The 72,089-nt window shown below is 37.9% G+C and overlaps 1 non-coding gene across 1 annotated transcript; it reads right to left on the bottom strand.

Annotated features, from left to right (window-relative positions):
• Window positions 1-38,145: 38,145 nt before the first annotated feature.
• Window positions 38,146-38,217, bottom strand: TRNAF-GAA (transfer RNA phenylalanine (anticodon GAA)). Its single transcript has one exon. It is a non-coding gene; the product is annotated as a tRNA-Phe (tRNA).
• Between the last annotated feature and the right edge of the window lie 33,872 nt (window positions 38,218-72,089).

Below are 72,089 nucleotides of genomic sequence, written 5' to 3'. Positions count from 1 at the left end.
CAAATTCACATCCATCGAGTCAGGGAAATCATCCAGCCATGTCATTCTCTGTCATCCCCTTCTCCCCCTGCCTCCAGTCACTCCTAGCATCAGAGGCTTTTCCAATGAGTCAACACTTCTAATGATGTAGCCGAAGTACTGGAGTGTCAGCTTTAGCATCATTTCTTCCAAAGAACACACAGGACTGATCTCCTTTAGAATGGACTGGTTGGATCTCCTTGCAGTCTAAGGGAATCTCAAGAGTCTTCTCCAACACCACAGTTCAAAAGCATCAATTCTTCAGCACTCAGCTTTCCTGATAGTCCAACTCTCACATCCATACATGACTGCTGGAAAAACCATAGGCTTGACTAGACAGACCTTTGTTGGTAAAGTAATTTCTCTGCTTTTGAATATGCTATCTAGGTTGGTCATAACTTTCCTTCCAAGGAGTAAGTGTCTTTTAATTTCATGGCTACAGTCACCATCTGCAGTGATTTTGGAGCCCACAAATATAAAGTCTGGCACTGTTTTTACTATTTCCCCATCTATTTCCCATGAAGTGATGGGACCAGATGCCATGATCTTCATTTTCTGAATGTTGAGCTTTAAGCCAACTTTTTCACTCTCTTCTTTCACTTTCATCAAGAGGCTTTCTAGTTCCTCTTCACTTTCTGCCATAAAGGTGCTGTCATCTGCATATCTGAGGTTATTGATATTTCTCCCAGGAATCTTGATTCCAGCTTGTGCTTCTTCCAGCCCAGGGATTCTCATGATGTACTCTGCATAGAAGTTAAATAAGCAGGGTGACAATATACAGCCTTGACGTACTCCTTTTCCTATTTGGAACCAGTCTGTTGTTCCATGTCCAGTTCTAACTCTTGGTTCCTGACCTGCATATAGGTTTCTCAAAAGGCAGGTCAGGTGGTCTGGTATTCCCATCTCTTTCAGAATTTTCCACAGTTTATTGTGATCCACACAATCAAAGGCTTTGACATAGTCAGTAATGCAGATCTAGATGTTTTCCTGGAACTCTCTTGCTTTTTTGATGATCCAGCGGATGTTGGCAATTTGACTCTGGCTCCTCTGCCTTTTATAAAACCAGCTTGAACATCTGGAAGTTCATGGCTAACGTATTGCTGAAGCCTGGCTTGGAGAATTTTGAGCATTACTTCACTAGCATGAAAGATGAGTGCAATTGTGAGGTAGTTTGAACATTCTTTGGCATTGCCTTTCTTTGGGATTGGAATGAAATTGACATTTTCCAGTCCTGTGGCCACTGCTGACGTTTCCAAATATGCTGGCATGTGGAGTGCAGCCCTTTCACATCATCATTTTCAGGATTTGAAATAGATCAACTGGAATTTCATCACTTCCACTAGCTTTGTTCATAGTGATGCTTTTAAGGCCCACTTGACTTCACATTCCAGGATGTCTGGCTCCAGGTGAGTGATCACACCATCGCCATTATCTTGGTCGTGAAGATCTTTTTTGTACAGTTTTTCTGTGTATTCTTGCCACCTCTTCTTAATATCTTCTCCATCTGTTAGGTCCATAAGATTTCAGTCCTTTATCGAGCCAATCTTTGCATTAAATATTCCCTTGGTATCTCTAATTTTCTTCAAGAGATCCCTAGTCTTTCCCAATCTGTTTTTTTTCCCTCTATTCCTTTGCATAGATTGCTGAGGAAGGCTTTAGCTCTTCTTGCTCTTCTTTGGAACTCTGCATTCAGATGCTTATATCTTTCATTTCTCCTTTGCTTTTTGCTTCTCTTCTTTTCATGGCTATTTGTAAGACCTCTCCAGACAGCCATTTTGCTTTTTTGCATTACTTTTTTATGGGAATGGTCACGAGACTTCGTCCCTAGTTCATCAGGCACTCTATCTATCACATCTAGTCCCTTAAAACTATTTCTCACTTCCATTGTATATTCATAAGGGATTTCTTTTAGGTCATACCGGAATGGTCTAGTGGTTCCCCACTTTCTTCAATTTCAGTCTGAATTTGGTAATAAGAAGTTCATGATCTGAGCCACAGTCAGCTCCCAGTCTTGTTTTTAGTGACTGTATAGAGCTTCTCCATCTTTGGCTGCAAAGAATATAATCAATCTGATTTTGGTGTTGACCATCTGGTGATGTCCATGTGTAGAGTCTTCTCTTGTGTTGTTGCAAAAGGGTGTTTGCTATGACCAGTGCATTTTCTTGGCAAAACTCTATTAGCCTTTGCCTTGCTTCAATCTGTATTCCAAGGCCAAATTTGCCTGTTACTCTAAGTGTTTCTTGACTTCCTACTTTTGCATTCCAGTCCTCTATAATGAAAAGCACATCATTTGTGGGTGTTAGTTCTCAAAGTTCTTGTAGGTCTTCATAGAACCGTTCAACTTAAGCTTTTTCAGCGTTACTGGTTGGGGCATAAACTTGGATTACCATGATATTGAATGGTTTGCCTTGGAAACGAACAGAGATCATTCTGTTGTTTTTGAGATTGCATCCAAGTACTGCATTTCGGACTCTTTTGTTGACCATGATGACTACTTTATTTCTTCTGAGGGATTCCTGCCTGCAGTAGTAGATATAATGGCCATCTTAGTTAAATTCACCCATTCCAGTCTATTTTAGTTCACTGATTCCTAGAATGTTGACGTTCACTCTTGCCATCTCTTGTTTGACCACTTCCAATTTGCCTTGATTCATGGACCTGACATTCCAGGTTCCTATGCAATATTGCTCTTTACAGCATTGGACCTTGTTTCTGTCACCTGTCACATTCACAACTGGGTAGTGTTTTTGCTTTGGCTCCATCTCTTCATTCTTTCTGGATATAAGTAAATTTTGAGAGTTTATACACACGAATAAATGTGACTCTGAGTAGGTAGACAATTTTTTGGGGTTTTATAGATATTCTTATTTTATAAACTGTAAAAAGAAAGTAGAAGTGAAGCCGCTCAGTCGTGTCCAACTCTTTGTGACCCCATGGACTGTAGCCTACCAGGCGCCTCCATCCATGGGATTTTCCAGGCAAGAATACTGGAGTGGGTTGCCATTTCCTTTTCCAGGGCATCTTCCCACCCAGGGACTGAAACTGGGTCTCCCGCATTGTAGGCAGATGCTTTACTGTCTGAGCCACCATCTAAATTATTGTGCCAGAGACCCATAAACATATGTTGTTTATTGAATATTTTGTTCAGTCTAAATGTGTGTGTGCGTTTACATGTGTGCGCTATGTCATCAAAAATGGAATTTTATAGAGTTGGTAAACTCAATAAAGAACTTACCTATCATTCTTAGGAATGACAAACACAAAACATTTATTAGTGAATTCTTTTGCTATTTCAAAGTGTATTTTTGAGGACAATTAATTTTTAAAATTAATCATCATCATGACTTTGAGAAAAGATTTTGCTGTTTAGTCTAACTAAATAAATCATACTAAAAACTACCTATACAAATTTTATGCTATTGCCATCTTCTCCTTAATTGAACAATAGCTTTTAATTTTAATTTATTTAGGTCTATATCTTTTTAAAATATAATCATATGACAAAATGAATACATATGTGTGTGTATATATATATATGAATATACATATATATATTCAGTTTTTAAATGTCATTGCAAGGTTTTTTAAAATATTCCTTCAGTTCAGTTCAGTCACTCAGTCGTGTCTGACTCTTTGTGACCCCATGAACTGCAGGACACCAGGCCTCCCTGTATATCACCAACTCCTGGAGTCCACCAAAACCCATGTCCATTGAGTTGGTGATGCCATCCAACCATCTCATCCTCTGTTGTCCCCTTCTCCTCCTGCCCTCAATCTTTACCAGCATCAGAGTCTTTTCATATGAGTTAGATGACCAAAGTATTGGAATTTCAGCTGCAGCATCAGTCCTTCCAATGAACACCCATCCTTTAGGATGGATTGGTTGGATCTCCTTGCAGTCCTCTCAAGGAGGACTCTCAAGAGTCTCTCAAGAATCTTCTCCAACACCACACTGCAAAAGCATCAATTCTTCAGTGCTCAGCTTTCTTTAAAGTCCAACTCTCACATCCATACATGACCACTGGAAAAACCATAGCTTTAACTAAGAGAACCTTTGTTAACAAAGTAATGTCTCTGCTTTTTAATATATGTCTAGGTTGGTCATAACTTTCCTTCCAAGGAGTAAGCGCCTTTTAATTTCATGGCTACAATCACCAACTTCAGTGGTTTTAGAGTCCCCACCACCTCCGCAGGAAAAAAAAAAAGAAAAGTCAGCCAAGGTTTCCACTCTTTCCCCATATATTTGCCAGGAAGTGACGGGACCAGATGCCATGATCTTAGTTTTGTAAATGTTGAGTTTAAGCCAAATTTTTCACTCTCCTTTTTCACTTTCATCAAGAGGCTTTTTAGTTCCTCTTCACTTTCTGCCATAAGGGTGGTGTCATCTGCATATCTGAGGTTATTGATGATTCCAGCTTGTGCTTCTTCCAGCCCAGCGTTTCTTATGATGTACCCTGCATGTAAGTTAAACAAGCAGGGTGACAATATACAGCATTGACGAACTCCTTTTCCTATTTGGAACGAGTCTTTTGCTCCATGTCCAGTTCTAACTGTTGCTTCATGACCTGCGTTCAGGTTACTGAAGAGGCAGTTCAGGTAGTCTGCTATTCCCATCTCTTTCAGAATTTTCAACAGTTTATTGTGATCCACAGTCAAAAATTTTGGCATAGTTAACAAAACAGAAATAGATGTTTTTCTGGAACTCCTTTGCTTTTTTGATGATCCAGCGGATGTTGGCAATTTGATCTATGGTCCCTCTCCCTTTTCTAAAATCAAATTGAACATCTGGAAGTTCACGGTTCATGTATTGCTGGAATCTGGCTTGGAGAATTTTGACATTGCCTTTCTTTGGGATTGGAATGAAAACTGACATTTTCCAGTCCAATGGCCACTGCTGAGTTTTCCAAATTTGCTGGCATATTGCGTGCAGCACTTTCACAGCATCATCTTTTAGGATTTGAAATAGTTCAACTGGAATTCTATCACCTCCCCCTAGCTTTGTTCATAATGATGCTTCCTAAGGTCCACTTGGCTTCATATTCCAGGATGTCTGGCTCTAGCTGAGTGAACACACCATCATGATTATCTGGGTCAAGAAGATCTCTTTTGGACAGTTCTTCTGGTTATTCTAGCCACCTCGTAATATCTTCTGCTTCTGTTAGGTCCCTACCATTTCTGTCCTTTATTGAGCCAGCCTTTGCATGAAATGTTCCCATGGCATCACTCATTTTCTTGAATAAATCTCTAGTATTTCCCATTCTATTGTTTTGCTCTATTTCCTTGCATGGATTGCTGAGGAAGGCTTTTTTATCTGTCCTTGCTGTTCTTTGGAACTCTGCATTCAAATGGCTATATCTTCCTTTTCTCCTTTGCTTTTCACCTCTTTTTTTTTTTTTTCAAAGCTATTTGTATGGCCTTCTCAGACAGCCATTTTGCTTTTTTGCATTTCTTTTCCATGGGGATGGTCTTGATCACTGTCTCCTGTACAGTGTTACAAACTTCCATCCATAGTTCATTAGGCACTCTATCAGATCTAGTCCCTTAAATCTATTTCTCACTTCCACTGTATAATCATAAGAGATTTGATTTAGGTCATACCTGAATGGTCTCGTGGTTTCCCCCACTTTCTTCAATTTAAGTCTGAATTTGGCAATTAGGAGTTCATGATCTGAGCCTCAGTCAGCTCCCAGTCTTGTTTTTGCTGACTGTATAGAGCTGTGCCATCTTTGGCTGCAAAGAATATAATCAATCTGATTTTGGTGTTGACAGCTTGTGATATCCATGTGCAGAGTTTTGGAAGAGGTGTTTGCTATGACCAGTGTGTTCTCTTGGCAAAACTCTATTAGCCTTTGCCCTACTTCATTCTCTACTCCAAAGACAAATTTGTCTGTTACTCCAGGTGTTTCTTGAATTCCTACTTTTGCATTCCAGTCCCCTATAATGAAAAGGACATCTTTTCTGGGTATTAGTTCTAAGAGGTCTTGTAGACTTGGATTATCGGATATAGTCTTGGAATATTCCTTAGGAGGCATTGATCTAAAATTTATTTTACTGTAACTAGTACGTGTACTAATATTAAAAAAATGATAATATGTTTAGCAACCAAAACCTAAATAATATATTGTAAATCAATGTATGCATTTTAAAAGTTCAACAAAATACTGATAAAACATTAAAAAAATTCAAAAAGTTAATTATACTAGCTTGGTACATTTGTAAATATTCATTTTATCTTTATTTAGTTAATAAATGTAGCCCACATGTGACATATTTCTGACATTGAAATGAAATTCAGATAAAACACTTTTCTGATTTTTTAAATCAATGAGAAGTTAGTGTTTATTTTATGTCTTGTGTTTGTGTGTTAGTTGCTTAGCCTTGTCTGACTTTTTGCTACCCCATAGACTGTAGCCGACCAGGCCCCTCCGTCCATGGGATTCTCTAGGCAAGAACACTCTAGTGGGCTGCCATTTCGTTTTCCAAAAGGAACTATAGAAAGAAAGAAAGTGAAGGCGCTCAGTCATGTCCAACTCTTTGTGACCCCATGGACTGTGGCCTACCAGGTTTCTCCATCCATGGAGTTTTGCTGGCAAGAGTACTGGAGTGGGTTGCTATTTCCTTCTCCATTTATTTTATTTTTTTATTTTATTTTTTTTTCGGAAAAAGTATCCATTTTTATTCTTTTCAAACACAAGAACTGATATGTAAAACCATAGGATGAATATAAGTATTTCAATTTCTTTCATCAAGACTGGTGATGAGTAAAGTACTTGGAGATCTCAGAGTGAACACCTTGATGAGGTTAGAATCCAGAATTCTGTATCCTTGTTCTGTCCCCAAACCCATTATCATCTACAGCAACTTTACACAATGAAGAGGGGCCTGCAAAATTCATCTGTGACCTTTTGGTTTGAAGCCAACCTCCTTCCTAGTTTATAAATAACTCATACTAAATTTTGTTATAATATACTTGGGTTTTCTCACATTTTTCCCAGATATCACATTTTTCCTTTAAAGAAAATGACTAACAGCATTAATAAAGAGAATACACTTAAATATTATTAGCATGGTGAATTTATATAGATAAGCTTATGTGACCTGGCAACCCTTTTGTAGTTAATGCTACATAATAAAGAAAATATACAAAATATCTTAGAATAAAAAAGTTTTAATAGTTACCAAAAAATGAGCAATATAAACAAGATCTTAGCATGTGCAACACATTTAAAGGAAGATCAGTAAGTTTAATGTAAATTTATAGGATATTATACATTCGTCTTTATATCATTTATAATATACTTTAAATTGACATATGTTTTAGTTAATATAAAATGCCACATTAAATTGTGAAACAACATACCTAATATATACACAAAATAAAAGTTAAACAGGTTTTAGATTGCAGAAGTTAAAATTGATTCTCCTGCCCAGTTTGCCCACAACTTGACGAATTTACATCTTGAGAAAAATATTCAGCATATTAATTTGTTCTCATTTCCTTTTGTTAATGAGGCAGTTTCCAGATATAAAATGAATCTCTGGAACTGATTAAAGTACTGATTAAATAAGGACATGGTTCAGTTTTGTTTTGTTGTAGATTTCAAATGGAGAGCAATGAACAAAATGATGAAATCAAGTAATCTCTTAATTTATTTTAGTATTTAACTGGAACAAAATAAAACGCTGTCTACTTTTAGTCATTACATTGATTTGACCATGTTTAATTTCACTTACAAGAACAATAATTAAACGCATTGATAGAAACTTTGAAATTACAATTTAAACATCAGTGAATATAAAAGAGAATAAACTGTTTTTAAAGATACTAGTAATGAAAATAAATCTCATAGCATATTTGATATATTAATTTTAATACTTGAAATTCAAATTATCTTTTATATCTGAACTTATGAATTATTCATGGAGCACATTAGCATATGCAATCATATATTCTACACAACATAATACACGTATTTGAGGAAAAAAAATTCCTATTCAAAACAAAATATTCCTAGACTCTTTATTTTAGTATTGTAAATTTCTTTAGATTGGAATTTTGCAGCGAGTGTGGGCTATTCTTCACTAGATGCCTGGGTTTCTCATTGAGGGTGCTTCTCTTATCATTGAGTAGTTGTAGTGCATGGGCTTAGCTGCCTTGAGGCACATGAAATCTTCTTGGAGCAGGGTTCAAACACATGTTCCCTGCGCTGGCAGGTGTATTCTTAACCACAGTAACACCAGGAAAGTCCTGAAAGTACTTTTAAGATGATCACTATTTTATTTAACATATTCACAAGTTTTCCTGACTTCCCTTTATTGTCTTGGAAAAAGACATCTCAATCACTTTTTAACTTTTTTCTGACCATGTGTCACCCTTGTAAATGGATTTCCTTAATGTATGTAAACAGAAGCTGGTGAAGGAGTGTACATTACTCTTAGACATACAAGTATCAGATCCTCTGCATTTTTAGTCTATTCCTTTGTGTCCTGTTTATCCAGAATGTCATTTCTAAACAGAAGACACTGGAGCAGAGACCTCCAGGAACAGATGAAATAAACCATCTGAAATCACATAGAAAACTGGTTTTAGAAGGACAGTGAATCAGAGGTAGATTGAACAGTAGAGAGAATGGTAACAGAGAAGGTCAGAGTAACAGCCAAAACCAAGATAATTCAGACATGTGTGAGCTATTGGAAGAACTTTTTCTCCTGAGTCAAATGGGGTGAAATTGGAAAATTTTGAAAAGTCTGTTTTACAAAGAAAATTTTGACTCTTGCACAGAATGGAAATTAGTTATTAAGTGGGGAAATAGAAGTGAAGTGAAAGTCGCTCAGTCGTGTCTGACTCTTTGCAATCCCTTGGTCTATACAGTCCATGGAATTCTCTAGGCCAGAATACTGGAGTAGGTAGCCTTTCCCTCTTCCAGGGGATCTTCCCAACCCAGGGATCAAACCCAGGTCTTTTGAACTGCAGGCAGATTCCTTACCTGCTGAACCACAAGGGAAGCCCAAGTGGGGAAATTGGGGAAGCCCATTTGGGAGCTATGCTAAGAGTCAAAGAGAGAGCTTACAATAGGATGGTAGTTGTGAGTTAATGAGTCTTCCTTGATGGCTCAGAAGGTAAAGCATCTGCCTGCAATGCAGGTTACATGGGTTCAGTTCCGGGGTGGGGAAGATTCCCTGGAGGAAGGAATGGCTACCCACTCCAGTATTTTTACCTGGAGAATTCCATGGACAGAAGAGCCTGGAGGGCTACAGTCCATGGACTGCAGATGTAACTTTCACTTTCACTTTTTTTGAGTGAGTTAATGACAGGTAGTTGACTACAAAATATAACTCGAAAATAGAGCCAATAGGATTCTCTGATGAGTTGGATTATGGGTATGAAAATGAGAGCATAAAAATGACTTCACAGATTTTTAAAAATTTCATGTATGATTTTATATTATTTTTCTTGATATAATGCTTCTGCTTATTTCATACTTGCTTTTTTTTGTTACATCTATTGATTTAAACTTTCATCTATTGATTTAATTAACTTTTACCTTAATAAGCTACTGTTACCTGATTATCTCATTTTTGTCTCTTTTTTCCATTTACTATTTTTAAAATATTAATTTGGTCTTAAATATTAATATATCCTTGGTCTTAGTTGTGGCATATGGAATCTTTGTTGCAGCATGTGGGATTTGGTCCTCTGACAAAGAGTCGATCCCTGGCTCCCGGCATTGGGAGGGTGGAGACTTAGCCACTAGACCAGCAGAGAAGTCACCTCAGGATACTGTTTTGATTCTGATATTTTGTTGTTCTTTTCCAAATTTCCAGATATTTTAAACTAAATATCTTTATTTGTTTCAATTCGCTATATGTCAAAACATTATTAATGAGAATATCTTAGCTTGAATGTAGCATCATTGAGAATAGTCTGTGATCAAAAACGTTTATAGTCTAGATTCACCATTTCAAATAGAAAGTAATTCTGACTATTACCCAAGTGTCATCACAACTCTCTATAAATGGATGGACTCCTCAAACTGGAAGCCAGGCCAGAAATGTTGGACTGTTAGAGATGAATTGGTTTTCAGTTCCTTGATTTACTCTATTTGAGACTAAGTAAATCCCAATGTAAACCAGTCTCCCCATGATGATATTGCCAAGCATGTCAGTACACACATTTCTGCTCTTTCTGGAGAAACTGTCCTTTACCTGTAGTGCCCCCCCCCACACAAACATTCCTAGAACGTAGATATGATGGGTTTTGGCAATATGTGCTGAAAATTAACTATAATTCTAGTTCTGACTCAGAATATATATCATGTAGCAAAGTCATGAGAAAGATAATATGGAAAACTTGAACCAAAACACATTAAATGTGGTCATAAAAAGAGATAGTCAATTATGGCTTTGCAAAAGCCATTGTAAAGTGGAAAAGATTGTTGGTATAAAAAGGTAATCTGTTCTTATTACTGACTAAGGTGTATGATAATTATATTTATGTTATCAAGGGTGAGCAGGCAATAGATATAAAAGAGATAGGAACAGATGAACCAATCTCAATGTTATCTAATATATATCTGCCTTCCACAGAAAGGCATTAAGAGAAAAAGCAATGTTGTTATTCTACTGTGAAGAGAAATTATGAAATTTTAAGGTTGTGCCAATAGAAGCAAGAAAAGTGGAGAGATGGGTGAAATTGATCACTCTAAGCAGCTGGTTCCAGTAATTCAGTCTGTTCAAAATAAATGTTTATGATAGAAAATCATTAGTACATGCAAGGTGCTAATTTATGAATGTGGGAATGAATTCCTTCAAAATTCTTTTTCAGGATTTTTTTTGAATGGATATACTACGGAAGAAATGCCTTCAGTTTCTAGATGAATGATTATTAATGACAGGTTAGATGTACTTAATTCATTTTTCCTAACATCGGTATTCTCATTAGGCTTATGTAAGCATAAAATATGGAATAATGTAGTTAGTATAAAACCATGCATTATGGGAAAACCTAATTAGAGAACAATAAATAATTTAATTTCCATATTAAAAATGGAAAGCTAATCTGTTACATTTTGCATTTACATTTCTAAAAGGTTTAAGACAAAGATGTGTGTTTTGATAAACACTTCATTTTTTAGATGGTTATGTAAAACAAAATTTGAATTCCCATTTTCTCTACTGAACAAAGAATCATGGCTTACTATAGCTATCAAAATGATGGATAAAGCAATACCCATTACAATTAATGTGAAGAAAATGGAGTTTTATATTTTAAAATTGTACATTTACTATTCAAAGTTTTCTAAAATAGTAATAGCATCATGTGCTATAAAAATGCAGTATCATAATATGCTAGAATCTGGGACAATGACAGAAAGCTTCTGAACCATTTCTTTAAGGCTTTAATTAACATAATGTATTATTGAAATTCAGTTCTAGAAGTTCACTGTCCAATATGATAACCAGCATTAGTTGTAGTATTAGTGTAATACAGCATACTATATTAAAGAACATAGATGTTTAACATTTTTATCATCGCTAAAGTTCTAAAGGACAGTGGTATTCTACAAAATTTTAAATATATAGAAACAACTTCATGGCTTATTCATTTTATTTTATTCTGTTTGTTCTTTAATAAACATCTAAGCTAAATAGAAATTTAAAATTAGCTCATAATTTGCTGTTAAAATATAAAATCCATAGCTATATTGAATGCAAAGTCTCACAGCAATGACATATTTTCCTTTAGCTGTTTTTCTAAGTCAATTCAGAAAAAAAAAAGGTAAAATTAAATCACTATTGACTAAACATCTCCTAGCAATAAGACTCTCATTTCACCTTGTCTATCAACTACATTAAAACTCAGGCCAGCTAATCTTTGTTCAGCGACAAAGAGAATATAATATAAAGCCAAGAAAGAAGAGGACTTGAACACCTCTGGGTGTAATTTTTATTCATTTTTATAGGAAAATATATCTTTGTTCAACTTTAGAAGACTATGAAATGATTATATATGGCAAGGTTTTCTGAAATGAAGGTTTCCTAGACTTTTATGAATATGTATATAGATTTAATTTTAAATCTACTATTTCTAATATAAAAATGATTTCAATTATACAGTAGCAGCCATTGCTATATGATTTGATTTTTAATAATTTTATGCTATTTCTTAAATTATGTAAGGTCAGTACCTGAGTTCATACAGCTTTCTCTGACCCAGTGTGGTAACTACTGTTTAAAACATAATGGCAAAACATCTGGTCAATATGCCAATATACCTTGTGTTCCAAAATAAGTGATTAGGAGGTTAGCATTTGCTCTGGGCTTCCCTTGTAGCTCAGCTGGTAAAGAATCTGCTTGCAATGCGGGAGACCTGGATTTGATCCCTGGGTTGGGAAGATTCCCTGCAGAAAGGAAACGCTACCCACTCCAGTATTCTGGCCTGGAGAATGCCATGGACTATATAGTCCATGGGACCACAAAGAGTCAGACATGACTGAGACTTCACTTTCATTAAGACTATTTCATAACTCAAAATATTCAGGGTATTTTAAAAATGTCTTGGGAATAGATGGCATTAGACTTTCTTCAGGGACGATATTTTATCCTTCTTGAAGTTAGGTTTGTTGTTTGATCGCTTAACAACTATATTATATTTACCTTGCAGGACACTGGTACACACAGTAGGTATGCAATAAGTATCTGTTCAACTAAATTAATAAATAACCTTCTATATTTGTCAAGGCCTGGTTTCTGATAGTTGGTCAGTAAATATTTGTTGAATGAACTAAAATATCTCTCTAGAGCCTATAAGAAGGATGGCATACTCACAAATGGTCACTCCAACATAAAGAGTAATTTTCTCAATTGAATGCATTTATGCTAATCAAAATAATAAAATTCCCCAAAATTCTGTTTTGTTTTGTTTATTTACTACAGCTATGTTGTTGGTGTTGTCCAGTCACCAAGTCATGTCTGACTCTTCGCGATCACACGGACTGCAACACACCAGGCTTCCCTATCCCCCACCACCTCCCAGACTGTATTCAAGTTCATGTCCACTGAATCCGTGGTGCTATCCAATCATCTCATCCTCTGTCACTTCCTTCTCCTTCTGCCTTCAGTATTTCTTATCATCAGGGTCTTTTCCAATGAGTAAACTGTTCTCATCATGTGGCCAAAGTATTGGAGCTTCAGTTTCAACATCAGTCCTTCCAAATATTCACGGCTATTGACTGATTTGATCACCTTACTTTCCAAGGGACTCAGAAGAGCCTTCCCCAGCACCAGAGTTCAAAGGCATGAATTCTTTAGTGCTCTGCCTTTTTCATTGTCCAGCTCTCACACTGTACACAACTACTAGAAAGACCATAGCCTTGATTATATGGACTTTTGTTGACAAAGTAAGTGATGTTTTTGTTTTTCAACATGTTGTTTAGGTTTGTCATAGCTTTCCTGCCCAGAAGCAATTATCTTCTAATTTCATGTCTGCAGTCACCATTTGCAGTGATTTTACAGCCCAAGAAGAAGAAATCTGTCACCGCTTCCACCTTTTCCCCTTCTATGAAGACATAAAAAAATATCGAGTTGACAAATACAAATATTTGTGTTCTTTTCATTTCTTTCTTCATTAATGCACAAAATGATAGCCTCAGAGACAGAAATTGTCTGTTTGGACATCAATTGTTTTATTGAAAAAAACAATTGGATACATTTCCTTAAACTTATGCTTTCCCTATATATTAAACCTCAAAAAGTGGAGCAAAAAAACAAGTTTGTTTTATGACTTTAAAGGAAAATTTGAACTGTCCAGACATCAGTTTCAGTTCAGTTCAGTCACTCAGTCGTGTCTGGCTCTTTGCGACCCCATAAATCGCAGCACGCCAGGCTTCCCTGTCCATCACCAACTCCCGGAGTTCACTCAGACTCATGGCCATCGAGTCAGTGATGCCATCCAGTCATCTCATCCTCGGTCGTCCTCTTCTCCTCCTGCCCCCAATCCCTCCCAGCATCAGAGTCTTTTCCAAGGAGTCAACTCTTTGCATGAGGTGGCAAAAGAACTGGAGTTTAGGCTTTAGCATCAGTCCTTCCAAAGAAATCCCAGGGCTGATCTCCTTCAGAATGGACTGGTTGGATCTCCTTGCAGTCCAAGGGACTCTCAAGAGTCTTCTCCAACACCACAGTTCAAAAGCATCAATTCTTTGGCGCTCAGCCTTCTTCACAGTCCAACTCTTCACATCCATACAGGACTACTAGAAAAACCATAGCCTTGACTAGACGGACCTTAGTTGGCTTAATTAGCTGAAAATAATCAATATTTGATCAGCTGGAAATAAAATCTGTCTTTTGACCCCCTGCACTGATTTTGCCCACCCTCCCCCCCCACCAATCTGTTATTTTATCTATGATTTTGTTTTTGTTTTCAGGTCACAAACAAATGAGATTATTAGGTGATTGGGTAATTGTCTTTGTTTGATATTTCATTTAGTATAATGCCCTTGATGTCTGTTAATGTTGTCTCAAATGGAAATATATTATTCTTTTATTATGACTAAATAATATACTATTGTGTGTGTGTGTGTGTAGATCACAATTTTAATCCATCTATTCATTGGTGAACACTCAAGTTATATCTTAGCTGAAAGAAAGTGAAAGTTGCTCAGTCTTGTCTGACTCCTTGAGACCCCATGGACTATACAGGTCCATGGAACTCTTCAGGCTGGAATACTAGATATGAGAAGCTTTTCCCTTCTCCAGGGGACCTTCCAAACCCAGGGATCAAATCCAGGTCTTCTGCATTGCAGGCAGATTCTCTGCCAACTGAGCTATAAGGGAAACCCTATATCTTAGATAATCATAAATAATGCTACAGTGAACATAATGGTGCATATATCTTTTCAAGTTAGTGTTTTCATTTTCTTCAGATAAATACCCAGAAGTGGAATTGCTCGATTATATGGTGAGTCTACTTTTTATTTTTTGAGAAACTTCCATATTGTTTTTCACTGTGGCTAGATCAACTACATTTCCAACAGTGTACAAGAATTCCCTTTTCTCCATATCCTTGGCAATTGTTTTCATTTCTTATGTTTTTAATAATACATAGGTTTTTATTGATTTATTTATTGAAGAATTATTCAATAAGTATAAGAAATTAGAAATTTGATTCTAAAATAATTAGTATGTTATTAGATGCAAACATCTAAGGCATATAGAATTGACCCTTGAACAACATAAGGGTTAGAGGGCCAACCTACACACAGTCAAAATGTCATTTATATCTTTAACTACCCAAAACTTAATAACAAATAGCCTACTTTTGACCACAAGCATTATCAATAATATAAATGGTCTGTTAACAGTATTTTTATCTTATATGTCTTATATACTGTATTCCTATATTAAAGTAAGCTGTAGAAAAGAAAATATTACTAAGAAAATCATAAGGAAGAGAAAATGAATTTACAATACTGTACTGTATTTATCATTGCCATAAGTTCACATATGTTTTCAAGATGTACCATATGTCCATAACTACATCTATATCGCTTTATGTATAATACAAAACACTACAGATATTATACATATTTCTAACACTAGACTTCAAAAGTGAAAAGATGCTGTGCCATATTTATTTATAAGTGTAAAGATTCATGCATTGATAATGAAGAAGAATATGGTTGATTAATGGTAACCTAGCCTGCATGCTACAGAGAAGGCAATGGCACCCCACTCCAGTACTCTTGCCTGGCGAATCCCGTGGATGGAGGAGCCTGGTAGGCTGCAGCCCATGGGGTCACTAGGAGTCGGACATGACTGAGCGACTTCACTTTCATGCATGGGAGAAGGAAATGGTAACCCACTCCAGTGTTCTTGCCTGGAGAATCCCAGGGACAGGGGATCCTGGTGGGCTGCCATCTATGAGGTCGCACAAAGTTGGACACGACTGAAGCGACTTAGCAGAAGCAGCAGCAGACCTTATATCTAAGAACAGAACACTATCTACATGTTTTATGCCTTAATGATATATCTTTTTAATTAAAATTTTCAATATTTCTAGGCTATAAGCTTCACCTGCAAGTTTTTCCAAATAGTCATAAATCTCTAAAAACTTTTCTGCATATTTATTAAAAGAAACCTGAATATTAGTCGATCTGCACAGTTTGAACCTGTGTTGTTCAAGGGTCAGCTATTACTTTTCTGCTGATAATGATTTCATAATTGAAGTGGAAGTTTTATTTATTTATTTATTTTTATCATCTTAATCATTTATTTTTTATTTATAAATGAAGTGTAGTTGATTTACAATGTTGTGTTTGTTTCAGTTTACAGCAAATTGATTCAGTTATACATATCTAAATCTATGTCTGTATATATTCTTTTTCTGATTCGTTTCCATATTCTTTTCCACCATAGGTTATTACAAGATGTTGGATATAGTTCCCTGTCCTATTGTTTACATAGTAGTGTGTATCTGCTAATCCCAAACTCCTAATTTATTCCTCTCCCATATTATAGCTTTTTAAAGTACTAATTATTCTTCACTAGTCCTAATAGTTGGGCTTCACCTGTGGCTCAGTGGATAAAGCATATGCCAGCAATGCAGGAGACACAGGAGGGGTTGATTGGATAACTGGATCAGAAAGATATCCTGGAGAGGGAAATGGCAACCCACTCCAGTATCCTTGTCTGGAAAATCCCATGGACAGGGGAGCCTGGAGGGCTACAGCCCAAGGGTTGCAAAGAGTCGGACACAACTGAACGACTAAACACAGTCTCAATAAACTGCACAGTAAAAACGTCCAAGCAGTTCTTGAATTGATGTAGTTCAAACAAGTTATCAAGTTTGACTCAGGATCAGGCCATCGTTTTCACTGGTTGTATGTATAATAACAGAAGTTTCAGTGTATCTCATATTTGTAAGTGCTGTGTTGCAGGAAATTTGATTATTTTTCCTGCATTGCTCTTATAAACAGGAGCCACATTTTTAAATCCATTGTTCTAATCATATTCAACCACTAGAGAGGTGTTTTGTCAGTTTTCCTCTAGGACACAGATTGATGCTTTTATTCTCCATGAAAGCCAGCATGATCACTCAGCAAGGATTATACCTTATTTTGTATAAATAGAGTATGATATTAATATCAGAGCTCCTGGAAATTATTTAAAACTTGTCATGTTCTCTGCCTTCATTTAGTGATGATTGATGAGGCAATATTTGCAGTGTGTAATAAGTTACATGAGTGAAAGCTGTTAAATAAGTAATAGAGTGCAAGCTCTTCTTATTAAATAATAATTAATTTGAGATTTTCCCACTTTCTCTTCTTCCTAAGAAACTCAGAAAACCAAGTAATGAATTATTTGACATTTAAGAAACCAAATTAAGCATATTTCTTTGTTTCATCATAAAACACTTGATAGCTTTTGGTTTCTGGGTTGGGATATTCCTCTCCAGGCAAGTATCTTAATTTCAAAACAATATCAAAAGCAGGAGCAGCAAGTAACAACAGGAAAAACAAAAGCAATATTATTTACATGGGAAAAGTAGTTTCCCTGCTCTTTTTACTATAACTTCCTTAAAAAATAGTAACTGTTGATTATGTTACTGCCTCATAGAATCTTACCAAGTAATTTCTGTTTTCTGTTGTTCTATGCAATCTCTTTTCACATGGAATCCACAGAATGAAAAAGTAATCTCTACTTAATATTAACTATATTTTGCTTATATTTAGTGTATTAATTTTGGCTTCCCTAAAGGTTCAGTGGTAAAGAATCGGCCTGCAATGCAAAAGACACAGGAGACAAGGGTTTGATCCCTGGGTCTGGAAGACTCCCTGGAGGAGGGCATGGCACCCCACTCTAGTATATTTGCTGGAAAAATACTGTGGACAGGGGAGACTGGAGGACCCTATGGAGTCCATAGGGTAGCAGTGACTTGGACATGACTGAGTCAACTGAGCAGCAGCAGCAGTATAATAATTAAATAAGGCCAGATTGAATGAGTTCAACTAAACCAAGCATTGTACAAATAAAGTGTGCTTATTGTTTTTAAAGATAAATGCTGAAATTTTCAGTGAGATCATCAAACCACATTTAATCATTCAGAAAACTTTAGAGAGGATTTCAAAAATTAATTATAATTATCAGGCAAGTATCAGTTAAAATACTACACAATAGTATGAAGCACTAATTTACATTTACTTATTTTTATAACGAATATCAGCATATCTGCTGATGCTATCATTATTACCATATTCATTATAAAATGAACTATCTTTTCAATGAAAACTATTAGTTATTTTGACCATCTTTTAAAAAAATCATTGTATACTAAATAACTATCAGTATATTTACTTATTAAACATATTTTGTTCAATGCATGTGACTCTCCAATTTAATTAGTGAATAAAAGTTTCATATTAAAACATTATTTTATAATAATTACTTCATAATTAATAATTCAAACTATTTCAAAATAATTTGGATAATTCCCATGTATATTAAACATATGATCAACTTAAAAAATTAAGAGTGCAATTATTTGCCTATTTTCCACATCCGTGGCCAGGAGGAGCTACCCCACATCCGAGGTCACGGGGGATGGCCGACAGGAGCCATTTCACATCCGAGGCTGCGGAGTAAGGCTGAGAGGAGCCACCTTGCTTCCAAGGCCTGGGGTGGCGGCCAGGAGGAGCCACATCACATCCAAGGAGCGGTGGCTGCACGGGCGCAGGAGGGCCTAGAGGAGCTCTCCCATGTTGAAGGTCAGGAAGGGTGGCGGTGAGGAGATACCCCTCATCCAAGGTAAGGAGCAGTGGCTGTGCTTTGCTGGAGCAGCCGTGAAGAGATACCCCATGCCCAAGGTAAGAGAAACCCAAGCAAAATGCTAGGTGTTGCAAGAGGTCATCGAGGGCAGACACACTGAAACCATACCCACAGGAAACTAGTCAATCTAATCACACTAGGACCACAGCCTTGTCTAACTCAATGAAGCCAAGCCATGCCCGCGGGGCAACCCAAGACAGGCAGGTCATGGTGGAGAGGTCTGATAGAATGTGACCCAATAGAGAAGGGAATGGTAAAACACTTCAATATTCTTGCCTTGAGAACCCCATGAACAGTATGAAAAGGCAAAATGATAGGATACTGAAAAAGGAACTCCCCAGGTCAGTAGGTGCCCAATATGCTACTGGAGGTCAGTGGAGAAATAACTCCAGGAAGAATGAAGGGATGGAGCCAAAGCAAAAACAATATTCAGCTGTGGATGTGCCTGGTGATAGAAGCAAGGTCTGATGCTGTAAAGAGCAATATTGCATAGGAACCTGGAATGTCAGGTCCATAAATCAAGGTAAATTGGAAGTGGTCAAACAAGAAACGGCAAGAGTGAACATCGACATTCTAGAAATCAGTGAACTAAAATGGACTGGAATGGGTGAATTTAACTCAGATGACCATTATATCTACCACTGCGGGGAGGAATCCCTCAGAAGAAATGGAGGAGCCATCATGGTCAAAAAAAGAGTCCGAAATGCAGTACTTGGATGCAATCTCAAAAATAACAGAACGATCTCTGTTCATTTCCAAGGCAAAAAATTCAATATCATGGTAATCCAAGTCTATGCCCCAGCCAGGAACGCTGAAGAAGCTGAAGTTGAATGATTCTATGAAGACCTATAAGACCTTCTAGAACTAACACCCAAAAAAAGATGTCCTTTTCATTACAGGGGACTGCAATGCAAAAGTAGGAAGCCAAGAAACACCTGGAGTAACAGGCAAATTTGGCCTTGGAATGCAGAATGAAGCAGGGCAAAGACTAATAGAGTTTTGCCAAGAAAATGCACTGGTCATAGCAAACACCCTCTTGCAACAACACAAGAGAAGACTCTACACATGGACATCACCAGACGGTCAACACTGAAATCAGATTGACTATATTCTTTGCAGCCAAAGATGGAGAAGCTCTATACAGTCAACAAGACCAGGAGTTGACTGTGGCTCAGATCATGAACTCCTTATTACCAAATTCAGATTCAAATTGAAGAAAGTAGGGAAAACCAATAGACCATTCAGGTATGACCTAAATCAAATCCCTTATGATTATACAGTGGAAGTGAGTAATAGATTTAAGGGCCTAGATCTGATAGATAGAGTTCCTGATGAACTATGGAATGAGGTTCATGGTATTGTATAGGAGACAGGGATCAAGAACTTCCCCATGGAAAAGAAATGAAAAAAAGCAAAATGGCTGTCTGGGAGGCCTTACAAATAGCTGTGAAAAGAAGAGAAGCAAAAAGCAAAGGAGAAAAGGAAAGATAAAAGCATCTGAATGCAGAGTTCCAAAGAACAGCAAGAAGAGATAAGAAAGACTTCCTCAGCGATCAATGCAAAGAAATAGAGGAAAACAACAGAATGTGAAAGACTAGAGATCTCTTCAAGAAAGAGATCTTGAATGGAATGAATCTTTCCATTTCATGCAAAGGTGGGCTCGATAAAGGACAGAAATGGTCTGGACCTAACAGAAGCAGAAGATATTAAGAAGAGGTGGCAAGAATACACAGGAGAACTGTACAAAAAAGATCTTCATGCCATGGATAATCATGATGGTGTGATCACTCATCTAGAGCCAGACATCCTGGAATGTGAAGTCAAGTGGGCCTTAGAAAGCATCACTATGAACAAAGCTGGTTGAGGTGATGGAATTCCAGTTGAGCTATTTCAAATCCTGAAAGATGATGCTGTGAAAGTGCTGCATTCAATATGCCAGCAAATTTGGAAAACTCAGCAGTGGCCACAGGACAGGAAAAGGTCAGTTTTCATTCCAATCCCAAAGAAAGGCAATGCCAAAGAGTGCTCAAACTACTGCACAGTTGCACTCATCTCACATGCTAGTAAAATAATGCTCAAAATTCTCCAAGCCAGGCTTCAACAATATGTGAACCACGAACTTCCTGATGTTCAAGCTGGATTTAGAAAAAGTGGAGGAACCAGAGATCAAATTGCCAACATCTGTTGGATCATGGGAAAAGCAAGAGAGTTCCCGAGAAACATCTATTTCTCCTTTATTGACTATGCCAAAGCCTTGACTGTGTGGATCACAATAAACTGTGGAAAATTCTGAGAGAGATGGGAATACAGACCACTTGACCTGCCTCTTGAGAAATCTGTATGCAGGTCAGGAGGCAACAGTTAGAACTGGACATGGAACAATAGACTGGTTACAAATAGGAAAAGGAGTATGTCAAAGCTGTATATTGTCTCCCTGCTTATTTAACTTATATGCAGAGTACATCATGAGAAATGCTGGACTGGAAGAAACACAAGCTGGAATCAAGATTGCTGGGAGAAAAATCAATAACCTCAGATATGCAGATGACACCACCCTTATGGCAGAAAGTGAAGAGGAACTAAGCTTCTTGATGAAATTGGAAGAGGAGAGTGAAAAAGTTGGCCTAAAGCTCAATATTCAGAAAAAGAAGATCATGGCATCTAGTCCCATCACTTCATGGGAAATAGATGGGGAAACAGTGGAAACAGTGGCTGACTTTTTATTTTGGGCTCCAAAATCACTGCAGATGGTAACTGCATCCATGAAATTAAAAGATGTTTACTTCTTGGAAGAAAAGTTATGACCAACCTAGATAGCATATTGAAAAGCAGAGATACTACTTTGCCAACAAAGGTCTGTCTAGTCAAGGCTATGGTTTTTCCAGTGGTCACGTATGGATGTGAGAGTTCGACTGTGAAGAAAGCTGAGCACAGAAGAATTGATGCTTTTGAACTGTGGTGTTGAAGAAGACTCTTGAGAGTTCCTTGGACTGCAAGGAGATCCAACCAGTCCATTCTGAAGGAGATCAGCCCTGGGTGTTCATTGGAAGGACTGATGCTAAAGCCTAAACTCCAGTTCTTTGGCCATCTCATGAGAAGAGTTGACTCATTGGAAAAGACTCTGATGCTGGGAGGGATGGAGGGCAGGAGGAGAAGGGGACGACAGAGGATGAGATGGCTGCATGACATCACTGGCTTGATGGACGTGAGTCTGAGTGAACTTTGGGAGTTGGTAATGGACAGGGAGGCCTGGCTTGCTGTGATTCATGGGGTCGCAAAGAGTCGGACACGACTGAGCGACTGAACTGAACTGAACAAGAATGAAGTATTTTTATTTTTAAACAAGTTTTAAATGTTTTTTTTTTAAATCAAAAATTCATATAGTTATGTAATTTCCCCCGAGAGAACTTGTTGTAGTCTAGAGATAGATAAATTGGAAACCTGCCAATCAGATTCCAAATTTAGAAGTAAAATAGAACTTTTCCTAGCTTAGAATATGTGGCAAATATCATAACACTGTTAATTTTAAATTATTGCTCAAAGTGTCAATCCTGAGATCACTGATTAAAATGCTAAATAATTTTCATATGATAAATGGTAATAATAGATAAAAATATTTACAATGTTTTTATTCCTTATGAAATATTTCAAAAGAATTGTTAAGGCCACATGGTAGTATTTTTTTTTCTCCCCAACTAAGCTTCTTTCACAGAATGCATTCTCTTGACATCACTGGAATAGAGTGATGTTCACTAATATCCAGTGTTGGTGGTGGTGGTGTGTGCTGTGCTTAGTCACTTCAGTTGTGTTTGACTCTTTGAGACCCCACAAGCTGTAGCCTGCCAACCTGCTCATTCCATGGTGATTCTTCAGGCAAGAATACTGGAGTGGGTTGCCATGCCCTCTGCCAGGGATCTTCTCAGCCCAGTTATTGAACCCATTTTTCCCACATCGCAGGATGAAACTTTACTGTGTGAGCCACTGGTGTGGGGTATATTTAGAACTGACTCATTAAAAAAAAAAAAAGTCACTTATGAGATTGCCATTTTACTCTCTGAAGTCTTTATTTGAGAGTTATTGTCTTGCCTTGTGTGCCTGTGTACATGCTAAGTCGCTTCAGTCATGTGTGATTCTGTGCAACCCCATAGACTCTAACCTGCAAGGTTCCTCTGTCCATTGGATTCTCCAGGCATGAATACTGTAATGAGTTATCATGCCCTCCTCCAAGGGCTCTTCCTGACCCAGGGAGGAAATCCATGTCCCCTGCATCTCCTGCATTAACAGGCTGATTCTTTAAAACCAGGACACCTGGACTTCCTCTGGATATATATATATATATATATATATATATATATATATATATATGGCATTCTTAAAGAGATGAGAATACCAGACCACTTTATCTACATCTTGAGAAACCTGTATACAGGTCAGGAAGCAATAGTTAGAATCAGACATGAAACAATGGACTGGTTCACAATTGGGAAAGGAGTACATCAAGACTGTATATTGTCACGCTGCTTATTTAACTTCTATACAGAGTACATCATACAAAAGGCTGGACTGATGACACACAAGCTGGAAAAAAGATTGGCAGCAGAAATATCAATAACTTCAGCTATGCATATGACACCACTCTGATGGCAGAAAGCCTCTTGATGAGAGTGAAAAGGCTGTCTTAAAACTCAACATTCAAAAGATGAAGATCTCAGCATCTGGCCCTATCACTTCATGACAAAAAGATGGGGAAACAATGAAAACAGTGACAGACTTTATTTTATTGGACTCCCAAATCATTGTTGATAGTGACTGCAGCCATGAAATTAAAAGACTCTTGCTCCTTGAAAGAAAAGCTATGACCAATCTAGCCAGCATATTAAAAAGCAGATATATTACTCTGCCGACAAATGTTCATCTAGCCAAAGCTGTGTTTTTTCCAGTGGTCATATATAGATGTGAGAGTTGGACCATAAAGAATACTGAGTGCCAAAGAATGCATGCTTTTAAACTGTGGTGTTTGAGAAGACTTTTGAGAGTCCCTTGGACTGCAAGGAGATTAAAACAGTCAATTCTACAGGAAGTCAGTCCTGAATATTCATTGAAAGGACTGGTGCTGAAGCTGAAGCTCCAATACTTTGGCCACCTGATGCAAAGAGCCAACTCATTAGAAATGACCCTGATGCTGTGAAAGATTGAAGGCAGAAGGAGAAAGGGATGACAGAAGATGAGATGGTTGGATGGTATTACCAACTCAATGGCCTTGAATTTGAGCAAACTGTAGGAAATGGTGAGGGACAGCGAACCCAGGTGTGCTGCAGTCCATGGGGTTGCAAAGAGGTGGACATAGCTGAGAGACTGAACAACAAATATATCTATGTGTGTGCTAACACACTTCAGTCATTTCCAACTCTTTGCAACCTATGGATTCTAGCCTGCCAGGCTCCTCTGTCCATGGGGTTCTCCACATAAGAATCCTGGAGTGGGTTTCCATGCCCTCCTCTATGGGATCTTCCTGGCCTAGGGATTGAATCCTTGTCTCTTACATCTCCTACAATGACAGGTGGGTTCTTTACCATTAGCACCACCTTGGAAGCCCTTTTCCTTATGTAAAAATTTTAAACAAAAACTAACCTATACAAATAGGGTGTATCCTTTCTCCAGTCCCTAATAAAATTGTGAGTGTGTAATCTCTTGAGAGAATGAAGAGAAGTATTTTCAATTATAGAAACAGCTTTCACCTAAGGATAAGAGTACTCCACAAAAAACAGTCATCTTGAATAAACATCTAGCCCCTTCTACTGCACTGACTCTCACATATATAGTACCCAGGCAGGGCTTAGCAATATTCCACTCTGGGGAATATGACCTATTATAGAAAAGGAAGTAAAGACAAGATTGGGTCTATGATATGGCTTATATGTGGAATCTTTTTAAAAAATGGGTACAAATGAACTTATCTATAAAACAGAAATAAACTCATAGATATAGAAAATAAATTTATGGTTACAAGGGCGTCAAATGAGTAGTGATAAGTTGGGAGACTGAAATTGATGTATACACACTATGATACTTAATATAGGTCAGAAAGATTCCCTGGAAAAGAAGATGGCAGCCCACCTCAGTATTCTTGCCTGGAGAATCCCATGGACAGAGGAGCCTTGCAGGTTACAGTCCATGGGATCACAAGAGCTGGACATGATTTAGAGACTAAAACACCACCAACTAATAAGGACCTACTGTATAGCACAGGGAATCTTATTCAGTACTCTCTAATGACCTATGCTGCTGCTGCTACTAAGTCGCTTCAGTCGTGTCCGACTCTCTGTGACCCCGGGGATGGCAGCCCACCAGGCTTCCCAGTCCCTGGGATTTTCCAGGCAAGAACATTGAAGTGAGTTGCCATTTCCTTCTCTAATGCGTGAAAGTGAAAAGTGAAAGTGAAGTCGCTCAGTCGTTTCCAACTCTCCGTGACCCCATGGACTGTAGCATACCAGGGTCCTCCTCCATCCATGGGATTTTCCAGGCAAGAATACTGGAGTGGATTGCCATTGCCTTCTCCACTAATGACCTATATGGAAAAGAATTTAGAAAAGAGTGAATATATATCTATGTATAAAAGATTCACTTTGGTGTACACCTGAAACTAACACAACATTTTAAATCAACTATGCCCCAATAAAAGTTTTTTTTTTTAAAAATGAGTTGAGAAGAAAGAAAAAGAAATAGAAAGATAATGGCTGTGGCCTATTTTGCTTTTATTTCTCTTAATTTAAGCAATCTCAGGGATTCTTTTTTAGTCCTCTATCTACTTTCCACTTCTACTTCTGCTGGAAGTGACTTAACTACAGCTATAAACCTCCCATGTCTTTCAGAGTTCTGAAACTGATTTTTCTAATCAGCCCTGGTTTTCTTCCAGATTTGGAATATGGATGGAAAGCAGAGGCCATATTGTTCTTCCTCCAGCAGTGAGTACCTGTTATTTGGGGCTCCAGGAAAAAATGAGGATTCCCTGGTGGCTCAGAGAGTAAAGAACCTGTCTGTAATGCAGAAGATCTGGGTGCTATCCCTGGGTCAAGGAGATGCCCTGGAGGAGGGAATGGCAACCCACTCCAGTATTCTTGTCTGGATAATCCCATGGACAGAGGAGGCTAGTGGGCAACCAGTCTATGGAGTTGCAAAGAGTTAGACATGACTGACATCCACTATTTTTTTTTTCTGGAATAATCTACAGAAACCTTTGTGTCCTCCTCACTTCTAGTCACATCTAGGCTGCAGAGAACTGTAAATTCATTATCCTGCTTTTCTGTGAGCGTGGTTGTATTCTGACTGAACCACTGCTGAGTCTCCATCTTTTACTTGAATTACTTTAGTTATACAAATATGAGTTAGAATAATATTTAGTGAAAAGTGCCTAGAAGATAATTATGCCGACCCTAAGCAATAAAAGTCATATTGAAAATGACATCTTCATGACCCAGATAATCACGATGGTGTGATCACTCACCCAGCCCAGACATCCTGGAATGTGAAGTCAAGTGGGCCTTAGAAACATCACTGTGAACAAAGCTAGTGGAGGTGATGGAATTCCAGTGGAGCTATTTCAATCCTGAAAGATGATGCTGTGAAAGTGCTACACTCAATATGCCAGCAAATTTGGAAAACTCAGCATTGGCCACAGGACTGGAAAAGGTCAGTTTTCATTCCAATCCCAAAGAAAGGCAATGCCAAAGAATGCTCAAACTACTGCACAATTGCACTCATCTCACATGCTAGTAAGGTGATGCTTAAAATTCTCCAAGCCAGGCTTCAGCAATATGTGAACCATGAACTTCCAGATGTTCAAGCTGGTTTTAGAAAAGGCAGAGGAACCAGAGACCAAATTGTCAACATCCACTGGATCATCAAAAAAGCAAGAGAGTTCCAGAAAAACATCTATTCCTGCTTTCTTGACATGCCAAAGTGTTTAACTGTGTGGATCACAATAAACTGGAAAATTCTGAAAGAGATGGGTATACCAAGACAATATGACTTGCCTCTTGAGAAAACTGTATGCAGGTCAGGAAGCAACAGTTAGAACTGGACATGGAGCCACAGACTGGTTCCGAATAGGAAAAGGAGTATGTCAAGGCTGTATATTGTCACCCTGCTTATTTAACTTCTATGCAGAGTACATCATGAGAAACGCTGGGTGGGAGGAGACACAAGCTGGAATCAAGATTGCTGAGAGAAATATCAATAACCTCAGATACGCAGATGACACCACCCTTATGGCAGAAAGTGAAGAAGAACTAAAGAGCCTCTTGAAATTGAAAGAGGAGAGTGAAAAAGTTGGCTTAAAGCTCAACATTCAGAAACCTAAGATCATGGCATCTGGTCCCATCACTTCATGGCAAATAGTTGGGGAAACAGTGGAAACAGTGGCAGACTTTCATTTCTTGGCTCCAAAGTCACTGCAGATGGTGATTGCAGCCATGAAATTAAGTGCTTACTCCTTGGAAGGAAGGTTATGACCAACCTAGACAGCATATTAAAAAGCAGAGACATTACTTTGCCAACAAAGATCCATCTAGTCAATACTATGGTTTTTCCAGTGGTCATGTATGGATGTAAGAGTTGGATTATAAAGAAAGCTAGGAGTCGAAGAATTAATGCTTTTGCAGTGTGGTGTTGGAGAAGACTCTTTAGAGTCCCTTGAACTGCAAGCAGATCCAACCAGTCCATCCTAAAGGAGATCAGTCCTGAGTATTCATTGAAAAGACTGATGTTGAGGCTGAAAGTCCAATTATTTGGCCACCTCATGCAAAGAGCTGACTCATTTGAAAAGACCCTGATGCTGGGAAAGATTGAGGGCAGGAGGAGAAGGAGATGATAGAGGATGAGATGGTTGGATGGCATCACCAACTCAATGGACATGGGTTTGGGTGAACTTCGGGAGTTGGTGATGGACAGGGAGGCCTGGCGTGCTGCAGTTCATGGGGTTGCAAAGAGTCATACACGACTGAGCGAGTGAACTGAACTGAAAATGATAATCCTCATCAATCGAGGAAAAGAGGGTTAACCCAGGTTTTCCACATTGCAGATGGTTTCTTTACCAGTTGAGCCACAAGTGAAGCCCAAGAATACTGGAGTGGTTTGCCTATCCCTTCTCCAATGGATCTTCCTGACTTAGGAGTCAAACTGGGGTTTCCTGAATTGCAGGTGGATTATTTATCAAATGAACTGTGAGGGAAGATCATATAGAAATATGATTTAGAATAATATTTGATGAAAAATGTCTACAAGATAATTTGGCCTGACAAAGGCATTCAAACCATATTAAAAATGATCATTCTCATCAATCAAGGTTGAGGGAGTTAGATGAGCATAACATGTCAATAGTCACCAAAATACTATTTGAATGACAGGGAGAAAGCGGAGCAAAAGCTAGACTTGTGCAACAGAATATAGATATGATCAGAAAGTCTCTTTTTAAAATCTATACGTCATTTGTCTCCCAGGAATACAAATAACAGTATGTCATGGAGCTTACAACTTCCATAAATTTTTTAAAAATTTAAGTTACAAGAGATTGTATTATTTTCTTGGCCATATAACATGTTCTATAGGAAATAAAAACTGATGACATTACCTGTAAAATAATGAATGTAACTTATATTAAATAATCTAGATACATATATAAGATGTGCATCCCCTTGCTGCTCAGAATTCATTTTGACTCCCTATTTTCATGAATGACAAGGATGACCATAAACGTGAGAATAGTCATTGTATCTAAGCATACCCAGACATAATATAAAGTTTTATTTTCCCCAAAAATCATACCCTGGGAGAGAAGAAAAATAGAAGCAAAAGCTTATTCCACCTCCTTTCCTTGACATTGTTATTTTTCAAAGTCACTAATCTTTAACATGGAGGCTAATAAATGAATTTAAGCTTTGAATAAATTTAAGATCCCCAAAATCCCACCAGAATGTATGTGTACTTCCTAATTCCGATACACAACAAAGGAATATCTGGCAGGCTTTGTACCCAAACCTTTAGAGTGAGCAAACTAGATAAGAAAATTGTAAATATAAGTGAACAAACATAAAAGAAAATAGAAATGAAAGTGGAGGGATATGTTCGGCATCACTGAGAAGAATAAAAGCAATCAGTGTTATTCAATTTCAAAAGAAGAAAATTGGTAAAGAAGAAAATTCTATTTACAGACATCAAAGATGACAGTATAAGCAAAAATAATTAAAAACGAAAATGAAAATTATAGACTGTTTGTCATTGTTCCTCAAATATATACTAGCTAATAATATTAGATAGGAATTCTCATGATGTATTTTAATTTCCTTCACACATTTCAGACAAATCACACATTCAAAATGGTTATAAAAGTTTAAAACCTCCAGAGCAGTTGTAAAGGAATTAAATCTAATTTTCAAAACTAGCATGAAGTGCCAAGTGAGTGGTAAACAAATAAATATTCTATTTCAAAATACTGTTGTTTAATTCACCAAATGACCAAATTGTCTACAGTTACTTAAAATAAGAAAAGTATCAAATATCCTTGAATTGGAACCAGATAGTCTTAGGTTGACTTGAAAAACATTAATTCAACAGTTAGATGATATTTTTTCTTATTGAATATAGTTTAAAACTTGAATTATGGTACAGTGATCTCACTCTGACACACAATACTTATAATAGATAACTTGGAAACTATTCCTGATAGTTTATAATCTTACTTCTAAGAAACTTTATGAATAATAGTAAAGATGGTGTCTTGAGTTTGGCACTGGAAAGAATTAGATTTATGCACTTTAAATACAAATAAAAAACTGAATCACTTGGCACGTGGGAAGATTAATAACCTAAGAGTCCACAAAGTTTACATAGAAACCTTCAAATACTATTATAGACTACTTGTGTTTGTGCTAGCAAGCAAGAGTTCTTTTAGATAATTCTAGCATACTCACCTGTTATAATAAGTTACTCCTATGTTAACTATGCAGTAATATTTTTAACTCATAGAACACATTTTATCTTAACTGGATAAATTTTCAAAATATTTTAACTATTTTCTACGGGTAAAGTGTAGATTTTTAGCAGAAAGCATACACAAATAAACTTAATAAAACATACCATATTTTGCTGGATAAGTTGACATCTATATTAATTAAAAATTAATTTAGCAATTATCTATTTCAGTCATTTGGGGAAGTCTACCTCAAAGCTTCTCCCCAAAATATGAAAAAAAAGCATGTGTTATGTGCACATACTGGCAAGGAAAGTTCTATTTTGTTGATCCACTTTGTACTTAACACTTTTCATATAGAGGTACTAAAATTTAAGTTGCTCACTTGATGTTTAATAATTGAAGGAGTTAATTTACTCATTTGGAAGACATTCAGGGCATATTTTTTTGTAAGAGTATGTATATGTCACAAAAGGGGATATGTTAGCAGATAAAACAACCTCTGAACACTCAAGAGGGTTTGGAAAACTCACTTAAATTTCAGTTTCAGAACATTGCAGTCATGTCAGTAGATAGAAACATGTAAAATGCATTAGTTTAAAAATATAATTATTAGTAGTCACTCAGTGGTTATTAATGGCTCAAGCCCCGTGTTAAGCATTGACTGTCTCATGTGGGTCTAATAAACCCTGTGTGATAGTTTATTAAACCCCCGTTTTGAAGATGAAGAAGGTAAAGTTTAGAAAGATTATGCAATTTGCCCAGAATCTTGTCAGTTTTAAGTCCATAGCCAGAATTTAATCCAAGCAGTCTGACAACTGACCCTGCAACATTCTGTACTGACTACACATTTCAGCAGGTAGGCCCTCTTCAAAAGTCACAATACAATATTGTAAAGTAATTAACCTCCAATTAAAATAAATAAATTTATTTTTAAAAAGTCATTTTCTGATTCTTTTAATCATCTGTCAATTAAGAATCAGTGCATAATAAATACCAAAAAGAAGTGTTTTAAAAGAAAATAGCATCTAAAAAATAATAAGATACCATTACTTCCAGATTAAGCATTTTAGGTAGATTTATTCAATGAGTCAGTGTACCACCAAAGTAAAATGTGTAAGCATTAATGTTGATCAAAATTAAACTGAATTCTTGGCTCCTAATATTAACATAATGTTAGAGATAGAACATATCTCTAAAGGTAACAATGTAATATATTTTTTATATCGGACATTTAAAAAACCTAATGTGTGCAACTTCATATGAAAGAGATGCTAGGAAACAGATATATGATTCACAAAGAGAAAGAGACTGAGGGGAAACGCCCTGAGAAAATGCTACTAAGATAAAATTGGTTCAAAAGTAAAAACAGATGGAAATGGCAACAATAACAAACCAATTCCAGGCACTAAGATCCCATAGAGTAAAACGTTTGGCGCATCTAAGAGCCTGATGTTGGCACACATGACAACCTCACATGTTCTTTTCCATGTGCCTGAATAGCAAGACGAAAGACGGAGTGTTTATCACTAATTGACCACGTGGACCATGACAAGTTAAACCTTTTGCTGAAGAACGATGAGAATTAAGTATTGAAGAACTGTTTAGTCAAAGCACAGAGATAGTCGTGGTGGTGGTCAAAGACCACTTATTTGAATGGTAAATTTAAAATTTTAATGCCACTTTGGAAGGTTCAAGGTTTATATCATCAAATATATATATTGAACTAGAAGCCATTCTGCTTTGCTATTTATGAAATCCTAGATAGAAGAACTGGCACTACTGAATGAAAGAAGTCAAATGATTCATTTTTCAGATAGGGAACGACAAAGCTCATATTTTTAAAACACACTCTAACAAACATTGGATGAACTGTGCATATTAAAGTTTTCAAAATATGCTCGCATGGCTTGGTAGCCTATGAAAGAGGTGATAATTGTGCTGAAGTAGTTAACCACAGAACTCTCCTCTAACATTTCAGATTGGAATTCCTATAACCTACAAGTGTGTTTCATCTATAAGTAATTCCAAATAATAACCTTATACTATGTTATTCCCCTTTGTTATGATTCCAACTGAGATGCTGAGGTAGTTGTTTGATTTTCTATTAGAATGTAGGCTATTGTATAAATTGAGAACACTTTGGAGTCAGATAGCCAAAAATAGGATCTCAACTCTACAGTTCCCAGCTCTAATGAGTATTTCAGTCCATATTCCTGGTAAACGAACAGTGCAGTGACTATTATCATTGCCCAATAAATGTTAGCTCTGATTCACACAGTTATTAGACAGTTTTAGACAGATTTTCATTTGGCCACAGAGGACTGTGCCTTCATCCTTAGAAATGAGTTTTAGATCAGTGCATTTCAACCTAAGAACGTCAGAGAATGACAGTAGCATCACCTGGAAACTTAAGAGCACAAACTCCGGGGTTCCATTAAATCAGAACTTCTGAAGCAATTTGGGTTTTAACACGCTCTATAGCTGACACTGGTGCATGCAAATATTTGAGAGCCACTGAGTCAGAAAGGTGGTATGTAAATATTTCCCATCTGCACAAATGAAATATTTTAAATATGATTGTGTTTACAGTCCTTGAAGTGGACTAATTATGGCATTTTTAAAATAAACATATTAATTGCACACACAATATTCTCAGCTTTCTGAAATTTAAATAGTTTTCTAAATCTGCTTTTGTAATTTAAATATGAACCATATTATAAAAAAAGCATTAATATAATCATTCAAATACCATAGATAGATGTATAAGACACAGGTAGATAGATACACAGACAGATGAAGCAGAGATGTTATGATTTGCAAACCTCAATAATCACATAGTTTCTGAGAGGTGACAAAATATTTGCATGTGGAAATACTGGAATACTTTATACCAAGATAATCATATCAAATAATTTAAAAATGCTTGAACTGAGCATTTATAATATGTGACTTTCCCTAAAGTAATGAATTCAGCTTAAAATAGGTTTAACTTCAATTCAAAAACTATATTTGCCCTTGGATACTTTATCCCAACAAATGAGAAAAAATAGGTAAGTTTTAAAATGTGTAGATCATTATAAAATTACCAGGCAAGTAATCCTCCATAATATTTGATTACTTGAAAAAACTCTGTGCCTTGTATCCTTGTCAGTTTATGTGTGTAAACACACAGGTGTGCATCCACGCTTAAGTCACTCAGTCATGTCCAGTTCTTTGTAACCCATGGACTATAGCCCACCAGGTTCCTCTGTTCCTGGGATTCTCCTGGCACAAATACTGGAGTGGGTAGCCATTTCCTTCTCAAAGGGATCTTCCTGAACCAGAGATTGAACCTGGATCTTCTACATTGCAGGAAGATTCTGTAAAATCAGAGCTACCAGAAAAGCCTCATAAACACACATACCAGCATGTCTATTCTCAAAAGTGTATAGTAATGATTTGTTAGAAAATATTTCATGTCTTTCTCAAAGAATAGTACACAAGTATATTTTTTGAAGATTATTTCCAGTTTCCTGCATAAATAATAGAATTTAAAGTTTTATCTAAGAAGTATCAATAGGAAACATTATAATTATGATAAAATTATAAAATTCTAAACCTGGTTCTAAACTTACCAAAAAAAAGTGATAAATATTATAACGTTTACTCAGTAATTTGCAAATATACTGTTATCCCAAGACTGCACTCCCTTATTCCATGTTTTGGGAAACAGTTCTATGTAATATTATCTGTAGAAAAATGTTACTTGGACATACTATTTCAAACACAGTTCAGAATAAATGAATGTCAATGATAAGTTCTAAATTAGCATTCCAGATTATAAAATATGAAACAGTTAAATATGATGATTCCCCAACAGACACACATGAGGTATTCTGGTGTATTATAAAGGTAATGCAAAGAGAATGACAGAAATTCCTGTCACAGTCACCAAGGATGCACTAAGTTATTCATAAGATATATCTTGGTGCATGTCATGATTAATTTTGTATTTTGATTTGACTAGGTCACATGGTGCTCAGATATTTAGGTAAACATTATTTCCAGGTATACCTGTGAGAGCTTTTTTGGATGAGATTATAATTTGAATTGGTGGGCTCAGTGAATTGTCCTTCCTGGTGTGGGTGGGACTCATTCAGTCCTCTGAGGGCCTGAACAGATGAAAGGTGGAAGAAGGGAACATTTATTTCTCCTCTCCCCAACTACTGAGATGGGACTGCGGTGTTCTGCACTCAGACTGGAACCTATCCCCAAGGCTTCTCTGGTTTTCAGTTCTTCAGACTCAGACTGACTCAGACTAAACTATACCTTTATTTGTCCTGGTCTCCAATTTGTAGATAGAGAAAGAGATGCAGGAATGTTCAGTCACTGAGTCACTGCATGAACTGTAGCCCACAAGGCTCCTCTGTCCCTAAGATTTCCTAGGCAGGATTACTGGAGTAGGTGGCCATTTCTTTTTCCAAGGGATCTTCCTGGCCCAGGAATAGAACCTGCATCTCCCGTGTCTCCTGCATTACAGGCCATTCTTTACCACTGAGCTACATGGGATTCTTCGACATAGATATGTTTATATTTATCTGTGTGCGTCCTCAGTCACTTCAGTCATGTTTGACTCTGATAACCCATGGTTTGTAGCCCAGTAGGCTCCTCTGTTCATGGCTTCCCCAGGCAAGATTACTGAAGCTGGTTGCCAATGCCTCCTTCAGGGGATCTTCCTGACCCACAGATCAAACCCACATCTTCTGTGGCTCCTGCACTGGTAGGTGGATTCTTCACCACTGAGCTTTAAGTGAAAATATATACTAGAAGGGTATATATTGATTCTGTTTTTCTGAAGAACTCTTGAGAAACAGAGTGCATTTTATTGGTTCCAGTTAAAATAAATTCTATGTTCTTGAAAGAACCTCATACTGACAGTCTTAGGGATTGCCTCATAAATCATATAATTTAACAACTTGGCCAGAAATAGTTCATACTTTCCTGACACTCCCTATATAATATATAAAATGTAACTTGTAAGGGAACTGCCTTGAAGTCAGAAGGGCATCGGTAGCATAGTGGTGAGTATCCTCGCCTATCACTTGTGGGAAATGAGGATTCCATTCCTGGATGGGGAGGCAACATGCCCTTTTCTGTGCTTTCCTCATGGCTCAAAGAGTAAAGAATCTGCCTAAGACCTGGGTTCAACCGCTGGATCAGGAAGACCCCCTGGAGAGGGGCATGGCAATCCGCTCCAGTATTCTTGCCTGGAGAACCCATGGACTGCGGAGCCGGGTGGGCTACAGTCTCTGGGGTCACAAAGAGTTGGGACATGACTAAGCGACTAACACACTAACCTATAGAGAACTGCTTTGAAGTCAGAAGGCAGTTATATATCTGTTTGGGTTTGATTCTCAGTTTCTCAATTGGGATTGACCCTGGAGAAGGAAATGGCAATCCATACTAATATTCTTGCCTGGGAAAATCCCATGGACAGAGAAGATTGGCGGCCTACCATCAATGGGGTTGCAAAAGTCAGATGACTCACAAGTTAGAGACTAAACCACCTGGGTTTGATCTTCAGTTTCTCTATTGGAATTGTAGACACTCACATAACATATTACATAAAATATTATTTTCTATACACTAACAAACATTAGAAATCATATTAAAATCTACCATATATTTTGCCAGTCATTTGCTAGCTATAGGACGTTTTTCTTTTAAAAAGGTAGTCTCTCTAACAGCATTATGAAACTAGCACACATAACATCGATTGTTTTAGTTCCATGAGTTGTACAGTATTTTATGACATTTAACTAAGAGCAAAAAAGCACATATTGGCATGCTGTACCTTGCATGTCTTATCAGAGGTGAGTTCTTAATTTTTTGAAAATATGCATAAAAATGACAGTATAGTCATTATTTAGTTGGGATCAATAATATCTCTAAATTCATGAGATCAAAACAAACATTTGTTTTGGCTTTTTAATCTTTTGTGGTGCTTCCTTTTTATCAATTGTGTTTAGCTCTGTATTTTGTTGTTGTTCACTAAGTCATGTCCTACTCCTTGAGACCCCATGGACTGCAACATGCCAAGCTTCCCTGCCCTTCACTATATTCCAGAGTTTGCTCAAATTTACGTCCATTGAGTCAGTGATGCCATCCAAACATTTATCCTCTATCACCCTCTTCTCCTTTCACCTTCAATTTTTCCCAACATCAGGGTCTTTTCTAATGAGTTGGCTCTCCTCATCAGGTGGCCCAAGTATTGGAGTTTCAGCTTCAGCATCGATCCTTCTGATGAATATTCAGTGTTGATTCCCTTTAGGATTGACTGGTTTTATCTCCTTGTAGTCCAAGAGACTCTCAAGAGTCTTCTCCAACACCACAGTTTGAAAGCATCAGTTCTTCGGCCCTCAGCCTTCTTTATGCTCTAACTCTCATATCTGTGCATGATTACTGGAAAAACCATAGCTTTGACTATATGGAGCTCTGTTTTTAAATGTACCTAAAAGTTCTTTTTTGTCTTATTTCCTTATCCTTAACTAAATTATATTTATATGAATTTTTAATAATTGTCAACTAAAATGAACAGTTTGATATCTAATGACAATAATTTATAGATCCAAATATATCTTTTTAGAAATACATTGTGCTTAAATACAAAAAAAATTAGAAAATCATACATAATATACTCAGTGAGTAAATGAAAAAGATAAATGAGAATGGAAATTTTGTATTCTCCACAATAAGTGCCTATACAGCATAAAATTTAAATAAATATGTTTTCAATTTACATATGTTATTATTTATCTTCATAGTAATTTTTATTTAATCACTATGAATAAATTAATATACTCATGCATACTCAGTTGCTCAGTCATGTCCGATTCTTTGTGACCCCCAAGGACTGTAGCCTAAAGGGCTCCTCTGTCCATGGGATTTTCCAGGCAAGAATACTGGAGTGGGTTACCATTTCCTCCTCCAGGGGATCTTCCCAACCCAGGATTGAACCTATGTCTCTGGCATTTCCTACATTACAGGCACATTCTTAACTTCTGAACCATTGGAGAAGTAAAAAACTAAGATGCAGTTGATAATAAATTACAATGAATTATATCTTTAATTTATTCACTGAATTAATGATGAAGAACATTTTTACACTGTCTAAAAAGAGTCTTCAGGAGAAACCATATTGAAAAATTAGTATTATATAAAATTATAAAAGCACAGTGCTAGAACTATGTCTTTAGTTTTTTAATACAGATCAAGTTACCAGACTCAAAGTAGGAGTTTGTTTGTTTGTTTTTCCCACAATATGTTCACCTGAGCCTTCTCAGTAAATTTTATCTAGTTTGCAAGAAGACTAACATGGGTCTTTTTTTGTTATGGGCCTGCCAACATGACCTTTTAGTTCTTTCCTTAATTATAAAGAGGAAAAAAAATGAAGATGAACATGTTTTTAGTCAATTCTGAAAATCAATGGGGCATTTGACATTTTCAGTAAGAGAAATAGAATTTCTAATGAGAATGTTTGAAAAATATCCATCAAAATGATCTTGGTGGTATGAAAATTTTCACACCTATTGAGTCACAAAGATGAGTCAAGATTAACATTGAAAAAATAAAATAAACTTTGAAAAATACAGTGACTAGATTGTGAGAGAGAAAGAGTGAATAAAATTGAAAGTGAGTAAGTAGGATTGTGATTAGACTCTAAAATGACTAAACTGCCAACTAATATGAACATGTCAACTAATATGAAGTCACTCAGTCCTTTTGGACTCTTTGAGACCCCATGGACAGTAGCCTACCAGGCTCCTCAGTCCATGGAATTTTCCAGACAAGAGTACTGGAGTGGGTTGCCATTTCCTTCTCCAGGGGATCTTCCCAACTCGGAAATTGAACCTGGGTCTCCCGCATTTCAGGCAGATGCTTTACCATCTGAGCCACCAGGGAAGCCAACTAATATGAGGAGGGAAGTAAATAAATTCTAAAATCTGAATTGATTACACTACAGGTGAAAATGGTTAACTTAGCAAGAAAAGATATTTAAGTAAATAGTCACATCAGAGCAACATAATACTATTTTAGTGATGAGCAAAATCATAACTATAAAGCACCTTTCTAACATTAAATTGGTGGATATCCTAATGATGATTTCTTTTAAAACTTCTATGAAGGAAAATGAAGTTTCTAAAGCTGACACCAATAATAGAAAGTGAAAGTGAAGTCACTCCGTCCTGTCAGACTCTTTGTGACCCCAGGGACTGTAGCCTACCAGGCTTCTCAGTCCATGGAATTTTTCAGACAAGAGTACTGGAGTGGGTTGTCATTTCTTTCTCCAGGGGATCTTCCCAGCCCAGGAATTGAACCCGGGTCTCCTGCATTTCAGGCAGACGCTTTACCGTCTGAGCCACCAGGGAAGCCAATAATAGTGCTGACCAAGTGGAATTAGTTTCATTCAAAACTGAGGAAAGGAACCATAGTCTGTATTGCTGTTGACTTTCAAAGTTGGAGTCATAATCATTGCTGCTTTCTCTATAGCACTATTATATCAGAGACTGAGGAAATACACTTGAAATAGTTTTATTATTATCCTAGTAAATTGATATACAATACAAAATGACTTTTAAAAAGTCACCCATTCACTGTCCTCTCATGCCCTATTTGGGGAACATGAGAATCATCTATTTTAGATTGAACATTATGGAGGAAATGTACATAGAAATTTTATGATACTAGTAGTTAAATTAACTTGACTGCACTTTTTCATAAACACCTCCAGGTTTGTGCATCAGACTGAGTTTGTGTGAAACAGCACAACAAGGTTCTGTTTTTTCATTAATGTAAGATACTTAGGGCTTCCCTGGTGTCTCAGATAGTAAAGCGTCTGCCTGCAATGCAGGAGACCCAGGTTCAATCCCTGGGTCGGGAAGATCTCCTGGAGAAGGAAATGGCAACCCACTCCAGTACTCTTGCCTGGAAAAGTGCATGGACTGAGGAGCCTGGTAGGCTACAATCCATGGGGTTGCAAAGAGTCCGACAGGACTGAGTGACTTTACTTTCACTTTCACTTTTTAAGATAGAGGACTTCCCATCTCTGCTAACTTTCAAGATGCACCAGCTTTGGCACCTCAGCAATGTTACTTTGCTATTGAAATTAAGAAAGCCAGGGACAATGATGACAATGCTAAATTCTGCATTTTGTAAGGTAGGATGTTAGACATGAGCAAGGAAGAGTGGCCTAGCCAAAAAATATTCAAACTGATCTCTAATCTCCACCCCAGACAAGCCCAGTGCAGCCCCGGAAGCTTATTGACATGCTACAAAATAACCACAGAGACTTTTCCAAGTCCAGCGCTTGTGCCCTATGTGAAAGTGGATACAAACTAACCACAGGGACTTCTCCAACTCTGGCACAGGCATTCTTGATGCACAGCAGTGTCCTCATGTGACCTTAGACAGCCAACCACCTATTGGGCTGCTGCTGCTAAGTCCCTTCAGTTGTGTCCAACTCTATGCAACCCCATAGATGTCAGCCCACCAGGCTCCCCTGTCCCTGGGATTCTCCAGGTGAGAACACTGGAGTGGGTTGCCATTTCCTTCTCCAATGTATGAAAATGAAAGCACCTATTAAGGGTTCATAAATATTTCATACATACATTCATCTGATTATAACTGTTAGGGATCAAACGACGGGCTCTAGGACCTGAGTCATGTTTACCAAAAAAAGACAGGACATGCGCTAATCCTGGCTGGCCAATCATGTAACACCAGCTACTCCTGTAACTGAGACAAAGAACTGCCTGTATATAAGCCACCATATTCCTTTGTTCGGAGCTCTTGTTGGATTCAACTGTACTGGAAGAGACTTGGGCTCTAGTGCACTAGAAATAAACTCCCTTCTTGCCTTTGCATTACTGTTGTGGACTTGCTCTCTCAGTCGGTTCAGAGATACAGGCTCAGTGCATAACATTTGGGGGCTGGTCCGGGATCTCTGTCCCGCCAGGGAAGACAACTCTCCTGGTAGAAGGGAGTAACCTCGTTAGGAGATAAGAGCTCTGAGCCCCAGTGCTAATGTTGCAAAAGCCCAGATTAAGCCCAGTATCGTACTGGGGAGGCATCTGGGTGTAAAGAGCAGAGGCAAGTCCAGAGTAAGGCCGAGGCCTGGTATCGTGCTGGGGAGGTGGCTGGCTCTGGTTACTGGATTAGGTCCAGCATAAGGCCGAGGCCCGGTAACGTGCCAGGGAGGCAGCTGGCTCTGTGAACACCCTGCAGGTAAGATTGAGTGCATTGTTGGTGGCCACCTTGTGTTTGTTATCTGTTTGTCTATTTGTGGTGTCTGCGTTGCTCTTTGTGTGCTCTGTTGGCTCCCAGTATACTTTTCTGTAATCATGGGACAAACAACTTCTACTCCTTTATCTCTTATGATTAACCACTTCTCTGATTTCAAGTCTAGAGCTCAGAATCTTTCGTTACTGGTAAAGAAGAGCAAACTGGTGACTTTCTGTTCCGCCGAGTGGCCCACCTTTGACGTTGGATGGCCACAAGAGGGAACCTTCAATCCCCAAATTATCCAGGCAGTTAAAGAGAGGGTGCTTACTCCTAGTCCTGCTGGGCACCCAGATCAGACTCCTTACATTCTGGTGTGGCAGGATCTAGTGAGAAACCCACCGGAATGGCTTAAACCCTTTGTTCTCGCTCCTTCTAAACCTCCTAAACCTCCCTATCCCTCTTCCCCAACTCCAACCTCGCCAAGCCCACAGGTGCTAATCATGAAGGCTTCCGAAGAAACAAAAAGAAAAAAAGGATGAAAATCAACCAAAGCCGGTCTTCCAGGAATCTTCTCTGTATCCTAATCTGATAAATCTGGAGACCAAATTGTTTCCACCCCTGTATGTGGATCCACATCCGCCCTTGCTTCCACAGGTTCCACAGGTTTCATCGGGAGAAGCCAGGAGGTGAACCGAGCCTTCAGCTCCTCCCAGAGAAGGGGGCCCTGCCCAGGAAACTTGGGGAAGAACAAGGGAAATGGCCAGCGTAGCGGAAAAAGAAGACCCAGAAGTCCCCTCCTCCACCGTTAACACGTTTCCGGTCAGGGCAGGGCCAGCCAGAGAGGTTGGAGGGCGAACATATCAGTATTGGCCCTTCTCCACTAGTGATTTGTACAATTAAAAAACCCAGACTCCCTCCTTCTCTGAAAAACCACAGGGTCTTTTGATCTTTTAGTGTCTATCCTTTTTACTCACAATCCCACTTGGGATGATTGTCAGCAACTGTTACAGGTGCTTTTCACTACAGAGGAGCACGAGCGGATCCTGTCACAAGCTTGGAAGAATGTGCCAGGGGTGGATGGAAGGCCCACAATACAGCCTAACCTCATTGAGGAGGGGTTCCCCTTGGTGCGACCCAACTGGGACTTTGAACATGCTAAAGGTAGAGAGCGTCTCTGAGTGTACCTCCAGACTCTTATGGCCAGCCTTAGAGTGGCAGCCAGGAAGCCAACTAATTTGGCCAAAATACATTCAGTGAGGCAGGAGCCAAATGAGAGCCCATCAGCCTTCCTTGAAAGGATAATGGAAGCTTTTAGACAGTATACCCCTATGGACCCACAGGCAGATGAGTCACGAGCGGCAGTTATGTTAGCATTTGTAAATCAAGCAGCCCCCGATATTAGAATAAAGTTACAAAAGATAGAAAGGTTAAGTGAGCAATCCTTACAAGATCTAGTAAGGGCAGCCGAGAGAGTTTTTAATCATAGAGAGACCCCAAAAGAGCGAGAGGACCACATTAAAAGAGAAAAAAAAAAAATTAGAGCTGAAGAAAACCATAAAAATCAAAAAGAGCTGGCCCAGATATTTTTTGCTGGGGTTGAAAACAAAAACAGGTTCCAAAAAGGGAAAAAATTGGACTCAAAAACTGAAGAAAAAACGACAAGGCATAAGCTTGAGAAAAACCAATGTGCGTTTTGTAAAGAGTTTGGACATTAAAAAGATAAATGCCCCAAGAAAAATCGAAAAGAGGGGCCCAAGAACCCCAAGAATAAGACTCCCTCTCCAGACAGTCATATCCTCTACGTGGGTGAGGATAGTGACTAGGGGAGGTCAGGGCTCGAAGCCCCTCCCCGAGTCCTGGGTAACTATAAATGTGGAGGGAAAACCGGTTGGCTTCATGGTGGACACGGGAGCCCAATACTCAGTCTTAAACCAAAAAGATGGACCCATGTCTTAAGAAAAGTAGCTCGGTGCAGGGAGCAACTGGGACTAAACGATATGGATGGACTACAAAACGGCATGTGAACTTGGGGGCCCACCAGGTAACCCATTCTTTTCTGGTGATACCTGAGTGTCCAGAGCCCTTGTTGGGAAGGGATTTACTGTCTAAAGTGAATGCCCAAATTCATTTGGACCATGGACAAGTGTCGGTTCTAGATGGGACCGGGCATCCTCTTCAGGTCCTGTCTCTGACATTAAAAGATAAATACAGACTCTACTTGCCAGAGGCCCCAGCGACAATAAGCCCCAAAGTAAAACCATGGGTTGAAAGATACCCTCAGGCCTGGGATAAAACAGCAGGAATGGGACTGGCCAAACAGAGGCCCCCTATCATTGTGGAACTGAAAGCCAGTGCTTCCCTGGTGAGGGTACGGCAGTATCTCATGAGTCAAGAGGCTCAACAAGGAATTACTCCTCATATACAACGCCTCATAGATGCTGGGGTCCTGAAAAGGTGCCAGTCCCCATAAAACACTCCCCTGTTGCCTGTAAAAAAGCCTGGGGGAACTGATTTTAGACCGGTTCAAGATCTATGAGAAGTCAACAAATGGGTAAATGATATTCATCCTACGGTTCCTAACCCTTATACATTGCTAAGCAACTTGCCTCCAAACTACATTCGGTATACTGTTTTAGATTTAAAAGACGCCTTTTTCAGTTTGCCTCTTGCCCCCACAAGCCAAGAGGTCTTTGCCTTCGAATGGCAGGAAGACGGTGGTCAGACCCCTGTGCAGCTGACATGGACTCGCTTACCACAGGGTTTCAAAAACTCGCCCACGTTATTTAATGAGGCCCTGGACGAAGACCTCCATGAGTATCGGGTTGAACACCCTACCATTGTTTTATTACAATATGTTGATGACCTTATGCTGGCAGCAGCTACAGAGAAAGAGTGCCAAGAGGCAACAGGTGACCTTCTCCAAACCTTGGGGACTTTAGGTTACAGGGCCAGTGCCAAAAAGGCCCAGATTGCCTAGCAAGAGGTTACATACCTCAGTTATAAGATAAAACAGGGCCAGAGGTGGCTAACACAGGCTATGAAAGAAACCATCCTCCAGATCCCTGAGCCGGCTAACCCTAGACAAGTGAAAAAATTTCTGGGAACGGTGGGATATTGCTGGTTATGGATCTTGGGGTTTGCAGAAAAGGCCAGGCCCCTATATGAAGGGACCAAAAGAAACAAGGACTGGAAATGGACTGAGCCAATGAAAGAGGCCTTCCAAGAGCTCAGGCGAGCCTTGCTAGAAGCTCCTGCCCTTGCCCTCCCTGATCCATCTAAGCCTTTCCAATTATTTGTAGATAAAAAGCGGGGGATAGGAAAAGGGGTACTAACACAGAGATGGGGACCATGGAAGCAACCTGTAGCTTACCTTTCCAACAGACTGGACCCAGTGGCAGCCGGATGGCCACCTTGCCTCCATATCATCACGGCCACTGCGCTCTTAGTCCATGATGCTGATAAACTGACTTATGGACAGAGACTCTTGGTCTACACTCCTCATGCCAGAGAGAGAGTTTTAAAGCAATCCCCAGGTAAATAGATTTCTAATGCCCGCTTGACGCACTATCAGGCCTTGCTGCTTGACACCCCAAGGATTCATTTCCAAATGCCCTGCACTCTAAATCTGGCCACTCTTTTGCCCAATCCGGAGGAAAATAGCCCCCTCCATGATTGTGATGAGATACTGGCCGGGGTAACAGCAATACGAAAGAACTTAACTGATACTCCACTGGATAACAGTGAGCTAAAATGGTTCACAGATGGCAGCAGTTATGTAAAAGATGGACAGAGATGGGCGGGAGGCGCAGTAGTAGATGACTCTGGACAGATGATATGGGCAGAGGCCCTTCCCCCGGATACCTCAGCACAAAAGGCAGAGTTAATTTTCCTGATTCAAGAATTAGAGAGAGCCAAAAAAGAAAGAATAACTATTTTCACTGACAGTCGCTATGCTTTTGGCACGGTACACATCCAGGGCCCGATAAATTGGGAACGGGGGTTTATGACATCTAAAGGAAAAGAAAATAAAAATTTGCCTGAAATCCGTAGACATTTAGAGGCTGTACAGATGCCTTGGTCTGTGTCAATAGTACACATACCTGGACATCAGAAGGGTGACAGCCCCATGGCACGAGGGAATCATACCGCAGACCTGGCAGCTTGAAAAGTAGCTGATGAAGATTTCATCACCCCTGTGTTGGCGATCGGACTTCCACCTCCAGGTGAAGATGGATGGTACCGAGACTCAGAAGGCTACTTGATACTCCCTGCTCAGTTGGGACGGCAACTATGTGAGCATTTACACTTGTCTATTCATCTGGGAGAAAAGAAAACTCTGATGCTCTTTCAAACTGCGTGCCTGCGATGTCCCTGGCACCAGACAACTGTAAAGAACATAGTGCATACTTGTAAGGCGTGTCAACAGATGAGGCCAGGAAAAGGACAACATGCAGGACTGAGGTATCGGGGAGAAGGATCAGGGAAACACTGGAAAATATATTTCACCGAGGTAAGGCCAGGCAAGTATGGTTACCGGTACTTATTAGTGTTGGTGGATACCTTCTCAGGGTGGATGGAGGCTTTTCCTACAAAGGGAGAGACCGCGATGATAGTGGCAAAAAAGATTTTAAAAGAAATAGTTCCCAGGTTTGGCCTGCCAGGACCATCGGCTCTGATAATGGACCTGCTTTTGTGAGTCAAATAGTTCAGAGCCTTGCCCTAGCCCTGGGGACTAAATGGAAGTTACATTGTAAATACAGTCCACAGAGCTCAGGGCAAGTAAAAAGTGAAAAAAAAAAAAAAAAATGAATCAGACCCTAAAAAAACTTTAACTAAATTGGCTATAGAGACTGATGGGGACTGGGTGACCCTCCTTCCTTTCGCCCTCTTCCGTGCACATAATACTCCTTATCAACTTAATTTGACCCCATTTAAAATTCTGTATGGGAGACCTCCCCCTGTATGTCCAATATTTAAAGGAAAAAAACTACCACCTCCCACACTGGGACAATTCCAAGAGGCCTTGATTGCCTTAAGCAAGGGGCACTCTCATGTCTGGAAACTGCTCCGGGAAATACATGTGGGTCAAAATAAGGGAACTATTCCCTCACATGACATTGGCCCAGGAAATTGGGTATGGGTCAAAAGGCACCAAACCAAGACACTAAAACCCAAATGGAAGGGTCCTTATGTTGTTCTTCTTACCACCCCAACTGCCCTAAAGGTGGATGGTATCGGGCCTTGGGTGCATTGCAACCACATACTCCCAGCTACTTCAGCAGAGCAGAAAGACGCTAAAAAAAAATGGAAAGCGTCTCTGCACCCGTCCAACCCCCTGAGGCTGAAGCTCCGGCGTCTTCAACAGGACCTAGACAACTCGTCTGGACCATCTTATAGATGACCATGTTACTCTGCTCCAAAGCTGCCAGCGTAAACCCGCACCAACCCGTCAGAATCACCTGGAAACTGCAAAATGGACTAACACGTGAGATGCTTAACTTCACCACCACAATACATCCACCAAATACTTGGTGGCCAGACTTATACTTTGACCTTAAGCCGGTGGTAAACGTACCCTGGAAGAGAGGCAAGCTCCAAAATCATGCATTCTGGGCATGTCCAGGTGCGCCCAGGCATAACTGGAAGATCTGTGGGGGGATATAGGGGGGACTCTGTGCTGCCCTAAAAAAATGAGTGTTGTTTTTATGCTGATCACACAGAAATAGTTAGAAAATCTGTGGCCAAAATAAAAGAGGGACTAGCCCAACGTAAATGAGTTGTTTTTATGCTGATCACACAGAAATAGTTAGAAAATCTGTGGCCAAAATAAAAGAGGGACTAGCCCAACGTAAATGAGAACATGAGGCTCAACAAGGATGGTTTGAGTCTTGGCTTCAACAATCCCCTTGGTTGACCACCCTAATCTCCACCTTGCTGGGACCCCTGCTAGTACTTCTACTGATGCTTATCTTTGGCTCATGTATTATCAATAGACTTGTAGCCTTTGTAAAGAAAGGCATAAATATAGTACAGCTGTTTGTGCTTCAGCAACAATATCAAACTGTGTCTCAGGACCGAGAGGAAGATTCCTCTATATGATCTAAGGACAGGGGGGAATGTTAGGGACCAAACGATGGGCTCTAGGACCTGAGTCATGTTTACCAAAAAAAGACAGGACATACGCTAATCCTGCCTGGCCAATCATGTAACACCAGCTACTCCTGTAACTGAGACAAAGAACTGCCTGTATGTAAGCCACCATACTCCTTTGTTCGGGGCTCTTGTCAGATTCCACTGTGCTGGAAGAGACTTGGGTCCTAGCGTGCTAGAAATAAACTCCCTTCTTGCCTTTGCATTACTGTGGTGGACTTGCTCTCTCAGTCGGTTCGGAGATACGGGCTCGGTGCATAACAATAACAGACTCAATTATGGGAACGACACGTGCAAAGAGACTATTGTTATGTAATTTCAACTGTCGATCAAAGCTATCAGTCCACGCCCACTTAGATAAATATGCAGAAGCCCTGTCTTGAAAAACCCCTGTTCCCCATCATGTCAGCCCTGGTGCCTTTCTTGGCTTGGCCCATCTTTTTGAGCTGGTCTTTCTGTTCTTGCTACAGTAAGTTTATTTTTGCCACTGGTAAGATCTCAGATTCTTCTTTGTCTCCTTACCAAGAACCAAGGTCCATGAGGAAGGGTCCTCTGACTGCTCCCTATCCACTAGCAATTTTACGAAGAAATATGTTCTATTTGATAAAAACATGCCTTTGGCAATTCATTGAATAATGTATATATTTTAAGCACTAATTATTAGATATAATCATCATCACTTAAATCCTATTGTTTACCTTTTTAAAAAAGCTCCGATCTCTAAATTTATGTGGTTTTACATTAAAAATAAGCAAATGAAAAATGTATAGTGCAAAAACCTGAAGTTCTAAAGATATTTAGTATTTCCTTATTACATAAGGTAAAGAGATTTACAGTTTAACCATCTTCACAGAGTATTATGAATATAGTATACCACACAGGAGCTCAGGGGAGGTATTGAGATTAATCACCAGGCAGAGAAAAAGAGAGGGAACCATTGGTGCATGTTTTGTACTCTGGTTTCTGTGGGAAGGGGAGAGGGAGGCAGAATCAACAGGCTTAGGATTGGCTAATTTGAATAACTTAAGCAAACTGTAGGGCATAGGTGTTATCCTTGGAAATAGCTGACCCTGTGGAGATTACTATATAGTGTCCCAGGCTGTGAAAGCCCCATATGAGAAGTGGTTGTGGGTTTAGGACTTAATCAGCTGCTCAAGTAATTGAACTGACCAGTCTGTACTGAGAGCCTCAAGACTGGCTCAAAATAGAAAAGCAAACAACAAAAAAATCCAAAATTGTGTTGCAAAGGTATTTTCAGTCTGGTTGTTCTCCTTCATTTCAGCCATTTCTGTGGTTGTGTAGTGGAATCTCAATTAGAGCTTTAACAGGAATTTATCTGATACAGGTATACCTTGGAGACAATGTGGATTCAGTTCCAGATCACTATAATAATGCAAATATTGCAACAAAGTGAGCCATATGAAATTGTGGTTGAGTATATAAAAGTTGTGTTTACACTGCACTATAGTCTTATAGTTGATTAAGGGTGCAGTAGCATTGTGTCTTGACTGAGTGATTTCACTTTCATATTTCACTTTCATGCATTGGAGAAGGAAATGGCAATCCACTCGTGTTCTTGCCTGGAGAATCCCAGGGATGGGGGAGCCTGGTGGGCTGCTGTCTATGGGGTCGCACAGAGTTGGACACCACTGAAGCGATTTAGCAGCAGCAGCAGCAGCAGCAGCATTGTCTCCAAGAAACAAGGTACAAACCTTAACTTAAAAATACTTTATTGCTATAAAATGCTAACCATCGTCTGAACCTTCAGCAAATAATAAGGAAAACATCACTGATCACTGATCACAGATCACCATAGCAAATATAAGAATGAAAAAGTTTGAAGTATTGCAAGAATTGCTAAAATATGACAGACAGAAAGTAAAAAAAAAATTGCTGTTGAAAAAAATGCTAATAGAAAAACTTGCTGACATAGGGTTGCCACAAATATTCAATTTGTAAAAAAAAATGATATCTGTGAGGTGCAATAAATTATTTATGCCTGTAATAATAATGCTGAACATACTTTCATTTTTATAGTGGCCAATTTTATACTTACATTGATGAATTAACCGCTCAGAATATTTGTCCAATTTTATTTGCTGTTTCTTCTTATGATACTTTTTAAGACAGCATAAAACAGCAGAGTAGCATGGATACAGGAAAAAATAATTGAACCAAACTACATAAACAAAGTGTGTCACATTTTTCACTAAATTCATCTAAGCATTCAGTGAAATTTCAATAGGAATTTCACCCTTGTTAAATAGAATAAAATGGGCTGTAAAACTTACATGAAAATATATACAGACAATAATGAGAAAAATACTACTGAATACAGTGATCAAAGTTAAAAGACTTTTTAACTATAAGCTATAAACACTTATTACAAGTTATAGTCAGTTTGGGGCTTCCCCTGGTGGCTCAAACAATCAAGAATCTGCCTGAAATGAGGGAGATCTGGGTTTGATCCCTCAGTCAGGGAGATCCCCCACAGAAGGCAATGGCAGCCCACTCCAGCATTCTTGCTTTGAGAATTCGAAGGACAGAGGAGCCTGATGGACTACAGTCCATGAGATCACAAAGAGTCAGACACGACTAATTGGCTAACACCACCACAACAGTAACTTTTAAAATTGTGGTGTTGATGCAAAAAGAAATAAAACAAGGGAGGAAAAAATAGAATCTACAAAATATTCCTACATATTTAACTATGTAATTTGCCACAAAGTTATTACTTTCATAAAACAGGAGACACGTTTTCAATACATGATGCCAGAATAATGGCATATCTATATGGAATGAAAGTGAACTTTGACTTTTACCTTAAAGAATAACAGTCAGTTCTAGATGTATTACAGTAAAGAGAATATCTTCACTGTCTTACATTGTACATTCAACCACAAAGTTAAATGTATCTGTAGATAAGGATATATAAATATACAATTATGGATTTTGCTGTTGCTTAGTCACTAAGTCATGTCAGATTCTTTTGGACCCCATGTACTGTAGTCTGCCAGGTTTCTCTCTCCATGGGATTTCCCAGGCAAGAATACTGGAATGGGTTGCTATTTCCTTTTCCAGGGGATCTTCTTGACCCAAGGATTGAAAACCTGTGTCCCTACATCGGCAGGCAGATTCTTTATAACTGAGTCACCAGGCAAGCCCTGCAACTGTGGATAATTTATATACATATACATATGTATGTTATATGTATATATACATATGTTAAACTATGGCTATGGATAACATATAGATCTGTATCTCCATATGATACTCACACACATAATTTCAAAATTACTGGATCCAAAGTATATTAAAAATGCCTGTGATAAGGTTTTTAAAACTAGTAATTAGAAAAGAATTTTTAAATGGAGGATGTGTAAGTTAAACATTTTATAGGTAAAATGTGTGAGTAGATTATGCTCTGAACAAAGAAACTTTAAGATTTATATACTCCAACACAAGGACTCCAACAGGCACAGAGATTAGAAGCAGAGGGAGTGGACAAAAACAGGCTGCAGAGAGAGATGATATGGGGATGGAGTGGGAGGTGGGAGGGGGATTCAGGATTGGGAGCTCATATACACCCATGGCGGATTCATGTCAATGTATGGCAAAACCAATACAGTATTGTAAAGTAAAATAAAGTAAACATAAAATTTAAAAAAAAAAATGTATATAGAAGTATCTTTTCATACTACACAATTTTGACTTGATATTTAAGTCAGTGAAGAATCACTTATATATGTTATTTAGTAGCTTTAACTTGTTTAATTTCAATCCCAAAACGATTACTTTGGCTGCACGTTGAAGTGGCCTGGTGGGCAGAATTCTAAGGTCGCTCTCCAAAACACCACCCACTGGTGCACTTGCTTTCCTATAATCCCCTCGCCTCGAGCGCAGGTGGAATCTGTGACTGCTTGGAACGGCAAATGTGAGGGATCATATGGATATGGTTAACAACTCTAACACTTGAACTCTGATTTAATGAAAAGGGAGATAATCCTGTGTGGAGCTGACTTAACCAGGTGAGACTTTAAGAAGGCATTCAGGACTTCCCTGGGGTGAACGAGGCAGAGACAGCGTCTTGATGGCTTTGAAAAAACAGGCAGCCATGTTGTACGAGGGCCCTAGGAGGGGCCTCAGAATAGGATAGTGGCAGCTGACTTTAGATCTGCGAGTGTCTCCTGCCCCACAGTCTATGAGAAAAACGGGCCCTCCTTCCTATAACCAGGAGCTACAAACTGCGATGTGAACTTGGAAGAGGTCCCCAAACTTTGGGGGCAGTGCAGCATGCTGAAATTTTAATTGCAGCCCTGTGAGGTCTAGAACAAAGCCCAGTTAAGCCATCACCATGTTCCTGACCCATAGATGTGTGAGAAAAATCAAGGTTTTGTTTTGTTTTGTTTTTTTTTTTAAGTCTCTAAGTTTGTGGTGGCTAAGTTTGTGTGTGTTAAGTCTCTAAGTTTATTACATAGCAAGAGAAAACTATTGTAATTTATCTATAAATAGGAGAGAAGAGAGATCATGGTAAACTCAAATAGTTTTAGATCAGATACTACTACTACTCTAGACAGAAGTTTAAATCTACACCAATGAGGTGGAGTGATTTTTATGCCTTGGGATATCTTAAACCTGATACTTTAGAGTGTTTCTATTATCTGGTTCTTTAAAAATATATTTTTTAATCAAAGGATAATTGTTTTATAATGTGTTGGTTTCTACCTTACATCAGCTTGAATCAGCCATAGGTATACATATGCCCCATCCCTCTTGAAACTCGCTGCCACCCATCTAGGTTGTCATAGAGCCTTCGTTTTAGTTCCCCGAGTCATACAGCAAATTCCCACTGGCTATTTATTTTACATAAGGTAATATATGTGTTTTCATGCTACTCTTTCTACTTGTCCCACCTCACCTTTCTATTGCTTTCTATTGCTTTCTATTGCTAAATCTTTAGCTTTTTTGACTTCAAATTGCTGCACTGGAAATTCATAAAGTGAACTGCACTTTAGACTATAGATGCAGTGATTGAGGGGACTTTGGTATTTGTGAAAAATTATAATCAAGTTTAGATGTAGACATTTTCCATTCCTCAAAGAAAACTTTACAGATCTATTGTAGATAGTATTTTGATTATCAGTATTCCTTACATACTTCAAACCTAAGTGTGTTTTAATTATTATCATTAAAGTAGAATGTATTACCTTAGGTGTCTTCTGAGTCTTTGCTATCAGAATAAGAATTTTTTAGTTCCATATTTCAAGACTTTTTATGAGTTGAAGAAATATTCAGCATCAAAGTCTAAATTTCCTTTCCTCATCCTAGGCTTCTTTCTAGATGGGTAACTTTCTATAAAATTGTAAAATTGACAGCTTTCCTAAAATGTAAGTTTTAGTAGAAATAATACTGGAATATAGTTAGGACAACAAATTGTGTTTTATATTTGTATATATAAATGTATATAGACTATGGCAATTGGCTTATTCCTTGATGTTTGTTTTAGTTAGCCGATGAAATGGATAAAATTATCACATTTCAAAATAATCTCAGGCTAACTTACTTTTAAAACTGGATTAAATCTGGTTCTTCTAATGGTTACTTAGTCCTAAAATGCGGAATTCTGTTACATCATAGATGATTGTTGTAAAGGATGCATGCTAAGATTACTTCAATGAGAATCTTCTCCCATTAGTATAGACAAAACTTGTGACTCAGTTCTTAACTAAAAGAATATACAAAAATTGAGGGATTTTTCAGATGTTTGGTAAGGTTTCAAATCAGTTATCCTTGAATTAATCAAAAGAAAGATTAATCAGTGTAGTATTCTTAACATGTAAAACTTAAAAAAAAAAAAAAAAAGGTACCAGGCACTTGGCAGTTAGGGAGTAAAAGCCACTGAAATTTCACTATTACTAGCTTTGGAAAAGCAAATGACTGAGAACTACAGCTGAATAAAATTTTGAAAATAACCTGAGAAAAGTTAGAAATGTTTTTGGAGTTTTCTTCCTAATTGAGCCTCTAGATGAATGCAGGTTGGTTGACATTGAATTTCTTTTTCGTTTTATTTTCTTTCTGGTGAAACCTTGAGCATCTAGGTATGTGTAGACTTATGCTTTATGGAAATTCCAAAACAAATGGGTGTTCTGTAAGCCACCAAGTTGATGGTAAACTTGTTACAAAGCAATAGAAAATTAATACAACCACTTAACCTTTCCATGGCTAACCTCCTTATTTAAATACTTGTCAGTATTTTCTGGTGGTTATAGAAATCTCCAAAACAAAACCCACTGACATCAAATTTATTCTTTCTCAGGCTAAATCTTTACCTGTTTGTTTGTTTGTTTCTATTAATGTCACTTTCAGTTAATGATGCACCAAACTAAAGTCAACCAATTTAGAAATCTAAAATCAAGCAAACACCTGGATTTGTCCTTCTTTCTTCTCTTTCTCTCTCTTTTTTCCTCTAATCAACTATTATTCTACTCCTTTCTCCCTCATGGCTTTAGTGAGTTTATAGCTGGTTGAAACTGAAAGCTAGTCACTCAGTGTTGGACTCTTTGCACATCCATGGACTGTAGCCATCAGGCCCCTCTGTACATGGGATTCTGCAGACAAGAACACTGGAGTGGGTTGTCATGCCCTTCTCCAGGGGATCTTCCCAATCTGGGGGTCAAACTTGGGTCTTCTGCACTGCAGGCAAATTCTTTACCATCTGAGTTACCAGGAAGCCCCAAAGAACAAATTAATACTGTTGATGTTAGATGGGGAGATGGCAGGGATAGAACCTGGGGCCTCATGCATGTGAAGCATATGTTCTACCACTGAGCTGTATCCCCAGCCCTAAAGGTGGTTACTTCCTCAGCAATATTTCTTTCATCCTTCTTCTTTCTTATCCTGACTCAAGTTGGTCACTTATTCCCTACCTGAAGAGACTCTTCTACCAAGGAATTCCACCTCTCCAGTATTTAAAGGACAAAATTTCGTAGACACCTGTAAAAAGCACAAATCATGTTATTCTAAAATGTCAACCATCTTATAATTCCAGGTTAGGTTTTCAATGATCCTCTACCTACAAAATTCCCAAGTACAGCATCCAGAGAAAACATTGCTGTGAGTCTTCCACGATAATCTTTGGTATTCCTTTCCCAATTTTGAACCAGTCCATTGTTTCATGTCCAGTTGTAACTGTTGCTTTTTGAGCTGCATACAGATTTCTCAGGAGGCAGGGCAGGATGTCTGGTATTCTCATCTCTTGAAGAATTTTCTAGTTTGTTTTCATTTCAATTCCAAAGAAAGGCAATGTCAAAGAATCTTCAAACTACCACACAATTTCACTCATCTCACACACTAGCAAAGCAATGCTGAAGAATATGTGTTAACATGGCTCTTTCCCTAGTTAGTCTATAATCCTGAAGAACAAAGGATATCTTTTATATCTCCTTTGTATTTCAGTATTTCTTATGTATCATAAATGGCTCATGTATGTTGATATGAGTAAATACAGTATTATAATCACACAGAAACATTTTTTCATTGTCCTTAATGGCTTTAAAAGCTTAAGAGCTAATTTTCTGAATATCCATTCATTAAGTTTCCTGATATAGGAATCATAAACAGTGTTTCTTGTTGATAATATTTCAAATGTGTTCTATTGACTGAGCAGGAATGGTTTTTAGGTTTCTGAAAATACCTGCAACGTCTACCTGCATTTGTTTCTCATTTATTTCCTAGCAGCAGTAGTTTTTAAAATGCTTTATCAAAAATTAATTATAATATAGTTTAATTTTTAAGAATATTTAGGAAGTTTAATAATAACCATTTTAATATTTCACAAGTATTTCAGTTTATAATTTTAAACAACATTTTAAAATGTTTACTAATGAAACATTTTAAACTTAATCTCATTTGTAACAAAAGTAGCCAATATGAGTATAATTTCTTTTCCCTTTTTATTTTACTCTAGTATTTTTCAAATATTTAATATATCAAATTCTTCAAAGTATCACATGAGTAAATAGAATAGATTTAGGTGATAATCATAACAAATATAGTAACCTATGGCAATAGTGGTCTATTACAGTAACCTATGGCTGCTAAGTCACTTCAGTCATGTCCGACTCTGTGTGACCCCATAGATGGCTGCCCACCAGGATCCCCTGTCCCTGGGATTCTCCAGGCAAGAACACTGGAGTGGGTTGCCATTTCCTTCTCCAATGCATGAAAGTGAAAATTGAAAGAGAAGTTACTCAGTCGTGTCCAGCTCCTAGGGACCCCATGGACTGCAGCCCACCAGGCTACTCCATCCATGGGATTTTCCAGGCAAGAGTACTGGAGTGGGTTTCCATTGCCTTCTCCAATCTATGGCAGTAGTGACCTATTACAATTACCTGAGAAAATAGAATTTTACAGGGATTAGAGTGAATTATTGTGGAATGGTTCTATATCTTTACCATCATGTCAATATCTTTGTGATATTGTATTATAAATATGCAAGATGTTGGGAGAAATTGTATGAAGCATTTACAGGATCTCTCTGTATTTCATACAACTGAACATGAATCAACAACTGTCTCAAAAAAATAAAATCTGAATTTTTTGTCTCTGCTCGCTTTTACCAGTTACTCTGCAGTTCCTCTTTCTTGAGTTTCCACATAAACGTTTACTCTATTCACTTACTGGTATCCTTCCCAGATCAAAAATGACCTCTACAACTCAATTTTCAGTCCTCGTCTTAATAATAACACAAATTAATTCTTCTTTCTTCATTGGTTTTCAGAGTCTTGCGGGGCAGCATAGCTTTTGATCTTCCTCACACCTAACCATTTGTACCTCCTTGGGCTCTTCTATTAATTGTCCCCCTTGAAGTTTGAGTGCTCCTGAAATCAGCGTGGATATCTCTCTCTTTAAAAAGGGGTTACACTTTTCTGATTTATAACATTTTGAATAATAAATGGGTTCTTGTAATTTCTTATATAAATCTAAATTTCACAAGTCTTTCAAACTCTGGACTCCTAGATCTGGGTGTCAATTTTACACAACTGACCAGTTCAGTTTAGGCACTCAGTTGTGTCCGACTCTTTGTGACCCCGTGGATTGCAGCACATCTGGCCTCCCTGTCCATCACCAACTCCTGGAGTTTACTCAAACTCATGCTCATGGAGTCAGTGATGCCATCCAACCATCTCACCCTTTGTCATCCCCTTCTCCAGCCTTCAATCTTTCCCAGCATTAGGGTATTTTCCAGTGAATCAGCTCTTCACATCAGGTGGCCACTGTCACATCCATACATAACTACTGGACAAACAATAGCCTTGACTAGACAGACTTTTGTAGACAAAGTAATATCTCTGCTTTTTAATATGCTTTCTAGTTTGGTCATAACTTTTCTTCCAGGGTCATAACTTGTTTTCCAAGTAAGCGTCTTTTAATTTCATGGCTGTAGTCACCATCTTCAGTGATTTTGAAGCTCCCCCCCCCCAAATATGTCCATTTCTACATCCAAAACTGACTAGACTAAATACAGACTTACTTCATTGATTTTTAAAAATGGTTATTTCATTTATGATCACCCCTTTTAACTCTGCAGCCAGAAATCCAAGTCCTCTTATACATTTGTGTCATCCTATCAATCCCTGTGCTGTGTGCTTAGTCACTCAGCCATGTCTGACTCTTTGCAACCCCATGGACTGCTACCCACCAGGCTCCTCTGTATGTGGATTCTCCAGGCAAGAATACTGGGTTGCTATGCCCTCCTTCACGGGATCTTCCCAACCCAAGGGTTGAACTTACATCTCCTGCATTGTAGTCAAATCCTTTTTTTTTTTAATTGGAAGCTAAATACAATATTGTGGTGGGTTTTGCCATACATCAACATGAATCAGCCATGGGTGTACATGTGTCCCACCATCCTGAACACCCCTTCCACCTCCCTCCCCACTCCATACCTCTGGGTTGTCCTAGAGCACCAACTTCATGCATCGAATATGCACAGGTCATCTGTTTTCCATATGGCAATATACATGTTTCAATGCTACTGTCTGAGCCACCAGGGAAGCCCATCAATCCCTACATTCAATTTATCATGAAATCTTTTTTATATGTGCATATCTGGAATCCAAACAGTTCTCAACCACCTCTGTGATTGTCCCCCTGATCTGAGTTACTAATTCTTCCCACCTGGACCATTGCAATACCAGAGTCTAGAATAATCCTGTTAAGTCAGAGTATTATATGACTGTGATCAGAATTCTATAACAGTTTCTGATTTTCTCAAAATCTTAATATATTCTCCATAATCTCATTTCTGATTTAGTATTTGCTACTATCTTTTATCTATCATCTTTATGCCCTCTGGTCCCTATGTTTTAAACATACTAGGCATACTGCTACAATATAACTTTTCCATGGGTTTATCCTTTTCTTGGAATGCTTCCAGAAACCCCCATCTCAAATCACTGTCAAAACAGCTCCTTAATGGGGCCAAATGTGATAATGGTAATTAGGTATTTGATATTGAAACTGTCCACTCATAATACTCCTAACTGCCTTACATTATTCTCTAAATTTTAAACATTCTATCACAATGTGTAATTTCTTATATTCTCTATTTTCTGCTTCATCTTGTCCATTCCTGTGTAAAATATAAGGTATATATCATTGGGCACTTTGTTTTGTTCTTTGACATGATCCAATTACCAAAATGAATGCCTAGAATGTAATATGTCAAATATCTGTTGCATAAATCTGCTATATTAACATATTATAATGAAAGTTAAATATTACTATTAATATTATATTTGGGTTAATAAATATTTATATTAACATGTTACATATTTGAATATATTTGGTGAAAAAATTAACAAATTTAAGAAAATGCATTTTTTAACCTTCACAATTTCAATTAAGAATAAACTAAAGATATATGTTAATCAAACTCTTCTCCTCTTCCAGTTAAACTGAGGGAATAAAATGATTTAAAAGGAAAGGAATTTGGACTCTAAGGATAGTTAAAAAGCCAATATTTTAGAAGATAGAAAACAAGTAGGTAAACGTTTCCTGAATTTGTGACTATAGATTAACTTATACATAACCTTCATATTTATCCCCCAAGAGTCTCAGAAAATGAAAGTACCTTGAAGTGTGGCCATATCAAAGTATATGGAAACAGGATGATAGGTTGAAATGCAATTAGACTCCCTCTGCTCATCAAATGGAACCTAGCTCTCTCACACAGTTCTAAGATAAAACTCCAGAGTTATTGCAAGCAAGGATATTCTCCTAAGGAAAGAAATTGAAAGGTTTCTCTCTGGTGAACAAATCTAGCCAAAGACATAAAACTTATATCCACTATAGTTGTAGTTCCCTTCTAACAGTTGACAAAGCCCAGCCTAATTAACTTCCACTGAGGCTAATTACCTGGTCAATTCCTTGCATGCCAAAGATGCTTACAGTGTATTGTTGGCTCATTCAAAAATATGATTAGCCACTCAGGACTCAGGATACATTTGAAAAAAGTTTCCAACTTGGAAAACAGTAAAAAAAAAAAAAAAAAGTTTAAATAAACTCAAGGTGTTTATGTCCCTGAATTTTTAAAGTATTCTCATTTTTTTTTTAAGTTTAGGGAGATAATTTCATCCATGAAAGGAAAATGAAAGAAACATTTAGAGGATAAAAAGAACTCATTGAAATTAAAATAATTCAATAAAGAAAAATTAAATAGGGTTAGAAAGAAATTTTCTAAAAGATAGAGAATTTGATGCACAATATAAAATGATTCAGTTCACAAAGTCCACTACCCTAATAATAATTTAATCTTGAACTACTTTGGTGAAAATAAATAGAGGAATATCACCAAATAATTCAGGAAAAGTTCTCAAGGACAAACCAAACTATGTCTTTATGAAACCTCAAAATAGAGAGGGTAAAGGAGGATCTCAAAATTTTACAGAGAGATTCCAAAACAGAGCAGCATTACATGCAAAAGATCAGTAAATATTATAACACTGAGTTTCTCAACAGGAAGACTAAAGTTTCAAGATGATAAAACAATGTGCTCTAAATTTTAAGGAAAATAACTCCTAATGGGAAGGAAAAAGAAAATTAAACTGACTTATTCTTGGTCAGATCTATAAACTGGATTCTTGTTCTCCAGGTTCTGAAGATGGATTCATAAAAATTACAAGCAAAAAAAAAAAAGGTAGAAAATGAAAAAATTAAGAAAGGGATTTGTTTGCTTAAGGAAAATAGCAAAAGTTATATAGCAAAGGACACATGACCTTAGCATTGCTTTGGAAAAACAAGACCAAAATTTCCATTCTGATGAACTTGTAATTGTTAGGTAGTTAGAACAGGAAAAAGGAATCTGGAATGGTGGTGGCTAAAAGAGAAGGAAGGGAAAAGCCTGCAAAAATAGAAGAAAGGAAGGACTGAGGGCTGGAGTGAGGACCTCAGGTAGAACAAACAGCACGCCTGGCTAGCCCAATTTACATAGGGTAGGCCCAGGGGGAGGGAAAAAAAAAAAAAAACATATAAAGAGACAAAGGACGGGGTAGGGAGGAAAGGGGGGACGGCACGGGGATGGGGGGACCTCTCTCTTTCGTCTTTTAGGTCAGCATGCCCTCAGCCTTGAGGATCTATTTTCCTTTATTTTCTAAATAAAACTGAGCTGTAACACGGAGTTGTAACACTGGTCTATCCAGCTGTAACTCTGGTCGGTCACTGCAGATTTTTGTTGTGATGAGACAGAATCAAGGAAATTACACACTCCCCTGACATAATGATGTAAATCTTGAACAGTAATTGCTTGGACTGAAGCAGTAATAGAGCCACACTAGAGAGCTGATAAAGTAAAGGAAGCGTGTGTGAAGGTGAGGGGTTTGGGAAATATGAGGAATGTCAGTGTTTGTTGCTAAGAAGCAAATAATATGAAAAACTAAAAATTAAGAAAGCAGATTATAAGTATGGCATTGCCAAATATAAAGGTAAACTGGGAAAAAGAAGATGGAGGGAAGCTTACATTGAAATTGATTGCTTCCTGGGACTGTGAAGCAAGGATTTTTCTACTGTAGTAATCTGGGGACTGATTTTTTTATTGTAAGCCTTTAGGGATGATTAGATTACTTATTATGTAATGTAAAACTTTGGAAAATAATAGTAAAATTTTATAATCAATTTTCTTCTTTATCTTTTGTTGAAAAACAGTGTTTATTGCCTTTTAAGGATCCTTTCCTATTTCCTTTTCTAGCTCTAATGCTGTTTCTGCCATAGACACTTGAGGTTTAATGTTATATCATTACTGTTGTTTTGTCAGTTGTTTTCTGAGACAAAATGTTCTCACTTCACAGCTGTGCCACTTGTAAACATCTGTGATACAATCCTTAATTTCCAGGTAAACTAAGCCACAAAAATATTTTATTTCCTCTCTCTAGTGACCAAGGTGCTTGACTAGTCATTTTATATCAATCTTAATAGCCATATTTATTATTTATATCATAACTATGATACTAAATATAAAAAGAAGGGAAATTTAATATAGGAGAATTTTATGGAATTTGTATACAACTAAATTTTGATAAATATAACATAGATGGAAACGTCCTGCTGGTTACATATCAGGTACAATTTGGAGCTACACAGGCAGGAAGTATGTCTATTTGGCTGATTAGAACAAGACTGACAAAATCAAGAATGGTATCTCTTCCTACTATACATGGTAAATAGTTGTTGTTCAATCACTAAGTTGTGTCCAGCTGTTTGCAACCCCATGGACTACAGCATGTCGGACTTTCTGGTCCCTCACCTATCTCCAGGAGTTTGCCCAAGTTCATTTCCACTGAATCAGTGATGCCATCCAACCATCTCATCTTCTGTCACCCTCTTCTCTTTCTGCCTTCAATATTTCCCAGCATCTTTTCCAGTGAATTGGCACTTTGTATCAGGTGGCCAAAGTGTTGGAGTTTCAGCTTCAGCATCAATCCTTCCAATGAGTGTTTAGGGTTGATATCCTTTAGGATTGACTGGTTTTGTCTCCTTGGTGCCCAAGGGACTCTTAGAGTCTTCTCCAGCACCACAGTTAGGAAGCATCAATTATTCGGCACTCTGCCTTCTTTATGGTCCATCTCTGACATTCATACATGACTAGTACAAAAACCAATTCTTCACCCCTTCCTGTATCCAAGCCCTTGGCTTTGTTTCTTGAAGTTCCCCTTTCTTCTGACTCAAGATTTAGTTATAAAACTTAGTTGGCCAATACAGTACAGGAAGAAATGACAGCGTGTCTTTTTTAAACATAGACCTTAAGACACCTTGAGGTTTGTTTGTTTGTTTGTTTTAATTTTAATGCTTCTGCAATTGCCTGAGAACTAAATAGAGGTAACCTATTAGAGGTCATGGGACAGGTGGAATCCCAGGCAAAGGTAGCCTAAATCGTGGCAAACCAGCTGATCCCTAGACGTGTCTAGACATGTGAGTCCAGACAAGACAGAGATAGTTAACAATGGCAGGTGAGTCCATTTACATAAGAAGCACATGCTGATTATAACCTGCCATCAATTTTCTATGCTTGTTTTGCTTATATGGAAAGATATGATTAATACATGAAATAAAATATTTAAATTTATTTTCAAAATACTATAAGAATAAATATTTGACCTAGACCCTTGAATTATACAGTTCATCCTTCCAATAAATTAACACATTTTTGCAAAACATGTTATAGAGCTGTGCTTTATGATTTGATGTGTAATTTAATGTTTTTCACAAATATAAATCTTTAATCAAAATTTTATCAGTTAATTTCATCTTTCCCACAAAGCAGCGTAACTGACAGCATAAAATATTACTCTGATAAGTTCGATGAAGGAAATTCTCAGTGACATCTGAAAATAACCCAAAATGAAAACTATTTTTTTCTATTATAAATATATTAGTTTTCTAGATCTGCCATAACGTACCGAAAACTGAGTGGCATTAAACAACACTAATATACTCCTTTATAGTTATGGAATATAGACATTTCAAATCAAGGTGTCAGCAGAGGTGGTTACTTTTAGAGACTGGGGAGAATCTACTCCCTGCCCCTCCCATAGCATCTGCAGGTACTATGGGCAATGACTTGACATTCCTTGGCTTATAAATTCATTTTTCTGATCCCTACATCAGATCACAGGACCTTCCCCTTTGTATAGTCCCATGATAAGGACACCAGCCACTGGACCCAGGCCCATCCCAAATTCAGTGTGACCTCCTCTTGATATTTTTTATTATGTCTGCAAAGACACAGTTTTCAAAATGAAGTTTACATTCACAGGTAATGAAATTAAAACTTGGACTTTTATCGCTGGAAAGACACAATTCAAACAACTATGGTATATAGAAACTAACCTTAAAATTAAATAATCAAGTTTATATCAAGGGCTTTGGGAACTTTCATTCTCTACTATTTATTTGACCTTTGATAAGCCTCATTCCAATTTTTGTGAAAAGAAAACTTGAGGTAGTATCTACTCTAAACTTTTTACAGGTGAGGAAATAGAGAACATAATTTAATTTGGAAGTCAGAAATAATACTACATAAGTGCCTAACATTTCAGTAAATGCAACCAAAAAGTGCATTCTCATCATCATGTATGACCTGATTGTTACAAAATGTGATACTTAAGCTTGTTTTGAATGTCAGTTCTGTCATCTTGAAATTGTGTATCAGAATATTTAAGGTATTATTAAAATAAATAAAATATATATCCTATAATATTCATCTGGATTGTTATGGATACTGTGATTAAGAAGATTGCCTTAGTCACACAAAGATAATGGCAGATTTTTAGATACTTCATTCCTGGTCCTTTTATTTCTTTTATGTTAAATGATTGAACCCTGGGATAGTTATCTGTGTTCTAGAAACCAGTATTCCCATAGAACCTTATTACTGTGACACTTCATATAAATCTTGACGTGAATGCTATAAAAGCTTACAAAAATTAATGCACATGTACACATGAAGGGAAAATGAAACGATAGAGCATGAATATACTTCTACCTGGTAGTAACATGACAGGAAGACTACCAATGTCTCTGAAAGTAGTAAGCATACTATTTATTTGGTTATATATTTATATATTCCCTAATTACTTTAATTAATTACTTTAATTAATTACTTTAATTAAGTTTATAATAGTCTTCTAATTTGTGACTGGAATCATGCTAGGTTAAAAAGAATTGTTTTCCCTTTATCACCTCATGAAGTTTAGAGTTTAAAAGGGAGAGACATTAGTAGCAAATTACTCTCTTCAGGCAAGCAACTAGTCTCCATGAAAAGAAAAAAAAAAGGTGTATTTTTCTTTGTAAATTGTCCCTTCTTTGAGGATCATAATAGAATGCTCATAAATACCACTAAGATTGTTACAGCTAAATGAAACAAATGTGAGAGTTAACGATACACATAGAGAAATCTATACTTCATGATTTATAGAAGAAAAATAATATATTTCAGGGACTTTCCAGTTTATCTTCATAAATTAGTCCTGTTATATCTAATATACTGATATGATACAGATAGTTCAAGAAGATTTCATATACTCTGTAGCCAGGTTCAACAGTATTGTACTAAACCCTATTTCAATTTTATTCTCTCACCTTCTCATTCTCCTCTAATTCTTCTAGATTTATACATCAATTACATGTATCAGCTGCTACCACCTCAATGCCATTTAAGATTGTGTGTTAGATTCTTGTGGTTGCCATGGCAAATTACCACTTACTGGTTGAAAACACAACTTGACTTTAATAGAACAGATTTTTTTCTCTCAGTTCTGGAGGATAGAAGTCCAAAATCAAGGTCTGGGCAGTATCCTCCCCTGCAGAGTTTCTGAAGGGGAATCCATCTCTAGCCTCTTGCAGCTTGTGGTGGCTACCAGCTTTCCTTGCCTTGAGGCAGCATTGCTGCAGTCCCTGCCACATTAGTCACATTGCTTCTGCTGCTTTCTTAAAACTCTCTTTGGCTCTCTTTTGTAAGGAAACATATGATGGCATTTAGAACACATGCTGATATGCCCAGTAGCCACTTTCTCTCTAGATCTGTAATGTAACCGCATCCTTTACCATATAAGGTCATATTCAAATATCTTAGAGATTAGGAATTTAATATATTTTTAACAGTGAAAAATGGACTGGTTCCAAATTGGGAAAGGAGTACATCAAGGCTGTATATCGTCACACTGCTTATTTAACTTAAATACAGAGTACATCATGAGAAATGCTGGGCTGGAAGAAACTCAAGGTGGAATCAAGATTGCCAGAACAAATATCAATAACCTCAGATATGTCGATGACACCACCCTTATGGCAGAAAGCAAAGAGGAACTGAAGAGTCTCTTAATGAAAGTGAAAGAGGAGAGTGAAAAAGCTAGTGTAAAACTCAACTTTCAAAAAATGAAGATCATGTTATCCGGTCCCATCAGTTCAGTTCAGTTCAGTCGCTCAGTCATGTCTGACTCTTTGTGACCCCAAGAATCACAGCACACCAGGCCTCCCTGTCCATCAACAACTCCCAGAGTTCACTCAGACTCACGTCCATCGAGTCAGTGATGCCATCCAGCCATCTCATCCTCTGTCGTCCCCTTCTCCTCCTGCCCCTAGTCCCTCCCAGCATCAGAGTCTTTTCCAATGAGTCAACTCTTCACATGAGGTGGCAAAAGTACTGGAGTTTCAGCTTTAGCATCATCATTCCTTTCAAAGAAATCCCAGGGCTGATCTCCTTCAGAATGGACTGGTTGGATCTCCTTGCAGTCCAAGGGACTCTCAAGAGTCTTCTCCAACTCCACAGTTCAAAAGCATCAATTCTTCGGCACTCAGCCTTCTTCACAGTTCAACTCTCACATCCCTACACGACCACAGGGAAAACTATAGCCTTGACGAGACGGACCTTAGTCAGCAAAGTAATGTCTCTGCTTTTGAATATACTATCTAGGTTGGTCATAACTTTTCTTTCAAGTCTTTGAATTTCATGACTGTAGTCACCATCGGCAGTGATTTTGGAGCCCCCCAAAATATAAACTCTGCCACTGTTTCCACTGTTTCCCCATCTATTTCCCATGAAGTGATGAGACTGGATGCCATGATCTTTGTTTTCTGAATGTTGAGCTTTAGGCCAACTTTTTCACTCTCCACTTTCACTTTCATCAAGAGGCTTTTTAGTTCCTCTTCACTTTCTGCCGTAAGGGTGGTGTCATCTGCATATCTGAGGTTATTGATATTTCTCCCGGCAATCTTGATTCCAGCTTGTGTTTCTTCCAGTCCAGCGTTTCTCATGCAGTTCATAGCAAACAGACGGGGAAATAGTGGAAGCAGTGAGACTTTATTTTCCTGGGCTCCAAAATCACTGCAGATGGTGACTGCAACCATGAAATTTAAAAAAACAAACAAACAAACAAACAAAAAAAAACTTGCTCCTTGGAAGAAAATCTATGACCAACCTAGCCAGCATATTAAAAAGCAGAGACATTACTTTGCTGACAAAAGTCCATCTAGTGAAAATTATGGTTTTTCCGTTGTCCTGTATGGATGTGAGAGTTGGACCATAAAGAAAGCTGAGTGCTGAAGAACTGATGGTTTTGAACTGTGGAGTTGGAGAAGGCTCTTGAGAGTCCCTAGGACTGCAAGAAGATCAAACCAGTCCATCCTAAAGTTCGTTGTAAGGACTGATGCTGAAGTTGAAGCTCCAATATTTTGGTCACCTGATGTGAAGAAATGACTCATTGGCAAAGACCCTGATGGTGGGAAAGATTGAAGGCAGGAGGAGAAGGGGACAACAGAGGATGAGTTGGTTGGGTGACATCACTGACTAGATAGACATGAGTTTGAATAAGTTCCAGGAGTTGGTGATGGACAGGGAAGCCTGGAATGTTGCAGTCCATGGGGTCACAAACATTTGAACATGGCTGAGCAACTGAACTGTACTGACAGTGTAAGTGTTAGTTGCTCAGGCCTATCTGACTCTTTGTGATCCCATGTACTGTACCCCACTAGGTTCCTCTGTCCATGGCATTCCCCAGGCAAGAATACTGGAGTGGGTATCCGTTCCTTTCTCCAGGAGATCTTCCCGATCCAAGGATTGAGCCCAAGTTTTGGATCATTTTTAATCCTTCCGCAGGAAGAGATTCATGGCTCTTTACCATAGTTTTCTACATTATATATTTCCCTAAAGTATATTCTCTTAAACCTCAAACAGCTGACAAAATCAAGTAATTTAACATTGATATAGTTTGTGTTTACCAAGTCATATTGTAGGCCAAAGAAAGATCAGAAGTAATTTTGGAAGGCATCTATGCTTACCACTGTACCACCAACACAATAAATAATTTTGTAACTTAAAATGTTGATACTTTATGCATTATGGAATTTAGCATAAAATTTTTAAGCATTATATTCTAAAATTTATTGTGATTACTGAGTTTTTTGTGCCATCATAAATTCTGTGTAGATAAGTAGCTCCCTCCTATCACTTATCACTGTATCCCAGTTTTGATCTGCAGCCCATATTGAAATCATATCAGTTTTCCCAACATTATTCTCAATAGCTGTCATCTCCCATCTCTATTCTGGAGCTGTTCCTCAACCTTTTCTTTCTTAACCTTGATATTTTGAACAGAATAGGCCTGGTATTTTGTAGAATGTCAATTTAACTTGTATTCGTCTGCTATTTCCTTGTATTTAATTCAGGTTATGGTATTTGTACACCTGTGTGTGATGGCAGGAATATTACTGAAGTGTAGTGTGTCTTTTTCAAGATACTGTTTAGGAAGAATATGATACTGCTTTGTTCTACTCTTATCCATATTAGGTTAAGACTGGTTGCCTGATTAAGCTGATATCTGCCGTATTTCCCTATTATAAAGTTACCGTGCTTAGTTATAAAGTTACTCTATTATATCTCTATTATAAAGTTACTCAGTTGTGTCCAACTCTTTGAGACCTGATGGACTCTATGTAGTCTGCCAGGTTCTTCCATGGGGATTCTTCAGGCAAGAATATTGGTATGGGTTGCCATTTCCTTCTCCAGGGGATCTTCCAATCCGGAGATCGAACCCAGGTCTCCCACGTTGCAGGTGGATTCTTTACCAACTGAGCCACCAGGGAAATTTTCTTTTTACAATTTTAAATAACTTGTGGAATACTTTTAGCAATTGTAAATATTGTGTTTATTGTAATAATTTCACTTAACTATTCTAATTACTACTGATTCTCTAACTCCTATGTTACTGAGTTTACAACAACTTTGTATTCTATTTATAAATATGTTTTTAGTTGAAGCTCTAAGGAAGGGGTTTTTATTGTCTACATATGTGTGCTTATATATTAATATAAATTTAAATATTTATATTCTATTTGATGTCCTTTGTATAATTAGTGGAAATTACTCCCACTGACTTTTAGAGATATCTGAGAATACCCCATAGTTCCTTGAGGTTTTTTTATATTATTGACCCAAAGAAGATGGGAATATCCTAGAGTATTTTTTCATGCACTGTCCTGGAAAGAGCCTATTGTCTAAAATGTCTTGGTAGCTTTTAGTGGATAATGACCTTTATTGCTTCTAATGATGTCAGCTGTCATATTACTATTCTCCTTTATGTAAAATAATGATTTTCTGTATCTTCTTCCAAGATTTTTTTTGTCTTAGAATATCATTTTGACTCTGATGCGTTTTGGTGTGATTGTATTTACCTTGCATACAGTTTGCTATTATTCTTGGATCCATAAATTTATTTTTCATCAGATCTGGAAAATGGTTAGCCATTATTTATTCAAATACTACCATTCGTCATTCTCTGTCATCTTTCTTATTAAGTATATAAATATGCATATCTTAAATTTGATATAGCCCCAAGTTATATTGAACTTTTTTTTCTTTTCCCCTCTCCTATATAGTCTGTACTTCTATGGATATTTTTTTATGTTGTCCTACATATTTTCTGTTAATTTTATGTTTTCTCTGTATATTATAATAAATTATATTGCTATATCTTCAGACTTATTACTCTTTTTGTCCTCTTGCTATTTAGCTCATCAGAGAATTTTTAATCTTACTTATCATCATATTGTTTAATTTAATATTCATAGAATTTCCTTTTTTTCAATTTCACTACTCATATTTTCCAAATGTTCAATCATTGTGACTAATTCAGTCATTGTGAGTAGGTTTTGTTTCAGAACCTTGAATATTTTTATAACTGCTGCTTTAACTTCATTCTGACAATTTCAGCTTGTCTGTCTTCTTGGGAATCATTTTTGTTGACTGCTTTAAGTGATATTTTCCTGAGTCTTCACATGTCTAGTAAGTTTTCATTGCATGTTGGGCAGTAAAGATATTTTGTAGGGTGGTGATTCTACTTATGTTCCTCTGAAGGAATAATCTTTGTTCAAGCAGTGAGTTTTAAACTGATTGAACTCAAACTCTAAAATGTTTTCTTTAGGAGAGGCAGCAGCTGAAATTCTGTCTCTTTCCAGTTTCTAGAAGCTTTATTTGCCAGGCTCTTCAGTATGTAAATCCTGGACTAGATCAGTGTTTAATCATGAATTATATATATTTATATATATAGAATTTGGCCCTCATTCCATATTCAACTTATTCCTTTCCAGAATAACCCTCTTAATTCTGCAACCAAAATGCCAACCTCAAATCTGCATGCTAATCCCATGCTCCCTGCACTACAGATAGGGAAATACCCTTCAGTAAAATCCTGAAAACATATGAAACTCACCTTGGGCACATCCTACTTTTCAGGGGTTGTCTCCTCAAGATTCTGTTTTTGGTCATGATTTTCTTAAAATATTTTATATAGATTTTGGACATGTCTATAGAAAAGTTATCTATATAAGTTTTTCTGTTATTATTGAAATGTGTAACATCAAATTCATTCCATTTGAATATTTTAAAATTACAAATTATACTAACATGAAAGAACTGCTCTCATTCAATTAAAAAAAGTAAATGGGACTAGTATCCTGTCTTTTTTCTGTGCCATCACATACAACATAAAATTATTTGGGCAACACTCCATCCAAATTCTAGGTTTCCATAGAAAGTTTAAAAATAACTTACCTATACCAAATAATGAATACATCTGAGAGAAAGCATATACTATAAAGAATGTGTTCACATTTGTGACCAGAAATTTGACCACCAAGTTTTACTACAATCTTCAGGCAAAACTCCAAATGATATCTTTAAAAACTGACAACATTTTAAATACATTTGAGGATGCTTTCAAATATATAATTTGCTATTCAGAACACTCCTGTAGGTACAGCACATATACTTGTCATTGCAGTATTGCTATTACTTTATAAGTCTGTGAAACACCATGAAAACATATAACTTAGTAATGATGTACACAAGACACTATGTGCAGAGTTTTGCAAGCACCTTCATTTTCACCAAAGGTTTTAGTCTAATTATAAAAGTGTGAAAACTGAGCTATCTAGAGATCTTCAGCCTTACTCAGAGAAGTAGTGAAAATATGATCTGCAATCAAATCCTAACCTATATGCCTGGGAAAGCACATTTTTCAAATATTATATCATACTGCATTTCTCAGATAATTGAAATGTCTTTCAAATACACTAAGTATCTTGTCACGGTATACAGTCATTCTACTAGAGAAAGGAAACACAAATATGTTCTTATAAAGGTAGACACAGCCACTTTTGCACCATTTCTTTTTGTTTGAAAGAAACGAAGGAAGGAGACAATCTTGGAACATATAGGACATTTAGTTCAATCCAGAATTTTCAATAGATTAAGAAAATTTCTCCAAAGGTTGTCATTTTCGTAGTCGCAAAGAAAAAAAAGAACAACTATATGAGACCCTGACAATTAAAATGATTTACTTCATTCTAGAGCTATTTTCAGAGAAGGCAATGACACCCCACTCCAGTACTCTTACCTGGAAAATCCCACGGACAGAGGAGCCTGGTAGGCTGCAGTCTATGGGGTCGCTAAGAGTCGGACATGACTGAAAGATTTCACTTTCACTTTTCACTTTCATGTATTGGAGAAGGAAATGGCAACCCACTCGTGTTCTTGCCTGGAGAATCCCAGGGATGGGGGAGCCTGATGGGCTGCCGTCTATGAGGTTGCACAGAGTCGGACACGACTGAAGCGACTTAGCAGCAGCAGAGCTATTTTACTTAAGTCAGGCAAGTCACAATGTTACAAACATACCTATAAATTAAGCACATTAGGAATAGGAAGTTGTAGATAATTACTTTGAAACTGAATAACAGATTAAATAATTAACAAATTAAGATTGTAACCCAGATATTTGATATGTGTGAAACAGCTTAACAAAATTATGTAATAATATTGAATTAATAAATGTGATAAAAAACATAATCCCTAATAATACATCCATTTTGTTTAAGTAAATGTACTTTATTCATGGCCACATTGCACAGGTTGAGATCTCAGTTCTGTAAGCAGTAGTTGAACCTGGGCCAGTGCAGGGAATGAAAGCCCAGAGTTCTAACCACTAGGCAACCAAGGAACTCCATAACTGCACTTTAGATATTTATTTTAAAAGCAGCTTACATGGATAAACTTTAAGAAACAGGCAACAAATTGCTGCAAAATATAGATATTAATGATGTGTTTGATTTCAGTTCACATAGATTGGAACAGTTTTCAAGTGAAAGTCCATAGAGGAATATATATCAATACAGATAAATTAGGATTTATTTTATTACAGTGTGTTGCATATTCTTTTCTAAGCCAGAGTTTATAAAAAGGTGAGAGTTTCAGTGACTTTTCCTCTTGCTGCTGCTGCTGCTAAGTCGCTTCAGTCGTGTCCGACTCTGTGCAACCCCATAAACGGCAGCCCACCAGGCTCCCCTATCCCTGGGATTCTCCAGGCAAGAACACGAATGGGTTGCCATTTCCTTCTCTAATGCATTAAAGTGAAAAGTGAAAGTGAAGTCACTCAGTTGTGTCCAATTCTTCGTGACTCCATGGACTGCAGCCTACCAGGCTCCTCCATCCATGGGATTTTTCCAGGTAAGGGTACTGGAATGGGTGACTTTTTCTCTTAAAATCTATTTATTATGGCTTCCCTGGTAGCTCAGCAGGCAAAGAATCAGCCTGCAATTCAGGAGACCCTAGTTTGATTCCTGGTTTGGGAAGTGTCCTTGGAGAAGGGATAGGCTGCCCACTCCAGTATTCCTGGACTTCCATGGTGGCTCAGATGGTAAAGAATCACCTGCAATGCAGGAGACCTGGGTTTGATCCCTGGGTTGAGAAGATCCCCTGAAGGAGGGTATGGCAACCCACTCCAGTATTCTTGCCTGGAGAATCCCCATGGACAGAGGAGCGTGGTGGGTTGCAGACTATGGTACTTTTTTCTTAAAATCTATTTATTACTACCTAGCATCAATTTTTTTTCTAAGTCTGTGTCTCATTAAAGGCAAGACTGGTTCATGGAATTAGCAAGTTTTCCTAAATTTAACCTATAAAACTGTTTCTCAGCATTGTGATGCTTTCTTCAAGGCTTGGCTGTATTTTCCCTATAGATTGGCTTCTGAAACTGGTAGATATTAAAGTTTATGCTAGAAAAGATGGGGATGTTTTCTCCTTCTCAATCTGCTTATCCAGAAATGCATCTAGGTTTTCCTTTGCAGATAAACTCTTTAGTTCAGTTCAGTCGCTCAGTTGTATCTGACTGTTTGTGACCCTATGGACTGCGACACGCCAGGCTTCCCTGTCCATCACCAACTCCTGAAGCCTGCTCAAATTCATGTCCATTGAATCAGTGATGCCATCCAACCATCTCATCCTCTGTCATCCCCTTCTCCTCCCACCTTCAATCTTGCCCAGCATCAGGGTCTTTTCCAATGAGTCAGTTCTTTGCATCATGGCCAAAGTATTGAAGTTTCAGCTTCAGAATCAGTCCTTCCAGTATTGAGTGTTTTTTTTTTTTTTAAATTGGAGGTTAATTACTTTACAATATTGAATTGGTTTTCCCATACATCAACATGAATCCGCCACAGCATGATGCCACGTGTTCCCCATCCTGAACCCACCTCCCTCCTCCCTCCCTGTACCATCCCTCTGGGTCGTCCCAGTGCACCAGCCCCAAAAGCCAACTTTTTCACTTTCCTCTTTCACTTTCAACAAGTGATAAACTGAAATCCCCTAAAAATTCATTCTGTTGATTTTTTTTTTCCTGTTGCCTCCTTGAGAAATTATATGTTGCTGAGTAAAATGCATCTCACACTTCCCGGGGTGGTGGTGGTTTAGTCACTAAGTCATGTCTGACTCTTGCCACCCCATGGACTGTAGCCCACCAGGCCTCTTTGTCCATGGGATTTTTCAGGCAAGAATACTGGAATGGATTGCCATTTCCTTCTCCAGGGGATCTTCCTGACCCAGGAATGGAACCCAGGAATCAAACCAAGGTCTCCTGCATTGCAGGCAGACTCTTTACCGACTGAGTTATGAGGGAAGCCCATCCCAGGGTAGCACTATACAAAGGTTCAGATATTATTGAATTGCTAAAGATGCTCATGGAGTAGGCCAGTATATAGAATATTAGGAAAGGCAGGGAAAAAAATTCCAGATTCTTAAGATTCACGTTTACTTTTTCCTAAGTTATTATATCTGAGAATGTGCCTGACTCAAAGCATGATGCCTGTCTTCTTTCTATCTATCCTATCATAAACCTTCTCTATATACAAAAGAAATTCATAATATTTTACCCATTCTGGTATTTCACTGTTACTTTACTCAAAGGTAAAAAGCCTCATGGGTGCTAAGTGTGTCAGTCAAGGTTTTCCAGAGTGATAGAACCGATAGAATGAAGTGTGTGTGTGTGTGTGT

The sequence above is a fragment of the Ovis aries genome, chromosome 1, assembly GCF_016772045.2.
Source record: "Ovis aries strain OAR_USU_Benz2616 breed Rambouillet chromosome 1, ARS-UI_Ramb_v3.0, whole genome shotgun sequence".
NCBI classification, from domain to species: Eukaryota; Metazoa; Chordata; class Mammalia; order Artiodactyla; family Bovidae; genus Ovis; species Ovis aries.
Note: the sequence above shows the minus strand (reverse complement) of the source record. Positions and strands in the feature narration are given on the sequence as shown.